Genomic DNA, 72,089 nt, shown 5'->3' on the forward strand with positions numbered 1-72,089 from the left:
AACAATGGTTCAGATTTAGTAGGCACTACCCCATGCAATGGTTGTAATTATTGTTGCCATATATCTGACCTATGTATCTTTGTTCACCCAGTTACAGGTGAAATATTTTACTTGAAAGCTCATGCCACTTGTAGGTCTAAACATTTGATTTATTTAGCTAGATGTGTCTCCTGCAGTTCCTTTTACATTGGGAAAACGGACAGAATGTTGAAGGAACGCATTAGGGAACATCTTTACCAAATCAGGATAAAATCACAAGTGAATGCTCTATCCAAACATATTCTTAACACAGACATTACACATAGTTTCTCTTTTTCAGTTTTGCAAGTTCTGCAACCCAGTATAAGAGGCAGTGATGTTAAAAACATCACTGAGTCTGTAGAAGCTCAATGGATAATAAAAACTAGAGCACACTGTCCTCCGGGACTCAATGACAGGGTCCCTTTGAAACCCATGCTAAAAAGCAGGAGACATAGACCCAAATGATTGGCACTTAGATATTCACAAGCAAGTTTAGTGCTTACATACTATTACCTTATATCATCTCTCCTTCATATTCATGTATTTTTTGAAACATTTATACATTTTATATCCATCCTATACATTATTGTTTTTTGAAGTTCATCGGAAAAACAAATTTTTGTTTTTCCATCTATATGTAGCATGTAGCATGTACATTTCATGCACTTCATCTGTAGCTATTTAACATTTTACATTGGCACTTAGATATTTACAAGCAAGTTTAGTGCTTACATACTATTACCTTATATCATCTCTCCTTCATATTCATGTATTTTTCGAAACATTTATACATTTTATATCCATCCTATACATTATTGTTTTTTGAAGTTCATCGGAGAAACAAATTTTTGTTTTTCCATCTATATGTAGCATGTAGCATGTACATTTCATGCACTTCATCTGTAGCTATTTAACATTTTACATTGGCACTTAGATATTTACAAGCAAGTTTAGTGCTTACATACTATTACCTTATATCATCTCTCCTTCATATTCATGTATTTTTCGAAACATTTATACATTTTATATCCATCCTATACATTATTGTTTTTTGAAGTTCATCGGAGAAACAATTTTTTGTTTTTCCATCTATATGCAGCATGTACATCTCATGCATTTCATTTGTAGCTATTTAATATCATACATAGTATCATGTTAAGTAATATATAATCAAGTTCCAGTTCTATTTTATTTCTTGGTATGTCAAAATGAATGTTTTATTTTATTTATATGGAGTAGGTATGGAATGAATTCATCATGTGATATTTATGCAAAATTTATGATGTTTTTTATATATATATTTACATATATATACATTTGTTCTTTATATGTATATATAGTTTAAATTCATCATGTTATTATATTTTAATTTTATTATTTTTTATTATAAGTCTCATAAGGCTCAATAAAAGAAATAGATTTTAATAATTGCACTTACAAATAGTTAGTATAAATATATGTTATAAATTCACATATCCCTTTAAATGGAGATGCCTTTTGCTCACCTAAATTTTAATGATTGAGTATAAAAGGGTGTGTTACTCAATGGTGCAATTGTTGGTTTGAAAAAGCACTTGTTGCGAAAGCGCTTACCATTGTCTGTCAGAGGATCCAATAAATTTATTTTATTCTTTTTAAAAATTTTGAGGTTCTTTGCCTTTTGTCGTGAATACGTATATATAATCACATTTAGTTGTGTTTGCTGCTATTTGCTGCTTGGTCTGAATAGACCTGGACTTTTTCATTGCAGCGCTTTGGTATGTTTATCACACAGAAGGCTTGGCCGCTCAACCTGGTCTGAATAGACCTTGGCTTGCTACAAAGCATACTTTTCCTGGTCTGTCTTTAACATCAGCTCTAATAGCTTTTCGAAGCACGGTTTTTTGCAACGGAACAACAGAGGTGTTCTACTGTTTTGCCGTCTGTTAAGACAGCGTGAGTTTACAACGGAAGGTAAACTCATTCCGAACAGAAAGTTTGTTTCAAAATTCAGTTTGGTTGTTGCACGTTTTTTGGTAACGGGATAACAGTGGAACTTCTTGGTTATTTTCTATCGTCTGAAAAGACTGTGAAAAGACTGTGTGAGCTCATAAAGAAAGGTAACTTTATTTCAAATTGAAAGTTTCTCTTAATGTGGAAAAATTTTTTACAAGCGTCCATTTAAATAGAACCAAAAGGTTCGCAAGAGCTGACACCAACTTTCATTATATTTTATTCTATACGTACTGGTTCTTACACAGTTGGTGTAATACTCGGCAAAGTGTTTTGGCTGGTTTGTTTTATTTTTATTTTGTGTTACCTTGAATATAAAAATATATGCCATAGTCAATTATGGAATATTTTAAAATAGTGTGTTATTCCACATCAAATTATTCTTATTTTTTTAAAGGAGAGACGAAGATGTTTGAGGGCTTTTTCAGCATTAGACTCTGCTTGGCACCTGAGTTAAACAGTTGGGCCCAATCAGACAATGAGGTACACGTGCTGCAGGTGCTTCCATCTGGGACTTGATTCCTTCAGTTCTCACCTGCCTAGTATGTGACCTTGATCAAGTCACTTAACCAGATATTGTTCCCAGGTAGTCGCTGGAAGGGACTGTATGTACAGGGTGGGTTATTAGAATCCAACAAGTTTTCAGTTTTTTCTTTTTAAACATTTCCTCTCCAGGTAGCTGGCAGTAAACTTATATTGGTTAGTACTCTACATTGTGAATATAACAACCATGTTTCTCATTCGAGTCACAGCAGTATGTATAGAATAAGTGGGGTCACTTTAAGGGGTTCTCTGGTAGTCTAGTAGTTAGGATTAATACAGCCTGTCCATAAGTCTCTGAGGTGCTCCAAACAAATGAAAGGAGGTATATGAGTTCTGTCAGTTCGTTGTTTTATAACCATAAACAGTGGTTATAAACAGAAATATTGTACTGCTCAATGAAAGTTCTTTTATGTGGAGGGTTTGCCCACTCATATACCCAGTGACCCTCTTCACTAATATAACTAACTCTGAAGTCAGAAAACCCTGGGTACTTTATAAAAACTTTCAAAAAGGAAAAGTTTGCTGAATCAGGTTCATCTGATTGAGTGCCATAGGCACAAGACTCAAATGGGCATCCAGTTGCCATACAAGCTATATATGCATCTGTTTTATCATTACTTCATCCTAGCATAGCTCTTCTTGTATTTTAAACGGTCATAGGCTTTAGTTGGGATTAAATCTGCATGTTGTCTGATGAGATATCCTGATATTTATTTTTCCTATTCTAATACAGAATTAAATACAAAACTACATTTTCACATGCCTTTCTGTGTACATTTATTATTTACATTTCATTTGTTTAATTTACTTTCATTATTTTAATGTTAACTCATTTTGATTCATACCTGAAATGATTGTTTACTTATTTTTAATCTTTTCTTCTTGATGCCTGACAACTGTTACCCTTACCACCCTACCATAATCGTATGGACCCATCTTTCTCTGGTGGGTCGATTGCCAGTCATGGTTGACCATCACCTAGGGACAGTCCTCATGAGGGTTACCAAATACATGGCTTGGCAGAGACCAAGCACACATCTCCTTCTGTTGCTGCCTGCTAAACACCTTTGACCTTATAGGTGTCTCCAGTGCCTGAGACATTAATCCTACTCAGGTCATATGGGGTCATAGCCTCATCTTTATCCAGTTGCACCATGGAGCTATTTTTTTTGTCTTTGGAATAGATTCACACATTTGTCTTACCAGCCATTATAAGGAATAAAACTGCAGTATCTGGCTTGATCCATGATCAGTGAAACTCCTACAGTCAATGTGTGTGACAGACTTAGAATACTCATTTAAGTTTACGAGAATTCCTTGACTGCTGCAAGCTATCCCAGTGTACTCTGTCTTTATCTCCATCTCTGTCATTCTTTTCCCTTTTTCTCTTATATTGCAGCAGCCAATTACAAGTCCAAGGCAACATCTAGCAGTCACAGATGTCTGACAGGTATTCATTTCACACAGTCCCAGGGGAAGAGAGTTTCCCTGTGTTTAAGAGGTCCCCTTATAGCAATTTACACGTCCTAGAGGTAGAAGGAAGGTAGAGACAGGAAAGGGAGACAGGCAGTTCGAAAGAGACAGAGAGAGATTGATGGAGGGAAAGGAGAGAGAGAGAGAGAGAGACAGGGTCACTCACACTGACATTTCTGTTCATGTTAATCCTTCAGTAAAAAGAGTTCATTCCCAAAGTGAGGTCACGATAACCACAGACAGTTATCTAGCCACTGTACAGTCATATACAGACTTTTATGAATATTGCTAGAACTTCCAGCATGAACACAACACCCAAATTATCATGTTTTCATTAGAGGTTTGACATGTTTAAATTAGGTGAGAATAATGTTTATTTTCTTTAAAATAAAAAAAATAACTTTTTTGTAGTACGTGAAGAATAGAATAGTCATAAAACAAGTCCTTTAATGAAAAAAGAGAATAAATTATCTGACATTAAAATGTTTCCATTAAGATGTGACTTAGAATGCAAAAACAACACTGAAGGGATGTATGTGTCAACGGCATAGATGTGACCACACCTACAGTAGGCCAGTAAAAGTAAAACATGCATCCGGTGGGACCAACAGGTCTCCCCAAACCAAACTCATTTCCCATGTTTTAAATAGTAGACAGGAAGTAACACTGAAAAGAAAACAGTTATGCCAGTCGTTTTATTATACTTATATATTTTTAGATTAGATTTAGCTTAGATTCCTTTATTTTCAATGTACAAAATACAACGAAATTTGTAGCAATCCTAAAGTACATCCACATAAAATGGGCAAAATTAAATAAAAAGGACAATACAGTACAATACAGTACATTATAATAGAACAATTAAATTATTGCACTTGAGTGTATTGCTTATATAAAAATAAAACAAAGCACAGAAGAAGAAGAAGGTAAACATATACTTTGTAATGCAAAAGTAACTATTGTTGTACTGATAAAAGTCAATCAATATAAATGTTTAGCATTTTTCAGTTCTCATATAACTCTGGGATAGAAGTTGTTCTTGAGTCTGTTAGTCCGTGAAGAAATAGACTGAGACTGCCTGCCAGAGGGCAACAACTCAAACAGATGGTATCCAGGGTGGGAAGGGTCTTTCAGGATATTGTCTGCCCTGCTAAGACAGCACAACCTGAATAGTTCCTCCAAAGAGGGCAGTGTGCAGCCAATAATTTTCTAAGCAGAGTTATAATCTCCTGAAGGGCTTTCCTGTTTGCCATGGAACTGCTGGCATGCCACATTGTAATATAGTATGATACTGGCATGCCACATAGTAATGCAGTATGACAGTGCTACTGGCATACCATGTAGTAATACAATATGACAGCACTGCTGGCATGCCACACAGTAATACAGTATGATACTGGCATGCCACATAGTAATACGGTATGACGGTGCTGCTGGCATACCATGTAGTAATACAGTATGGCAGTGCTGCTGACATACCATGTAGTAATACAATGTGACAGCACTGCTGGCATGCCACGTTGTAATACAGTATGATACTGGGATGCCACATAGTAATACAATATGACAGTGCAGCTGACATACCATGCAGTAATACAGTATGACAGTGCTGCTGGCATACCACATAGTAATACAGTATGACAGCACTGATGGTATGCCACAGAGTAATACAGTATGATACTGGCATGCCGCATAGTAATACAGTATGACAGTGCTACTGACATACCACGTAGTAATACAGTATGACAGCTCTGCTGGCATGTCATGTAGTAATACAGTATGCCAGCGCTGCTAGCATGCTATGTAGTAATACAGTATGACAGCATACTGTCAATGCAGCAGTGATAAAAAGACACCAGCAGCTTCACCTGCAGGTTATATTTCCCTTAGAATCCTCAGGAAATGGAGTCTCTGCTGTGCCTTCTTAAATACCACTGTGGTATTTGTGGACCAGGAGAGATCTTCTGCAATGTGTACACCCAGAAACTTGAAGGCCGAAACCCTTTCCACACAGTATCCATTAATCTATGTTGTGCCCCCTGAAGTCTATTATAAGTTCTTTTGTTTTGGCAGAATTCAGGGTGAGAATATTCTCGAAGCACGATGTTTTCAATCTTTGGACTTCATACATATAGGGTGTCTCCTCTCCTTCTGAGATGAGTCCCATCACTGTTGTGTTACCTTCAAACTTAATGATGGTATTGGTAGAATGGGAAGAGACATGGTCATGGATGTAAAGAGTATTGAAAAGAGGACTCAACATGCAGCCTTGTGGGATGCCCGTGTTGGGTATAAGGGTAGAGGAGAGGTAAAAGCCTAATCTAACCATCTGAGGATGGTTAGTCAAAAAATCTTTGATTGAATGGAGGCAGATTGTGAAAGTCCCAAACTAGTGAGTTTAGTAACCTGTCTATCTGGAATAACTGTATTAAAAGCTGAACTAATGTGTACAAAGAGCATTCTAACATAGCTCCCGTACTGTTCAAGATGAGAAAGTGCAGTGTGTAATGCAGTGGAGATGGCATCCTCTGTAGACCTATTTGCTCTATAAGCATCCTGGTGTATGTCAATGGTGACTGGGAGACTGTCTTTGATGTATTGCAAGGTCAGTTGCTTGAAGCATTTCATAATGACTGGAGTAAGTGCCACTGGATGATAGTCATTGAAACTACTCATGGCAGGTTTCTTTGGCAATGGAATGATCATGGTAGACATCAAGCAAGATGAAATGATGGACTTGGACAAGGACAGGTTGAATAGCTTTGTAAAGGCTACAGAGCTGATCGGCACATTCGTTCAACACCCATCCTGTCACTCCATGGGGCCAGCAGCCTTTCTTGGGCTGACCGCTCTAAGCACATGCCTAACATTATGCTCTTGCACTGTCAAAGTGTGATTGTAGGGGACTGATGTGGGTGACATGAGACTGCTGAGGCCTGGATATACTCGTAACTGTCTCTGATGTATCCACCTCAAAATGAGCAAAGAAATAATTAACTTCCTCTGGCATTGAAAAGACTGCATCAACAGCCGTACAGTTATTGGTTTTGTAGTTAGTGATGTGCTGAATGCCTTGCCATAATTGGTGTGGATCATTGTTGGTAAATTGATTCTCTATCTTCCTTTTGTATGCCACATTAGCCCCTCTGATGGCTTTCTTTAGGTTGGCTCCAGACTTGCTATAAAGGGCTCTGTTGCCAGACCTGAAGGCTACATTGCAGTACTTACGGAGAGATTTGACCACCTTTGTCACCCAGGGCTTCTGATTGGCGTACACATGAATATGTTTGCTGACCGTGACATTATCAACAGTTTTTTATGTAGCAAAGTGCAGTTGATGTGTACACTTTCAAATCCTGATCCACAAAACTATCTCAATCGGTTCTTTCAAAGTAATCCTGTAACTGCAAAAATGCTCCATCAGGCCATATTTTAACAATCTTTGTGATAGTTTGAACTTTTCTCCTAAATGGAGTGCATGCAAGGATCAAGAGTCTTGATAAATGATCTGACTGGCCTAAGTGAGGCAACTCTTTTATCCTGTAGCCATCCTTGCTATTGTTCAATGTATTTATTCCCCTAGTTACACATTTGATGTGCTGATGAAATCCAGGGAGAACTGTCTTTAAGTCCACGTGGTTGAAATCACCAGCTATGATATGAGTGGCTTTATGGTAGGTATTTTGCTGCAAGTCAATGATGCCAAACAAATAGCCTAGAGCTATGCTTGCATTAGTGCCTGGTAGACTGTCAACAGCTGTAACTATAACAGTGGTAAGCTCCAGAGGTAAATAAAAGGGCCTGCATTTAATTGTCAGACAGTCCAAATCAGGAGAACAGTAACTATCTATGATCTTTGCATTGGTACACCAGCTGTTATCTACATAAATGCAGAGCTCTCCCTGCTCTTCTCGGAGTCTTTATTTCTGTCCGAGCGAAACATTCCACAGCCTGCTAGCTCAAAGGCTACATCTGGTATACATGAATGTAGCTATGTCTCTGTGAATAATAAAATATAACAGTCTCCTATGAGTTTATTGTCAGAGATCTGTAGATGTAATTCATCCATTTTATTTGTAATGGATCTGATGTTGGTGAGAATTATACTAGGAAGAGGTGGTTTGTGCGAATGTTTCCTTAGCCTAACAAGTAGACCGGACTGACATCCACGTTTTTGCTTCTATATCTTCTCTGCTTCATTGCACAGAGAACCCAGTGTCCTTTCTGTCTCCTCCAGTATGTCATATGAGTGCAGAAATTCTGTCATAACCACCTGGTTGTGCTGAAATCCAATTTTCGAAAGATCTTGGTGACTGTACTGTTAATTCGCCTGGCTTAAACCTAACAGTAATAAACATACATATAAAAAATACACACATAGCAAGCACTGAAAAGGAAAGCATAAAGTCACTGCATCTGTACATGCCGCCATCATCTTGTCTGTACGTGCCACCATCATTATAGCTCCTACTGTAAGATCCTCTTCTCTGCCAGGAAGTATAGCATGATTGAGTTTTATAGAATGTGCATATAACAATACTGATATTTACCCAAATAGTATAACAATATAAGGTAAAGCAGCAAATCACAAAGTTTCGTGTGTGTGTGTGTGTGTGTGCGTGTGTGTGTGTGTGTGTGTGTGCGCGTGTGTGCGTGTGTGCGTGTGTGCGTGTGTGTGTATGTGTGTGTGTGTGTGTGTGTGTAGGAGTACCGTGACTATAGTATACAAAGCATCCATGAAACAAAGTAAAAAGAGAAACAGGAATGTTAATTCAGTATTTATACTTATTTGAGGAATTTGAGTTCCTTTCATTACAGAATTAAACAAATAAGGCATTTAAGTCAAGCAGTAACTGATTTTAATTTGATTTTTTCTGGAAAAAGAGAGAGTTTTTCTTACAGTAATAGGCTACTTGTGTTGTCATGCACAGATGCAGGTGTTTGTTGACATTACAGTTTGTTACTGATATTTTTTATAAATCTTTCAAGAAATTAACAACCAAATGAAGAAAATACAAACTATTAAATCCAAATGTTGCCAGAAGCAAGAGATTCACACCACAAAGAATGGTTTATTGCACAAACCCACAAACACAGATAAGCTGTTTCGTCACAAATACTTAGAGATTTTAGATAAATACAGAATGAAGCTACTATTTAAAAACTTGCAACAAATAATGTGACTGAGTCTGCCCTTTTTTAATTTTTTCAAGAAATTTCCAAAATAAAATTGTTCTCGTACAGATTTTTAAAACACTAGTTCACAATGAATAACAGTCAGCAACTATTTGTAAATCTTTACATAAGAGGCATATGACAGTTTCTATAAACAGTGTAATGTAGACACTGTACTGTACAGTTTGGCAATAGTAGAAAGAGATCCCAAAAGTGATCACATAATGCACTCTAGTCAAGTTTCACTATACTTCTCAAGCTCTAATTGTAAGAAACCTGGACAAAGCCAAAAATAATTTGGGGGTGGGATGGGGTAAAGGCCCAAAATCAGGGACAAGTTTTAAATATTGCTTTTATAAACCTAGAATGTTGATAGAATAGCAGGTCTGCAACAGCATGCAGTTTTTGAAGAATACAAAGTCTGAAAGTGACATATGTCATTATTTTGTGACTTCAGTTTTCAATGATTAGCCAGAAAAGCACAATTTTTATGAGGGACAGATCAAAAATATGAAGCAAAAATCTGGACATTTTATGAAAATCAACACAGTTGAGAGGTATGCATGGTACCCTATTGCTTCAGTTTGTTTGCCAGTGCTCACATAAATTGTTAAGAGCTAAAATTCATATAGCTGCCATTATTTATATGCCAAGGCTAAAAACTACCTTGTTTAGTAGGAAGTAGTTGGTCTGAACCAGACTACCCATTAAAATCTGTAACATTAAAAAGCACTCTCATTCTATTCTGAAAAAAAATGCAGCTACATTTATTGAAACATGCATATATGTCATATGATGTCTTGCCTCTCATAATAAGCTTTCTTGTGTTCATCTGCTATTCTCATATTCTGGGCTGTTTGCTAATCATTCCAGCAATAATACACCCCTAAACTTCTGCAGTATCCTAACACAAGACTGTTGGAAGTCAAAAATGCTTAGTTAAGTTTTAAGTCAAATCTAACCTTGACATAAAGATCACTGATCAACATTACAAGACTACTCTGTTTTCGTAAGTATCTTTATCTATTGCAAAATGGCACCTCATGCAGCATGGCACATGCAAATAAAACTTGCTCCATCTGTCTAGACAGTATTGCAGTCCCTGTCCTGATATGTCTCGACAATGGACACATCCCTGCAGTAAGTAAGTACATCCAAACATCCATCCATCCATCTATCTATCCATCCATCCATCCATCCATCCATCCATCCATCCAGTCACCCATCCATCCACAACCTCTCTTTCTCATTTTAACACAAGGGGCAGGGATGCCACCTCAGCAGTGACAATCATCTAGAGCCAATATTTACAATGCCAGATGACAAATTTCTGCATGTGCTGCATGTGTTTCCCATTTCCTGTCAGGTCTGATGTGGTGGATGGGGGCCATCAATAAGGGCTCTAGGGGAGATTTGGCATTGCTTGCAACACACAACAAACAGCAAGCATATTTTATGTCTTCTGTTCCATGCTTGCATGGTAGCTCTGTGTATAGACCTATCTGTCTATCCAGCATATGTATGTATGTATCTATCAGCCAGATGATCATTGTGAAATCCCCTTGCACAAATCTTTGGCATAAGTCAGACATGTGCTAAATATGTGACTCGTGTGGACTGCTTGGGTGTTGCATGGACACATTATCAAAAATACCCTGGGTATTACAGACCAATTGTCAATTTAGGGCGTGTAAGCCCTTGAGGTTGATATATTACAGTCCTTCTGGAGCAGATAGAGTCTTAATAACAACATGTACACAATTTATAGCTCCCAGGACTTCAGCATTAACAGGTTGTGTTATAAATGTCCTGCATGGTACTAGTTGTCTCCTCTGTAGTCTTGGGGAACCAGATATTCTTTTCCACATGATGTAGCATAATGTCAAGAAACTAGTTTAGTATTTATGATGCTGATGTCTGCACTATCTTTAATGTGCCCTAGCATATTTAATATCCTCAGAAATGGGCATGACATGCAGCTCCCCTGAATCTGATTATTGGCGTCAGAATTTGACTATGTCCCTTGCACAACATTTCCTGGTATGTGTGCTGCAAGGTGCTATCTGTACCTACACACAGGCAATGATTGCTGCATTGTGCAACACTGTAGGCACCTGCCTGAGTGGCAGCTGACAGCACATACTGCTGAACAAGTGCTGTTGCTGTTATCATGTATCTTGGTGTAAAAAGTTATCATGCACAGCAGCAGAGAGTGCATGATTTATGTTTCTAAACTGAACTGATATTTTTGATGCCATCGTTTACATACTGGGTGTGGTTCATTTGCATGGAAGCCCTCATTTTTTTCTCATTATGCACTGCATGCCATGTTATTTTGCTTCTTGTATATGACTATAGTATCTGTGTCTTAGAAGCAACCATGCAACTGCGCATTGCTTTTACCCATGCTAATTGATGCTGTACAATGCATTAGGCATCTATGAATTTAGGTTTTTAGGTTTTCTTCCAACTCAAATGAAATCCCTCATCATTTCTTTTTAACAGATCTCAAAAAATACTTAGAATATCTGAATAAAAGTTTGAAACGCATACAACCAAAGTGATGCCGTGATCTTTATAATGCTTTTATCTTCTGATCTAATTGCAGTACCAGTAGCTCCCACCTTATACAGTCATCTTTGATACTGCTTGTCAGCTCTGTATCCATTTCTGTCATTAAGGCCTTAATTGAAATGCTTATCCAGACTTGCACAGGCTTCATGTAAGAAGATCCCCATAAGCAGTCATAGTTGTTGGCAATTGTGTAGTTTACTGGAACAACCCTTGTCTTAATTGCATTAGTTTTATTATCAGAACATTTATTAAACATGCCAAGTTCTGTAAACAAAGCTGCAAATCAATATCTAGCCTGGTTAAATATGTCAAAACACCAGTAACAAAAAGGGACATCTATTTATACGCTATAAAAGTAATCTAGGCTGTTCTGATCTAAGCTGCTAAGATACACAACAAACAGATGAAGAGACAAAGTTAAACCCACATGAATCTTCACTCTAAACTCTGTACCTTAATAAATAACCATATTTAAGTCAATGAAATATGGAATAACCCCCCAAGGCCAACAGAAAAGCTATCTTGGGCACAAGCTGTTTGCGATAGTGATTGGTTTGATAGAACATATGCCGCTTGTTCTCTGCAAACAGTTTATGCAATCATTTAAACAGCTGGAATTATGATCATAAAAGGCTACATGACAGCTAATGTTTGGCTTGCTATAGGTATGTGTAATCAGCAGTGAGTAAGAGATGTTGATCTGCTCTTCCATCACAGCTTTTAGATTTGCAAGTCAAGGAGTGACTGTCAATTCCTACACAGTGCCAGTCCTGCCCTTGTCAGTGTCTGCATTAGCGTTAGGTATAGCAATGTAGCAAAGAGCTATTATGTAGCTACATAATAGCTCATTGTGAGATAAAGACCTGCTTTTTTTGTTTCTCTTCTCTGCAGGACTTTTTATTTTGTTTCTCAACATGGTTGAGGGTGGGGTGGGACACAGGACGAGAGCATCACTGAGGATGCCAGCTTACCTAGCTACAGTTCTGACTCCTCATCAAAGGTCTTTCCCATATCTAAGCTGAATACTGCCAGATCCTTTTGCACAGTCTGGGTCAAGTACATGAGAATTTCTGTCTTCAGAATATTATCAAATATCTGTCTTTCCATAACCTAACCATATTTAATCAAGACAAATGAAATCTGGAAACCAACATGACATCATCTCAAGTATTGCTATTAATTTATAGTCATGATTTAAGATATAAAATTCCTGGTAGTAAAATGACAGAGCTGAGACTTTACTACTCTCTTTAGGGATTACTTTATTTCTTGCTGTCAGGATGGCAAAATGTCTCTAATATGAATTAACTTATTATATAAATTTAAAAGATAAGAGTCAAACTTATCTTTATAAACTTTCCATGCTTTCACTGAGGTGCTGTCACTATCTGATATCTTTCCTTCTGCTGAGACCATATGATCAAACTTTTAAAAGTTCAAACGCTCTGAATGGGGATCTCCATAGAGTGTGGAACAGGAAGATTTCCCTTTACCGCAATGTAGTGCGGCCTCGGAGTTGGTATATTTAAATAATGACTGGTGTGGGGGGGTGCAGCCCCTCACATGGGGTGTGCAGGGGGCCTTGACCCCCTGCTAGCACTGTTTATTTTTTTACATATTTTTTTTATATTGTCGAACATTCAAATGTTCGATCATATGGTCTCGGCCATATGAAAGACGAACATTTGGATGTTCGAGTATGTGAAGTAGACCCATATATATATATATATATATATATATATATATATATATATATATATATATATATATATATATATATATATATACATATACATATATATATATATATATATATATATATATATATATATATATATATATATATATATATATATATATATATATATATATATATATATATATATATATATATATATACACACACACACACACACATACATATATATATATATATATATATATATATATATATATATATATATATATATATATATATATATATATATATATATATATATATATATATATATATATATATACACACACACACACACACACACACACACACACACACACACACACACACACACACACACACATATATGTATGTACATATATAAATACATATATGAGATATATGAGAAAACCAAAATCAATGCTGATACAACAAGGCTATCCATAAAACACTGCTTTAACTCGAATAAAAATGTTATTAAAATAGTAAGACTTAAAAAACTTCCAAGAAACTTATAAAACTGGCAGATAAGCTATTTCAGGTAAATATTACCCTTGAGATCTGTTAAACTAATCAGTGATGTCAAAATTTTAAAAACTTTCAGCCAATCAACATTAATGTTTCAGCTTCCACCCCCAAAGGGTGGGTTTCAATGGAAAGTATGAGTTTAAACCAGGATATCTATGTGCTTGGAACCTTCCTATCCATTTCATTTCTGCAAGTTCTAAGTAATTATTATGATCACCGCCTCTATGTTGTTCAGATACCACTTGTAATATTCTAAAGAAGGACTTGTGTCCATCTGATTCATGCACGTTTCACCAGGGGATTTTTAAGAGCTTTCAGATGGATCTCACTGATATGCTTAGATATCCTTTCTTTAAACTGTCTCACAGTCTTGCCTACATAGAAACATTTACAGCAGTTGCGTGTAGCCAAGTACACCAAACTTTTAGTATTACAGTCAGCATACAGCTTTGGTATAAACATAAAATTAATAAATGGGTTTTTGAAATCTTGTTCTTTGGATATATATTTCCAATTAGAACAACAATGACATGGATAGGTTTATTTCCTGCTGAACTGTATCTTTACAGGTGCTTTGTGTTTAAAACATAGCATTTGCTTAAGATTCCGACTGTTGTTAAATGCAATCTCTTTAATCGTCTCATTCGATGGAAGGATCTTCCAATTAGCTTCAATGATGTCACATACATACTTAATATCACTTGTATAAGTCAAGACAACATGACTGACTTGCTCCATCTGTGGCCTCTTTTTTTTCGTCTGTTCAGTACTCTGTTGAGGGTGGGTGTCATTCCGATACAAGTAGGGTCTCCCTTTATGCCCACGTATAGCTCTAACCTTGCTATGCCTTAACAATCTGTCTTATCATAGCCTCTATGTTGAAAAAATGTCCCCATTCTTAATACGTCTTCATGAAAATCATCTTCTCTAGTACTTAATCTGGAAACTCTGCACAGCTGTGCTTCACGTATACTAGAGTAAATATGCTGGGGATGCATACTAGATCTTACCAAATAATTATTCTTCCAAGTTTCCTTACAATACATTTGTGTATCAATCTTACCACACTTACTCTGAATGATCATCACATCCAAGAAAGGTAACATCTCATAAGAAGAATGCATGCTGAATCTTAAGAACTCAGTAATCCCTTCTAATAATGTATGAAAGCTTGTAAACACCAGAAAAGCCAAAAAATACCACAAACTGGATAAAAAAGCTAGGAAATCACTCCACTGGTCACCCACAAGTAAAAAATAAAGCCTGCCATTTTCCAGGATTGAATGAAGTGTATTCTATCCTGTGTATTCTTAAATTGAAAAATCATGAAAGGTGTAAGTGAGCCCATACCCTTTGGTTGTAAGGTGCTGTCATGTGGACAGAATGGGTCAGGATAAATTATTTTAATATTTTAATATTTTAATTTTCATCAGAATGAAGGCATTAAAAATAAAAATATACATGAAATAAATAGCTGATTATGAATTTTAGGCTAAATATTTTAGTAAGAGTATATTTAAGACATTACTTGTAAAATGTTGAAATAAATGTTATAGTTAATAATATGTGGATGTTATAGGGAAGTGTGTCTTTAAATGGAGGTGCGTGTTAAGTGTCACATGGTTGATGACTTTTTTATTTAAACTTTGCATTTGTGCATGTCTATTATCTGAAGAAGTCTCCCTATAAGGAGAGATGAAAAGCGCTTAATAAAATGGACTTCATTTTTTACTTGTGGGTGACCAGTGGAGTGAATTCCTAGCTTTTTTATCCAGAATGTATGAAAGCTGGCAAGTTCTTCTTCATTTCCTTCCCATAACACACACACACACACACACACACACACACACACACACACACACACACACACACACACACACACACACACACACACACACACACACACACACACACACACACACACACACACACACACACATACACACACACACACACACACACACACACACACACACACACACACACACACACACACACACACACACACACACACACACACACACACACACACACACACACACACACACACACACATGCACACACACACACACACACACATACACACACACACACACACACACACACACACACACACACACACACACACACACACACGCACACACACACACACACACATACACACACACGTATATATGTATATATATATATATATATATATATATATATATATATATATATATATATAAAATCGACAAAATGCTGATAAAACTTCACATGCTGTGAGTATGGATTGTTATTATATACAAAATCATGTTTCTAGTTTGCCATTACAAAATTACTGTTAGAGCATGGGGTGCCCATAGCTACATCCCATTGCTGCCAATACAAATTACCTTCAAAGATCATCACATTGTGTTCAAGCACTACCTTTAACAAAGCACATATTAAATTGATTTGATTGACACTAATATTAGCTTCTGTCCATAGGAATTCTCTAACAGCATTTAACCCAAAGTAATTCAGGATAGCCGTAAAGAGGCTAACAACATCCATAGTCACTAACAGAAGCATTGGAAGTTTTTTAAGTTATACTATTTTATTAAAGTTTTTATTCAAGTTAAAGCAGTGTTTTATGGACTGCCTTATTGTAACAGCACTGATTTTGGTTTTCTCATATTATTTTGTGGTGCAGTGCTTTTGTTTGGTGGCTGTTCCTGTTTGTTTGCTTATATATATATATATATATATATATATATATATATATATATATATATATATATATATATATTAAAATAAAAACTTAATTCACCCTGGTAGAACAAAATGAGTAAATCCGGTGTTGAGTGCTTTCATTCTTAATTGGTGTTAAGAACTTCTTCAGAATAAATAAAACAACTGTGTGTAACTAAATAAATAGAGTCAAATAGTAGTACAGTAGCATATACCACCCAATATAAACAAGGAAAAGGCTGAATTTAAAAATAAATGTAGTCACCAAGCTATTGTGAAATGGCAATAAACAAGCAATAAAACAGGTTAGCCTCTAGTGTTCTTGCACTGTAAAATACACTAAAAAGTAACTAAGCATAAGGCATACCTCTCAACCTGGCAACATCAAATGTCTGGACAAAGGTCCATGAAAAGTACTGTAGGTACAACTGGTCAAAAATCTGTGCGGATTAACATAACATTTACATAAAAAAATATGTAACCCCGCCCACTTGAATGGAATTGTGGGATACCAACATTCAAACTCAAATTGAAGAACAGACAAAATATTAAACACAAAATATAACCAGAGCAATAGTGTTTTATTTATATTAACATTTGAATTTGTATCAAACTTTGAAATTGTGTAAAACTAAAATACAAGTTTCTTTCATAAAAATAAAATTAACTACTACACATATAACATTGAAATAAATACAATTTGTGTAAACAGTCAAAGACGCTAGCTGGGCAGATGTAGACTGGACTCTGCTCTGGTGGACTGTACTGCAGAAAGTACTTGCTGCTTCTTTTTGGGCTTGGACCTTGGCTTAAGTTAAAAGAAGTCAAACTAACCACCCCTCCACCTTATGGTTGACATTAGCACCAATGTTACCACAGAAGGCCTTTCTATGCCCTCCTCCAGTACACTCGTGCCCACATACACACTCTGCAGAGGACTGCCATCACCAGCTTGAAAGCGACACCCCTGTTCAGTGGCTGTAATCATTCCTGCAAGTTTTCCCTTATATGTGGCAATTGGCTGAACAGAAACATCATTTCCTCTCCCCACAATAGGAAAAATGGTATCAGCTACTCACTTCTACCCTACCCTCACCCAGCTCTTTCAGCAACTGAACTGCTAATCAAATCTGGATCATCTGGGGTGTAGTCAGGGCTTATCCCTCTGTGCTCCATAGATGGGTCTATAACTATATAATGTTAACACATCTTGCCTAAAACAAAAACGCTGCAGAATGAAGGTTCCCAATTTATCAGGATACTTTGATAAATGAGCTTCAATTCAGTCCAACAACAGTGAATTAGGAAACTCAATGTTATACCGTTTAATCGTTTTTGCAATTGGCTGTTCCCCTCAGTATGGAGGGGTTGTGTCCCTCAGGCATCTGTTATTTCTGTATAGCAGCTCCAAGAATGCTTTTCCCTATACTTAGGGGAATATTCCAAGGTGCTGCAATCTCAGACTTAATTTACAGTTACAGTTCTGCTGTTTTGAGGACAGTTGTGATGATTGTTAGAATTTTTAAAAAGGTACTACATAATGTTGTTATCCAAACAGCATAATGTCTACCTAAGCTGCATTATGTTGTACTTTATACAGATTAAAACCATCATTGTTAACCTATTAACCAATAATGTTTGTAGGGATATGCAAAGGAGATCAGCAAGACCAAGGAGTGACTTGGCATCAAAGTATTAACAAGCATAAAAGAAAATAATCTTACTAAACATTAACATACTGTTGTAGTGTACTTGTGTTTAAACAGTATTCCTGAATCACATTATGCAATGCTACTCAGTTAAACTCACTAACGCCCATTTGCTTCCATCTTTCTAGTTATTGCTAGTGTTTTTTTTTTTTTTAACTGGGTAACCTCACTGTATGTCATTATTTAGTGACTTCAGCCCTCAGTGATCAGAAACAGATTTGGAGCAAAAATCTGAACAATTGAGAGCTATGTGGTAGCCAGAAATGGGCTTAACATAAACTATTTACTAAGCTGGTTCTTATTCTACACCCCTAGTGACCCAACACTTTCTGTTAATTTCACATTACAGAACAGTCATGGTCCAGAGAAACACAAACACCTCTCAAGTACACCTCATTACAAGGAATGTTCCTCACAGATTGAAAGCCCATGTTCTTTGCAGTTCCGCACAGAAAGAGTCCTTTTTTATTAACAAAAAATCCTTGATAAATAATGCTGAGATTTATGCCAATGTAATCAAAAACTTCCCAGAGTGCAAGCTTTAACAACTGGCCTCTGCTATGGAAAACAAAGCTCGTGGTGGAGACAAAGATGGCCGCCATTCTATAAGCACTGCAGTACTTCAGCTCTTCAAAGACCAGAAACAAAAATCATCTCTGCGGATGTACATTTGGAGTTAATCAACTAATTGACAGCAATTAATAAACTACTAGAAGTCAGCGATCTTATCGAGGAAAAAAAATTGAAAATAAATACTTGGTGACAACAGGATTGGAACTGATTGCTTGGTTGATTCTGAACAGAGCACCAAACAAAGGACTGAACTACCTCATTACTAAAACCTTTACTTGGTAATCATCTCTATCTGCAGCATTTCAAAATGTCAAAAGAAGATAAAAATATGGACACTACAACTACCAAAACTAAACTGTCAGCATTACAGTCTCCAGAGAAGGAATCCATATTTAAGAGACAGAAAACATTTAGACAGCAAAAACTGCAAAACAGGGGCATCAGCGAAATCTGATCAACAGGTTACGATGGAAGAAATTAAGTCTGCATTATTGCCTATACAAGATGCATTACAAGACCTAACATCCCAAACACAAACATTTAGTGAGACATGTAATCGGATTCTAACAAGAATGGAGAAAGCAGAAACCAGAATAGCAGCAAATGAAGACAATATAGCATTGCTCACTAAAAGATCTGAATCACATGAGGCTGATATTCAAATGATGCAAAACAAAATTCTGGACCTGGAAGCAAGATCAAGACGTAACAACATAATCATCAGAGGGATCCCAGAATCAATCCAATATAATGAGCTGAACACTTCTATCATACAAATATTTGAAACATTACTTAAGGACTCTGTGGATGTTCAGCAAATTGTCATCGAAAGAGCACATAGAGCTTACAGGAATTCCCAAGCTTCAAATACACCAAGACCTGTGTATGTCAAAATATTAAACTTGCAGGATGTGAATAAAATACTTCTAACCATAAAAAAATCTGGGGGATCTATAATGTGGCAAAGTTATAAAGTTTCTATAACACAGGATTTACCAGCACAAATAAGACAGTCTAGACAAATGCTGGCTCCATACTGTAAGTTTCTAATTGACAAAAAGATTAGATTTCAAATGAAATATCCTAACAGTTTAATCTTTACTCTTGATGGCATTAAATACACTGTAAATACAAAAAAATAAGCCAGACCCACCTTTTTGAAGCTGTTTAAGGCTGTGCCACCGTCTGAAAATTGAACAGTCCATCCTGGCTTCTTCCTGCATTAGAGTGAATGGGAGACTTCATTTACGAGGATCCGAGGCTTCAAAATCAATTGTGTGTTCTTCTTTCTTCAGCAGGCCTGGTAATTCTCTGTTTTATCTTTTAATCTCGTCTTCCTAGCTGAAACACGAAGATTCCACAAAGTTTTATGGCTTCTACGAGCGCTCCTGACCCACGAGGAAGCAGGAAACAAGGTAAAGGAAGCAGGGGGACCGTTTTGAGTGTGGTGCAGCTGAGAGGTCCGTTCGCGAATTGGTTCCCCCGTCATGGCGAAAATTCAAACATGAACTGCCTGGACTGCTGCAACTGCTGGGAAGCAAGAAGAGCTGCTGTAAATCGAAACGAAGCTTTTTGGGACTCTTTTGATGCTAAAATGACTGAGAAACGATCAATGAGGTAAAGTGTGTCTTGTATGGACAAAAATGTATGGTTTGGCTGTTGCTGTATAAGAGTATATGGCTTAGTGGTAAATCCAGGTAATGCAGTCTATTTTTTGTGTTATTTTTTTTTTCTCTTTTTTTTTTTTTTTTTTTTTCCTTTGCAGGCTTATTTTGTAGCTTACTGTGTTTTATTTAGTGAGTAAATAAGTGAATAAATAAGTATCTTTTAACTGTGATCAGTTTGGGGAAAAGGGGAAAAAAAAAAATATATATAGCATAATTAGCAAACAGTAGTAATAGTTGCGTAATATAGGTGATGTCTAACTGTAATGATCTATAAAAACTAAATGCAATATTGTAGGAATGTTTTGAAGATAAATAGCTGACCTAAATAATGGCTTGTTTTAAACAAATGTATAATAACTGTGTGCTTATTAGGTGAACTGTTAGTTAAAAGGTTTTGGAACAAGTAATTATAATGCTAACATATTATTGCTGAATTTAAAGTTTGTTAAAAGTGAATTATTTGACATGTCAGGTACAATTAGTTTACATGAATATTAGGGAAATGTTCAGAGCTGTAGTTACTTGAGTGCGGTGTTTAGTAGGGAATGTCTGGGTTAGACTTTGTAGACGTAGATATAGTTGGTGTAGGTTTTTTGCATGCTATTTTATTGTTAGTTAATAGAGTTAGTAGATTAGCTACTTGGGGAATGTTATCCAATGTGAAAAACCTATGTTCATCCTGGTCCGGAGGAATAGTGGATAGGCACTGGGTAGGGATGGGATGGCTGTTTTGCTTCCAAAAATTCACGTAATACCAACACTTGTCAATTTAAGGTGGAAAACAAAAATAGATACCATTATTCATCAATTCATAGTTTAGAATGTGGATAATAGATTCCTGGAATGTTAAAGGACTCCAGAACATGAAAAAGAAAGCTGTTTCTGCATCTGTTTTTAAATCAAAAGCAGGTTTTATTCTATTACAAGAAACACATTTGACTAATGACCAGTGGGAAACAATGAAGGACAAGAAATGGATTAGGAAGGTTGTAAAGGCAGAAGGGACTACGAATAGTGCTGGGGTGGCAATTATAATCAAGAATCAGTTTCAAGGAGAAATTTTGGAGGACAAAATAGATAAAGAAGGCAGATGGTGTTTGGTGGTTCTCAAAACTGAAAGTTTGGATAAGCCGATAGTACTTTTATGTGTTTATGCCCCAAATGTGAACCAACATCATTATATAGCTTCAATTTACTCTATTCTACAGTCATATAACAACTGTTACATAGTGATGGGGGGGGATTGGAATGCTTACCAAGATTCTAAAACTGATAAGTTGGGAGCTTCGACTGCTTTTAATAAGCAGGTAATGGTAGCGTTGAAAGAACTGAGAACGGATTTCAAACTGTATGACCCATTTAAACACAAACACATACAAGCAAGGGCAGAAAACTTTACTTTCTATTCTAGCTGCCATAAAATGTGGTCAAGAATTGATTTTTTTTTAATTCCAGAAGTATCCATTTCACTTGACCCTAGGGTTTCTAATCAAGCTAGACAGCTCTCAGACCATTCTAAAATAACTTTAACTTTAAAGACCGATATTTTGAATACTAAAAATCATGGTGGATATAATTGGTCCTTAAACCCATACCTATTAACCAAAGAAGATATAGTACAGGAAGTTAAGGAGATACTTAAACAATTAATATACAATATACCTCGTAATGAACATCCATTAGATATAGAATGGGCTACAACCAAAACTTTGTTAAGAGGATTATTTATTCAGAAAGCCACTTATTATAAAAAACTCCAAAATAAAGAACAACTGGATCTGGAAACCAAAGTACAATTATTGGACCAGGAGCTGATGAGTAACTACACTGAGCAAACAGAAACTGAGTTGTTAAGATGTCAGAAAGAGCTGTTTCTTATGCATAACAGAAAATTGACACTGTATGAACAAAGAAGTTTAGTTAAATATGCAACTCACATTCAAACTCCCTCGAAAGCATTAGCCCGGATTATTAATCAGACGAAATCGACACGATTAATTACCAAAATAAATCATAACAATACATTATATACTGATAAGTCAGATGTCATGAAGATTTTTGAATCAATTTTTAATCAGATATATGGTGAGCAACAAACTCATGGGCATGATGAAGAGAGAAAAGAGTTCTTACAGAAAATTAATTTTCCCAAGATTGACAAGGATTCTCATGGAGAATTGACTGCATTGATTACAGTTGATGAAGTTCTAGAGGCAATTAAGAAATTAAAGCCACATGGGAGATCCAAGATGGTGGGCGTCTAAGAGGTACCCTTTCCTGCAGCTCCGGCAATTACCTTTGATTTTGGCTTTTTAAACCATACAGGATCGAGCTGAGAACATACTCTGCGCTAAATCCATAAATAACCAGCTATAAAAAGGTGATCAGAGACTTCATTAACATTGGGGCTGACTAAGAGAGCCATAAACATATTTTTGCTTTGCGCATCTGATCCGGCACGTGGCTATTAGAGGCCCTAACTTCAGCACCATTCTAACTGACAGCTCCGGTAACCTTCGCAAAATGAGTAAAACACCAAGAGAATCGGAAAGTATGGACACACAAACAACCAAATCTAAATTCTCAGCCATCAATACTTCCCCAGAAAAAGAGACTAAAAGACTGAGATCATCAAAACCGATATCGGAGCACTCCAAAGAACCGGCTAGGCAGAACCCAGAAAGCGCATCGGTGATGGATGAATTAAAAAATGCGCTTACTCCTCTGCAAGTGGCAATTGAAGATCTGACATCCAAAGTTAACACATTTAATACCTCACTACACAAAATTATAGACAGGCTCGAGTTGGTTGAAGACAGATCCAAAACAAATGAGTTAGAAATACAATCTCTAGCAGAATCCCTCCAAGAGAAGGATAAAGTTATTAAGTCCATACAATCCAAACTAGTGGACCTAGAGGCACGTAGCAGACGAAATAACTTGATAATCGGGGGCTTAAATGAGAAATATGAGCATAGTCAGCTTATGGAGGTAGCAACACAAATATTTAAGGACTTATGTAAAGACACTGACCCTGTACATAATTTTAGTATTGAGAGGGCCCACAGAGCGCTTCGGAGCCAGCAAGCAGCCTCCGCACCAAGACCAGTCTACATTAAAATGCTTCACTTTCAAGATGTACAACTTATTTTGTCAACCTTTAAAAAAAACAAGAGATTTACATGGAATAACCAACAGCTAATATTTACGCAGGATCTTCCATTTGAAATCCGAGAGATGCGACGCAAACTTGCTCCATCATGCTGATCTTATACAAAAGAAAATTAAATTCCAAATGAAGTTTCCCTCAACATTGTCCTTCACACACCAAGAGCTTAAGCTATCGGTCTCATCCCCGAACGAAGCTAGAGCAGTGTTCCTTAAATATTTTGGATCAGACCCTTCCAACTAGCTATACATTGCCAAACAAGCAATATATACTTGCAAATCAAGCCCTTGATACTCTACAGTAAATAATACGCACCTTGCAAGGTGAAAAATGTAGGCTGAAAATAAATCTTTCTTTATATTGTCTGGATGTGCTGATTTAATCCTCAGGAACCATGTTTACATGACTAGCAGTTGAAAATAGGCTTCTCTGAAGGTGACACACAGGTAGCACTAATTGGTGCACGTACAGGAAGAGCCCCGCGTTTCCGTTGGACTTACATGCTTGCACTGGATTTGATCTGCGAACCTAGACCGGGCTATAGCAGGGCTTTCATCTTCCCCTTTACGGAAATCATCGGTCATGGAGTCGCTATACATATACACTCATTTCATGCCTGCTTCTTATATGTGTTGACCTATTAAGAACTTAATAGGCTATAAACACTGTTCATTGTTTTATCATTCTTATGGATACTTATTATTGTCTGAGATCCCCGATGAAGAGATCCGGGTATGGTATACCAAATTCCAAACACAATATTGCTCGTTCCTGAACAGAGTATATTATACTTGCTGTTTTGACTAATTGCATATAATTAAGATACAATTATTGCAACTTTATGCTAAGTAGTAATACTTTTGCATCATTTTACTGGAAAGTATTTTTTCTACTTTTTTATTCTTTTACTCTGCAAATATAAGCCTTTTAACTATAGTTTTGTCATAAGACTTGTCGGATGCTGATAGGACGTTATGTCGGGTCTGGATGTCTGTGCTTGGACCTGGTACGACCTTGTATAAGTTGTGTAAATATTATTTCAATTCTGTTATATATAGTATAGTTAATATAGTTAAAAAGGTTTTTTACTACTCATGTCTAACTACATGTTTTCACTTATACATCTTCTCAATAGTTATAGGAGTGTGGGTAGGCATGGTTAGAATATTGAGAGATGTTAGTGCCATTGTTCTACAGTTCTCTGACCAAACCTTATGGGATATAAGTGTAGGTGCCACTTTTTCATTATTCCTCACCTTTGCAATGCTACATAAATATTTATATAAGTATATGTACAGAATTGTCTCTTCTCATTTCTGCTTAGAATACCTAACTCTATTATACTTAATATGATGAATAACGTGACAGTATCCTCCTGGAATGTTAGAGGTCTCAATAACGTGGGGAAAAAAAAGTTAATTATGCACTTGATCCTAAAAGCTAAATGTGAGGTATGCTTTTTACAAGAGACTCACCTACTAAGCACTGATTGGGCTCCTGAAAGTAAAAAGCCATGGATTAGGGAGATTATTTTCTCGGGCTCGACCAATAACTCTAGAGTCACATTATTAAGAAGTCTTTTCAAGCACAGATCATCTCGAAGGGTAATGACCAAGATGGCAGATGGTGTTATTTTACTGCGTGTTTTCAGGCAATAGATAACCCGATATTATTTCTTAACGTTTATGGTCCATGTTCTGAACACTCAGATTTTATTATGATGATTTATAATTTACTACTTAAATTCCCAAAACACCTACTAATAATTGGAGGAGATTGGAATATGGCTATTAACCCTCAAGTAGATCGATTGGGTAGACTTGGCCCAAGAAATTCAATACCTTGCAAAGCCCTACTTGACCTGATTGATGATTTGGAATTAACTGACCCGATTGCCTATAATACTAAAATGTATGACTATAAATATAATTACTTTACCTACTTCTCTAGCTGTCACAAATCATGGTCCCGAATTGATTATTTCCTAATTTCAGACTACTTCAACACTAGAATAATCAAGTTCTCAACAGAACCCCGTTTCTTATCGGACCACTCAAGGATAACGCTAGAAATAAATTTAACACAGAATCCAATTAATATAATTCCCACTTGGTCCTTGAACCCAAACCTCCTACAAGACAAATCCCTAATCAGTGAGATCAACCTAGTTTTAAAAGACCTCTTTAGTACTCAACAAGATGAAAGTATTATCTTCGATATCAGATGGGCCGCAGCTAAAGCTGTACTCAGAGGAATTTTTATTAAGAAAGCGAGCTTTCTTAAGAAAAAACGTGCTAAAAGGTTAACTGAGCTACATCAGGATATTACTAATTTAGATAAGAAGTTAATTGATAACTACTCTGAAAACACAGAAAAGGAACTAATTGCAAAACAAAAAGAGCTGTCTGAATTTCACCAATCCAATCTATCTATATGGGAATATAGATGTATAGCTAAATACTCAGAATATATACAAACCCCCTCTAAATCATTAGCTAGCTTAATCTTTAATGCCCCTAGATCTCCCAGAATTTCTTGCCTTCAGTACAACAACCAATTATACAGATCGGATGAAAATATTATTCAACTTTTCCATCAGATATATTCTCAAACTTACAATAACAATAATTTTATGACTACCAAAGAAGAGATGAAAACATTTTTAAAAGAGATTACCTTCCCATCAGCTACCGAACCACAAAGAAACCTACTAGCATCCCAGATTACGACAAAGGAAATCCTAGAAGCTATTGATAATTTGAAAGTAGGGAAGGCCCCGGGACCAGATGGTTTTTCCCCCGAATTCTATAAGGCATTTAAAGTAACTCTAACCCCTATTCTTTTAGAACTATTTAAATCCTTGATCAACCATGGTATCAAAGACCCATACATTAATGATTCTAGAACTATCCTGATCCCCAAAAATACATTAGACACTACAAACCCCAATAATTACAGACCGATATCACTTATGAATGTGGACATTAAGATCCTTTCCTCCATTCTAGCTAATAGACTGAAAAAAGTAATGGAGGGTTTAATCTCCCCTGAACAGGCTGGTTTTGTGAGAAATAGACATACATGGGATAACACCATAACACTAGAATCTATAATAAAAATAACTAAACAAGATCCTAACCCCAGATACGCTTTGATTCTGGATGCTTGCAAAGCTTTTGACAGAGTGAACTGGAACTTCTTGTTTCTAGCTCTCGAGAAATTTGGTCTTCCACCTGAATTTATAAATCTTATTAAGACTTTATATAATAGTTCAAAGACCCAGCTATACATAAACAAGAAACTCTCAAATCCGATTAAAATCACCAATGGAACCAGACAGGGCTGCCCCTTATCCCCACTATTGTTCAATCTATACTTAGAAGTTTTGCTCTTGTTCATATCACAGAAATCTTACCATACTATTCCTAGAATCTGTAACTCTAATATTAGATTTACTGCCTTTGCAGATGACCTGAATCTGTACTTTATGTATCCCTTAACTGACGCCATGAAATTAATTAACTCTCTAGATGCCTTTGAAGCAATCTCAGACTTTAAGATCAATGTCAATAAATCTAGTATTTTTCAAATTAATCCCTTAGCACACAAGCCCCATCTTTTCCCGGTTTTACCTATCCATACCAGTCATTCCCTAAACTATTTAGGTGTCTCTTATGACCATTCATATTCATCTGTTCTGCAAGCTAACCTAAATAGAATATGGACCACTATCTCACAGGATATGAAAAGATGGCAAACATTTAAACTCTCTACACTTTCAAAAATCTCTATTGTCAAAATGAATATTTTGCCAAAAATTCTATATCAATACAACTCATCCCTATCCCCGGTTGCAACTACCTTTATTAAGAAAATACAGAATGAAATTGCAAAATTTGTATGGTACCCAAAGTCAGTGAGAATGTCTTATTACAAACTTACATTTCCTAAATTAAGAGGGGGCATGGCGATGCCCAATCTCATTCTATATTACAGAATTACTCATGCTAATAGGCTTTTAGCAATTGCTAATTATACTCCTGGTTCCACCCCGTGGACTCCCTTATGGATTAAAATTTGGTATAACCACACTCTTAACAACATTAATCCCAGAGCTTTACCTTTTTGAAAACTTCAACTAGAGGGACTAAACTACATAGCATTAAAAGTTTAATTGACAATTTTCAGGAACTATTCAACTCTTTAGGATTAGGTAGCGCTTTCTTACTACTTCAGCCCCTCCACCTCAACCCTAATATTAAATTAGGAGGACAGGTGGTTAACTTGAATAAACTTCCCTTAATTAAAGATCTTACGGTGTGGGATTTTTGTAAGCTTAAACATCTTTCATTGACAGAACTTAGAGAAACACTTTCTCTGTCTAAAGCTTATACCACCACTTTGAGACAATTAAAGGAACTCACCTCAACTTTCTTAATAAATCAACATAACGTAGATATGGAAGTTAACATAATTAAACAGCTTCTACTAAGTCTAGATTCCAAGAAACATATGATTTCTATTGCATACAAAGCATTTTCTGTATATTTATATAGAAAAGAACTTATTTTTGCTGACTTTTGGAATAAACAAGATATTACAATATCCCCGCAACAAAAATTGGATTCGATAAAACTCACACTTAAACACTCCCCTTTTAAGAAGTTCACGCTTACTCAATTCATGATTATTAATAATTTATATTATACCCCAACTCATTTAAATAAATTTAACTCATCTGTATCCACTGTCTGCCCCTGTTGCTCACACCCACGTGCCGACATTATCCATATTTTATGGTTTTGTAAATACGCCCAAAACCTATGGTGTTCTCTTAAGGTCAGACTAAGTAAAATGGGTTACCATAAGTCAACATTATCTTGGGAAATGGCCTTACTACATATTACTAATATAAATTTGTCACCTCTACGACTTAGGTTACTGATTAATGTCTGTCATTTAATTAAGTTCTATATTACCAAACACTGGATGGATCGCTCAAAGTTATCTTGGATCAGTTTTAGGAATATGGCAATTACTTATATTACCTCCCAGAAATTGATTACTATGAGCCCGCGCAAAAGATCTGAAAATCAGAGTCTATGGAATTCTCTTTTTTTACTCCTCGCTGAAATTTGATTGATGGGAACCCAAATATATGATCTATACATAAAGAGAGATCTCCTTATTGTATAAACTCTACTGAAGGTCAGAGATAGTAAGATTTACCAATTTAAAGCAATGGCACTTTGTATATTTTGTATATATTGTGTATATAGTTTGTGTATGACAGTAGGCTTAAATGATACCTTATCCTTTGTATCTAGTTTTAATATTTTAATGCTTATGTATCGCTGATATGATGTAACCATTGACTTCTGTTGTTGCATATAAAACGGTAATAAAGAATTTAAAAAAATAAAGAAATTAAAGCCACATAAAGCCCCAGGACCAGATGGTATGACCTCTGAATTTTATAAATCTTTTAGTGGGATTCTGAGCACTGTACTTTCACAGACCTTTAATTATATAATTTTGAATGGCAGCAATGATCTTCATTTTAATGCCTCAAGAACAATTCTAATATTGAAAGAGAATAGTGATCCCAAAAATCCAGACAATTATAGGCCCATATCATTGTTGAATATTGATATGAAAATCATGACATCTATTCTAGCTAGTAGATTAAAAAAAATAATAAACTTGATAATATCAGAAGAACAGGCAGGGTTTATAGATGGGAGACAGACTACAGACAATACATTAACTCTTCATACTTTAATATCTTATGCAAAGTATAAAAATATGAACATATATGCTTTAATAATTGATGCTCAAAAGCATTCGATAGAGTTAATTTGGCTTATTTATTTGAAACATTATCATATTTCAATATACCTCAGCTTTTTATTTCTATGTTAAGAAATTTATACAAGAATGCATACACTAGTTTATATATAAATCAAGAATGTTCCAAAAGGATTCAAATTAAAAATGGAACTCGACAGGGGTGCCCATTGTCTCCCATACTGTTTAATCTGTATTTGGATCCTTTATTTATTCATATGAAACAAAATGTTTTTTATAATTCTCCTGTACTTCTTGGGATAAAGGTTAGGATGGCTGCTTTTGCAGATGATCTAAATATATACAGTACTACACCGGTGTCAGATACGGAAAAAATACTAACAGCAATACAAACCTTTGAGAAAATTGCTAATTACAAACTAAATTTAAAAAAAAACAAAATATTCCCTCTAAAGACACCTACACCTTTTTCAATGCTACCATTGATAGGACGAGTAAGGACAGAAGAAAGAATAAAATATTTGGGGATTGACTTCTCAACTGAAAATAGAGAATTTTTTATCAACAATATTAAGACAACTGGAGACCGAATAACAATGGATCTGAAAAGATGGAGTAAGTTGAAGCTACCGATGATGGCAAGAGCAGCGATAATAAAAATGAACGTTCTCCCTAGAATGCTATATATTTTTAGAGCAGCACAACTTAAAATCACGAAATCCTTTTTTAAGCAATTTCAGATAGGATTGGGGAAATTTCTGTGGGAACCCAGAAAAACGAGAATATCCTATGAGAAACTGATGGCTCCTAAAACGAGGGGGGGGGGGTTGGATTTACCGGATTTTGAGATGTATTATACAGTGATTCAGGCCAATAGGATTTTAAGGGTGTCTTACTTGGATAGTGAAAATAGAAAATGGATACCCAAATGGGTACTGCTAAATTATAAACATATAAAAGGGAAGGGAATTAATGTTAAAGCTGTACCATTTTTGAATATAAAAACATTGAGTAAATATGAGTTAATGGAGCACATCAAGGTATGGGCAATGGCGACTCAAACTCTGTTTGCCTCCTTGAACCTTTTAAAATATATGATGATGTTTCAACCGTTTGATGGAAATCCTAATATAACTATTGGTAATCAACTGATAGACTTAAAGAAATATCCATTTATTAAGGAATTAACTGTAAGGGATTTATACCCCTTCCTAGGAGTAGCGGTACATGATATCTTAAAAGAGATGAATCTTCCCATTTCTTATTTAATTATAATGAGGCAGTTAAAAGATTTGGCCATAAATTATTTTACCAGTTCTGAAATTAAAAAAGAGGAACTAGTTATTTCAGGTCATCTGTGGGAAGCATTGCAACAAGATAGAAAATATATATCCTCAGCGTATAAAATGGCAAAAGAGAGAAAATATAATAATCATATTCTGTTATCGAAATACTGGAGAGAGAAATTGCCATCCCTAGACGATAGTAAAATAGAAGAGGCGTTTAACTTAACATTAAAATCCGTATCACTTCAAAAACTGGTCTTTACTCAATTGATGATATTTAACAATGCATATTATACCCATCTAACACTTCATAAATTTGATTCAAAAAAGTCACCTAAATGTCCACAGTGTGTAGATCAGACAGCAGACCTGTTACACATGTTCTGGAGTTGCAAGTGCATTTATAAATTATGGAATTCTTTAAAGTTACAACTACAAAATGGGTTACCAAAACTCAACACTCTCCTGGGAATTTCTGATTCTACATATTCCACCGGAGAATTTGGACAAAACAAAAAAGATTGTAATTATGAATATTAGTTTACTAATGAAATTATATATAGCCACAAATTGGTTGAACCCAGCACAGGTGTCGTGGCAAAATTTCAGGCTGTTAGCGATTAAGCATATATTAGCACACAAATTGTTAATTAGAAATAATAAGAAAAGTATAAACAGCATAAAAATTTGGGAACAAATCTTTAATATTATTTTGGCGGTTCCTATCCACTTTCCGTCAGGACATTCTGTATGTGTACCAACACATTCTTGGATTAGATAGAAAATGTAGAAATAATACACATTATTGGCTTGAGTTGGTTTATAATTGTCTATTGTAGATGCTTTTATGTTTAATTTTTTGTGATTTTATTTTCCTGTACTTGGTTAAAATGATATTTATTCTTAATGTATTATAGGGAAATTCAAAATGGAACTAAAACATTGGAAGCAATATTGTACATAATGTAAATAGTGTGTGAAATGTATAATGGTTTTGCAAAACAATAAAAATGATTATTGAAAAAAAAGGAAAACAAAGCTCGTGAAACAATACATACATCTTGACATTTTAAATATGCTCGATCTACAAAATGTAAAAAATCCAGTAATCAAACATTTTCAGCATGGCATTACTGCCTCCAGCCCCATGTAAACAAAATGAACTACCAACTTCAAAATAAGTGCAATTACTTCACCAAACCAAATCCTAATTCTACATGGGTATTATAATCAGTCACTCACCACAAATGGAGTAAATGTAAAACACAGAACTAACAACTCTTTTTATCATTTCAACTTTACAAATTCCTGATGCATAGTCTGCATACATTAGGAAAGGGTTGTGAACTAAATGTATCGTTACTTGTTTATGTTTCTACAGTACTGATTTTACTTCAAGGCTGTTGTTTCTGTCATTTCACTAGTAGAAATGAGTAAGGAAAAACTGAACCCTAATACAGAAAGCAAAACCAAAACTTCCATAAAATATGTGAAAAGTACGAAAGACAAGCAATGTGGTAACCAAATGCAATATTCATCTCAACACTATATATGCACACTTACGATAGCTGAATATAAAAGTATGATTTCACACAACACAGCAGCAGAATGTGAGATTAACAATACTAAACAGTGCACATCAGCATATTTTATCTATTAACAATATCAACATAACTGTCAGAAACCTAGTAATAACACCCCTCGCAATACAGCAGAAAACAGACCATCTTGTCAACGTTATGTCATTCCCATACCCAGTAGGGAGTAAGTCAGACTCATCTCGGTCCTGGTCAGTCCTGTACAGCTCCACCCATCCATGGCTTACTGATTTGCATGACTGCTGCTGCGTTGCCTGCTGTGCTGCTCTCCTTCTAGACCATCCATGCTATTCTATGTCCACAACTGCACAATATGATGTGTATATGAACATACATAGGTAGTAAATGAAGACACAGTCCAAGAGCTCTCAGATGAGTTTCCAACAGGCTGGTTAGTCTGCCTCATGAAATTGACATCATCACACAAGCTCCTGCATGTGATGATGTCAGCAAAAACAAACAAAAAATGGGAATTGAAGAGGGAATTCTTGGCACCCCATTATTTTGCCCTCAAAACTGGTAAATACAGAGAAATTCAGTATGGTTGAGAGGTATGGTATAAGGAGAAAACCCAGGGGTCACCTGAGTCAGTGGAATGCACATTTATTATTAAAAGAATTGTTTAAACCTGGGAAGGAGCCTGCATTAAGATGAAGCTGCCACTTCAGTTCTTGTACCGCAAGTAATGTGTCAGCATCACCCAAAAAAAGCATCAAAATGTTCAATCACAAAAAAATTTAATTTCTGGAAATTGTGGCAAAGTAAACTATGTTTTCCTAAAGCATTTTTTTAACTTTTTATTTCTAATCGCTGCCCAGTGTTCCTTAATGTGGTTAGAAAGTCTTTTACCAGTTTTATCTACATAGAAACTGGTACAAGTGTTGCAAATTCTAGCATATACCATGTTTAAACCATGGAAGTCAAAAAAATCTGATAAAGGTAATTTTGATATTGCAGTGATCAAAGGATAAAATGACCTTGTGTAAATAAAATCACATGCAAAATACACACCGCAGGTAAACATGCCTGCTAGTCTAGTAATCTTTATCTTCCCCATTCCTATCAGCTTGGATCTAATACACATTTAGAACATTATTTGTACTAATTGGGATATTGTTAGGAGCACCAAGGAAGTCACAGCTATTTTAGGAGATTCTCCCTCATCACACAAGAGAAAAAAGTCTTTACATGCATCTTTTGAACATGCAAACTTTCTTTTTTGCCTGAAAGACACTGATGACAATAGATTGGTTGTGCTGCATCCTGATCTGAATCTGAACTGCTCATCTCCCATTTCTCTTTCCACTATTTTGTGTAGCCATTTATCAGTCATCCTCTTGTTCTTGAACACTGGCACTACTATGCTTATATCTGTATCTCTTTCTCTCTCTCTCTATATATATATATATATATATATGGGTTCCTATGAGTTCATCGAAATGTCAAATCACCGACACTCACCTCTTCGACACCAAACCATCGACTTTCATATCATCGACAATTCCGGTAAGCGATCTTCCCCCTTACAGGACCCATGGTAGCACTTGTTTCTCTGGTACGACATAAATAACAACACTTTCAACACTTTCAAGGTAAATTATACGGAATTACGTAAACCCTACTCGTTGTAACACAGGAACAAGCGCTACCATGGGTCTTGTAAGGGGGAAGATCGCTTACCGGAATATATATATATATATATATATATGGGTCTACTTCATTTGCCTGAACTTCCAATTGCCCGACACCCATTTGCCAGACTTCATTTGACCGAAATGTCATTTGACCGACACTTCATTTGACCAACACTTCATTTGACCGGCAAGTATGATTGGCAAGAAAAAGGGATATGCACTTAATTTCATATTATATTTAGGTTTGCTTTAATATTGCCCCCCACACCCTCCATTGTGCCCTCCACACTCCCCCTAACTATATATTCTAACTCCAGGGTTGCACTACAGTGGGGAAGGGGGCATATCCCATTTTCTTGCCAATCATACTTGTCGGTGAAATGAAGTGTCGGTGAAATGAAGTGTCGGTCAAATGAAATTTCGGTCATTTGGTCTTGGGCAATTGGAAGTTCGAGAAAATGAAGTAGACCCATATATATATATATATATATATGTATGTATGTACACACCTGCCTTAGTTAATGCAAAATTCTTAGCCAGTCTCTTGAAACTAAATGAGAAAATATCTCTATGACTTGTCTCTTTTTACGTTCTCCCCAACAGCAATGCCTCTATAATTGAAGACATTACTCCTTGCTTACAACTAACATCCCTCATGAAACCCTCATACTATGTGATTTCAATAATGATTGGAATGCTACTAACAACAACTTAACTGAAACCACTGGCATGTGAGCAGTGCAGGGCAGTCCTTACATATTTTACCCAAAAACATATTCGCAAACAGAGCAGCAGCTCTGACACAAAGTTAACACCTCTATCTGTCAATATTTTTTTATAAAAATTTGCCCTGATGAAAATGTCTACCAAAGCTTTTGCCACTTTCTCTGATTCAGTGGAATACAATGACACCACCTCTAGATATCTAGTGGTATAACCTCCATTTTCTCATATTTCTTATTTGTGGTGCTTGTGCTACTAAAAAGTCCCACAATGTCCATACCTGCCTCCTCTAATTTTTCCTCAGTAAAAGGCAAAGTCATCAAGGCAGTCTTGGCTTTGCCTCCAGCCTTGCAAGCATTTCCCACTACTCACAGGTCTCTCAGTACCCAATAACATCCTTAGCAATACCTGGCCAGTAAAAATTCTGTATATGCTGACTTTTAGTATGATTTATGCCCATATGATCTTCAAAAGGAATAGTGTGAACTATGGCCAGTGGTGTTTGTCAGTAGGCCTTAGGTGCTACCAACTGCCACATTACTTCTCCCTCTAAGTCACGTCCCTTGCACAAAAAATAGTCTACAGTCTCCTTGTATGTGAGCTGCTAGCAAGGCAAGTGCTATCTCTACCTCCACACAGGTAACAATTGGGGTTGTTTGGTTGTAGAACAATATTTTGTCACAGTATGTGGACAACTGCAACCCCTGAGTATCATGTGCCACCTTGACTACTTCCCTCCTGTCCTGTAAAGTAGGATCTGGCAGCTGACCCTGCCTCAATACTTTCTTGGTAACCCTCCTCAGCTTCTTTTCCAAAGGAAAGGAAGACTGTGTTCTTCTGTCAGTGTTATCTCAGCTCAGGCTGACTACTACCACCTACTTCTCCCCTTGAAGTAACCCCTTTCTAGGAAAGCCTAGTACTGTCCAGTAGCTCTGGCACAATTTCTTGCCCACTGCAACAGACTAGTACCCCCTGTGATGTAGATGTATCTCCTACCCTAGTTGAAAGTGTGGGCCTCCACTGGATCTCTTATCTGCTATTACTCCCATGTGTTTGCCTCCATGCCAGGCTGTGTAACTGCATGCACACAATTCAATGATTCAGTTAACTGATGTAATTTACATACTCAGGGCCTAAATAGGCCACTTTAGAATCTGCCTAATCTTTATCCCTGTTGCATAATGAATATTACTGAACCAATCATCTATTAATCTCTTGAAATTACTAAGATTTTCCACTAATCTAAGAGATCTAAGTAATGAATTCCAAATTCTTCCAGCCCTTAAATGAAAAAAAAAACACACTTTGACTTCATATTTGAAGTTGGTAAAGTAACCAATAAATTATTATTTCTAGTATTGGAAGAATGACAAACAAAACTGACACCCAACATAAAGGCCAAATAAGTAAATCTTAGGATTTATAAATCACAATTAGGCCGCCTCTCAAAAACCTAGATGTAACTGAATAAAGGTTCAGTTGTTCAAGTCTCATACTGTATGACAGATTCCTACAACCTTCAATTTGCTTGTTATAGTTTTCTGGACACATTATAATGTCTTCTGTTGGGTAATACCCAACACACACAGTGGCCACCCATACTAATAGGGTGGACACTAGTCATTTATATTCAAACTAACATCTGAATATTTCTAATAGGAATGGATCAAAGAATGAAAAATAATATTTCCTAATTGTATTATTTACATTTCCCCTAAAATTCAAACCTGAATTAACCATAATACCCAAGCCTTTTACCACATGTGATGTTATACATACTTGATTATTATGACATATGGATAGGAGTTATTATATTAACCAAAATGCATAACTGTGCATTTGCTGGTGTTAAATCTCATTCCTCGAGATGATACTCACCCATTTAAACTATCCAAGCATTCCTGCAATTGATAATAATCTTTATTGTTTTAGTAAAAATGCATCCCAAGTTGGACATCTTCATTAAATGTACTCAGCCACACAGATTTCAAATTAGGACATTCTGACATAACTAATCTAAACAAGGTTCTATGTTGTAAAAGTCATTTTCTATTACAACATCTGCAGGAATAGCCTCAAACATAGTCACCTCCTTGCCCATTGCCTCACTCCCCAGTCCAGATAAACTCTGGACAAGGCTATATGAAAATGTATCTCTTCTAAGGCCATAACTGGTGTAGACTGCCCAGACAAGTATTTTTCCTTTTTAACCACTGCAGATTTAATAATGGCTATATCTGAGGCTGAGTCCCTCTTGATAAAGGCCTCTTTTTTTCTCCAAAAGGATTGAATACCGACTTTGGTAGTAATTTGGTGTATTTTTTTGTCTACAGACAACCCACTACTGCTGTAGTGCTTACCCTGCTTGATGCTTCCTGAGACCGTTGTTCCCTGCCCTACCTCAGTAGATAGTGAGACTGTATATGCCCCCTTTGGTTACTCTTATAACATTTAACACCAGGACCTGAGCATATAACAGAACCAATAGTTTCCCCCTTTAGCTGTTGAATTTGCTGTGGTGGCTTAGGCTATCCCATTGGTTTCCTTATACCTATGTGACATCCTGAGTACCCCATTCCTACACAGTGGCACTCTGTTAAGTGGGTAGAGGCCCTACCACCCTCCTTCCTCATCTCCTCTGTTGTTTCACACTACCAGTCTACTGTCTACTAACCTATTCCTCATGTCCTCAGGCACAGTACTGGAGAGTAGTCATTTGTTGTTTTAATGTGCTTTCTAAACATTTTCAGTACATTTCAGGATTCAGTTTAAAACAAACCAATAAACATTATTTAACTTTAGTGTAATTTAAACAATATCACTGAGTTTGTAAACTAGATGCATTGCTTTACCTGTGAGCAAAGGACTTATATACCTTTCCCACTACCCTTGGTCAATTTAGTTTTGATTACGTACCCTTTCTAATGATGATATAAAACTATCAAAATTATTCTCTTCTTTATGCTGGGCGAAAAGGTTTGTACTGGCCTGGTCACTTAGTATTCAGCCTTCTCCCATCTCATTACTCATGTGTCTCTGACAAAGAATGACCATCTTTTAATCATGCTGATGATGCTTCCCTGTCTCTCTTCTGTCTCCAGCTGATGCATCCTCTGAGCTATTGAGAGTTGCTGATGCTTCTGCTCTAGTGCCGGTCTTTGTAATTCCATATGGGTAGTGCAGTCCTCTGGGGGTTAAATAGATTGTTCTTTGCCTACCTCCTGCAAATGCACATCAGCTGCTAGCTTAACTTTGGGGTTAGTAGACTCCATTCCAGCTGCATATAAAGTTACCCCATGTGGTGGGATTCCTTTTGCTTTATACTACTTAGTCATCTTGGAAACTGACATCTTAGCATACTTTTCAGAAAACCTCACTTATGAATGTTTCTGCACCAGTTTGATTAAAAATTAAAATAACTGGTATGCTGAACTAGTCCTCTGTACACTTTGTCTTGTGACAATGAATATACAAACACATTGTTGGTAGCAAAGCTGTTAAACAGGCAGATAAGTTTGAATCCAAAATCCTCACAGTTGTCATCCACTGTGGGCACTGGTCTGGCACTTATGGGATTTGAATCCTACCACTGCCAACCAGTTGTAGCGACCAAGCTGTTACTAGAGTTGTCTGAGTTCTACCACTTCCAACAAAATGTGGTACCCATTCTGTGGTTTGAATACTACCACTGGAATAATTTATGACAAGCAGTCTGGCACTGACATGGGACTGAATCCCACCACTGACAGCCAAAGGTTGCATCAGAATGTGAGCAATAGGTGCTATGGTCCTTGAATCCTTTCTACTGTTCCAAAAAAGGTCTGATGGCAAAGAAAGGGATAGTCTCTTGAGGCACAACACTAATACCCTACAAGTTAAAGTAAAAATAAATACACATAAATCTGATTCATTAACTAAATCACCAAACGTAACATTAGCTGAAGGGCATAAAAGGGTGTAAAAGGAATATGCACTGCTGTTCCAGGTATGGGCTTCTAGCATCCATATCCAAGCTAGGACTAGACACTGATTATTTACAGAGTTGAATATTTGGCTTGACTAAGCACACCAGACCTCTTTCTCATTACTGTCACTATGAACCACACTGCATTCCAATACTCTTTACTCAAGGTAGCTACATGCACTACACACACATACATGCACACAAGCACACACACACACACACACACACACACACACACACACACACACACACACACACACACACACAAAATTCCCAGTGAAAGCTGGTACAATTCTCTTTTCCTTCAAACCTTTCTTCCTGGTATGATAGTACGACCACCCCTGGAGATTATTGGACTGCAGACCCATGAGCCACCATGCCATCCTTTATCTTTGCCCAAATAAAACAACAAATGCAAAATAATAATGTGCTTTTTAGTGGACTTGTTTGGAGATGGATACCACAGCCTGACAACCTCTAGTGCCAATACCTTTTTCTCAGATAATAAATAATACACTTTTATATTATCATAGGTTCATAGGTTCATAGGTAGGTACTAGGCTATCGGCCCAAGGGCCTACGCAAGCCTAGCCAACAAAGTTCCCTGGCTTACGCCACACAAGAAAGTTATTTTCCTGTGCCACTGTCGAGCAGAGACACAGAAGTGATCCCCAGGGTGTATTTCCTATTTCCCATCCACTCATCAAGATTTTTCTTGAAGAGTGCTAATGAAGAACTTTGCTTGACATAGATGGGTAGCCTGTTCCAGAGTATGGGAAGTCTCTGGGATAGGAATCTATTTCTCCAGCATGTCCTGTTTATTGTGGTGACAAGGTTTAGATCCCTAGAGCGTGTAGCTCGGAGGGATTGGGATTTCTTTAGGTGTAGCATGTCCAACAGCTCTGGGTTTGACATAGCTTTATATGTTAGGCAGAGATCATCTCTGAGTAGGTGATATGCTACGGAGTAAAACTGGAGTTTTTTGAGGCGGTCAGTGTAGGGCATTTGTTTGAGTCCAGTAATCCTCTTTGTGAGGTAAAGGTGTGATTTTTGCATGAATGGATGCAAGAAACATGCATATAGTTATTTATACTGTGATGGGAGGTGAGTGCCTCTATGGATGAGCTTGTCTAGGCTAAGTAAACCCAGTGCATTAATGATCTGATCGTCTGGACAGATCAACTTCTTGGAGTCACTGGAGGCATTGCCTATTGTACCATTATGAATGTGGACGCTCTGTCTAGGATACTATTGTAGTTTTAGTGTGCCACAATCCACTGATTAGACACTATACCTATGGGCTAGAACCTACTGATCATACATTTGAGACTAGAACAAGCATTTACAATATCACCCTTTGTAAGTGGGTGCCATGTTTGCAGGCTTTGTGCCAAAATCACCCTTCTGCATTTTCAGACTTGTGTAGTGCTGTGGTGTGCCTTGATAGCCTAATGACCCTCCTGCACAGTTTGTGGATAGACAACTGTTGCCCTGTCCAGACCTCTGACAGATAAAACTGGATGTTCTACAACTGTAGTCACTCTGCCTCTGGCTGCACATCTTTTGCCTCATTCAGTTTTGTCTATAGGGATTGCATACATTTGAAACTCATTTAAGTAGAAGAGAAAAAAGAAAGAAATGCAGCCCATGTCATTTGTTTACATTTGTTACTAATGAAGGAGAATTGCAAATGTAAATATTATGTACGTTTTTCAGTAATTTATTTGTATTCTGTTGTTCCAACAAAATTTTCTGATATTGTATTATTCTTGGCTAATGTATGCATGTGGTGTAACTCTATTTGCTACTGGTGTAGTCACTATATTTGACCTATGCTTATGATTGGATATGTACTCCTGATATTGGCCAGTGATATGGCAGCAAGTTTCACAAGCTTATACATTCATCAGTGCATTGTACGACACAATGGTATCATGTTCAATTATACGTTGTTGATGTATTTGCTTATGATGTGCTCACTAGTAGCCACATCATACCAGGAAAAACTTCAGTGCATGTCACTTATGTGTCCTTTGGAACATCCGCTTGATATACATGAGCTGCTACATCACAGCTGAGATTGCTGTTTTGCAATATCACGCAGTTTGTTTTAAAGTTAATGGCAGATGAATGGTTATCTCCATCACAAATTCTCCACTATGTCTGAAAATTCACATGTGTGGTTGGTCATATTTACACATGCCATTTAGAGCTACCTTATATTATCCTGGAGGTATGTCCTCTGTCATGTCTACGTGTTGTATGTGTTACCTATTTTATGACTACTATAGTTGCAGTTAAATACATTTCAAAGAGGATGTTGAAATTACAATATGTGAGGTAGCATAGAAGTATGTTATTATGAGATACAGCTTGATAGTATGACATTTTCAGTACAGCCTATGGCATATAGACTTTTTTTACTGACAACATTATTGTATAGCATACAGGTCAGCCAATATTATTGTGTTTATAGATAAATCTTTGCATAGAATGTAATGCAGTCAACACTAATGTGTTAACATATCTATCTATCTATCTATCTATCTATCTATCTATCTATCTATCTATCTATCTATCTATCTATCCATCTATTTATAAATCTCTATCTCTTGTTACTTTGTCTTCTAAAATGTCCTGTAATTCTGAATTTTAAAAATGTAATTAAAATGATAAAGGTGAGACTATAGGATGACCACTGTGGCCTCAGTTCTCAAAATGCATCAGGTCTTAACAACAGTCTCGACTGGCTATTTTGAAACCCAGCTCCAAAATGGCAGAGCATCAAAATAATTATGGAAACCTCATTTAAAGACAAAATCACTAGAGGGAATACAAATAGAAGTAATTACTTGAAGAATTACCTCTTATCAAGTTGAGGACCTTACAAAATATGTAAGTTATCAGCAACAAAATCAATGTGGTTTATCAGAGAGTTAATAAGTATAAATAAATTCATAGTGGCCTACAGGCATCATAAAACATTGTAAACACAACAAAGAAGTGAACAGCTGGAAGTTCAGTTTGGGAGAACATCATAAATATATTTAGCTTTGCAGGAGGAGCTGTGTCCATTATTTTTGTGCAAAAATGTTTGACAAAATATGCAAGAACTTCTCAATAAACTTCTTCATACATAGCAGGAAGGCCTCATAAGTCTTTGAGACCATCTTCACCTCTTCACTTTCATCTTGATCATTTATAATTATAATTTTCAAAGTTCATATTTCCCAGCCAGACTGTTTCATTCTGTTTCCTGAGGCTTTCCAAAGACTCATTCAGCCTGCATTCACACAGGATGAAAGAAGTGGAATACAATCAACTTTTCAGCAAACTCTAATTGATCCTTTTATATCATAAGAAGCAGTATACATCTAGTTTGCATGTACTTTGCAGAAATGGCAGTTTTTAGATGTGCAATTCAGTATATAAGACACTTGCAATGTGGCTTCCTCACCATTAAGGTGACTATATTTTTTGTTTTATGCTGTCACATATTAGCAATAATAAGTTATATTGTATTTATGTATTGAAATGCGTTTGGTTGCTCAGATTGTCTACATTGATGTCTTTCACCTTTAACCACTTTTGATTAATCCTAGCATTATGTCCTCAAGAAATAGTAATATACCTCTTAATAGCATTACATTAAAGTATTATATGATATTTTCTTTCATCTAGCCACCTCTGTGGCCTCTACTCCCACTATCATACTATCGCTCCTTTCCTTTGTAGGTACAAGTAACTTCCATTTGCATGGAATACTGGGAAATTGGAATGGAACACCTTCTGTTGGGGGGGGTATTGTGCTTTTTGTAGTGATATTTATTTGTATGCGGGGTTAATTTTTCTCTGTTATTCAAATAGTAAGCACTGGGTGTAGCTCATGATCCACCATCCCTCCACTCCTCTTATTTTCTTCTTACATTGTTGTAAGGGTGAGCTGTCACTCCACCCCTCCCCCTTTCTAAGTACAGGAAATGTAATTGACTAACAAATGGAATATGAACTGGCATCAAAAACTTACGACACCTATGTTGCCTTCATTTTCTTTCATCCTTAATAAAGCATGCAGATTATATACTTTCTGCCCAACATCACTGTCTCTTCCCTTTGCTTTATTCCTCCTAAATATTATCCACTGCTACTAGGAAGCTGCAGTAGGTGAACTTGTTATCTGCTTTAGAAAGGATATATAAGGGTCCAAAATAACAAAACACCTGAGGTTAAAACAGAATCAAAGTAGACCCAAAAGCTCATGAGACAGGCATTGCGAACTAGCTGAAACTCACAAACCAAAGAAAGTCCACATGAACTTCCACAACATACAGTTTATTAAAACAGCAAATAAAATTAAGCACTTTTCATTTAGTAAAATGCCTAAACGTCTTCAGATGAATAAGCCTTGACCCACAGCTTTTAAATAGTCCTAGTTTAACATGTGACTTGATTAATAATTTGTTTTAACCCTTAGTGTGGCAGTTTGTTCATACAATAAAATCAAAACACTTTTCAATGGTCAATAAACCTCACACAAACAAAATATATGATACTTAAAACAACTAGATATCTAGTATGATTGTATACAAACAATGTTGTTACTAAAATTTCATCTCTCCAAACTTTTTAATTTCAGGATACAAGCTATAGAACAGATTTCACCTCTATTATTGGAAAAGTTAGAGTTAATGTGGCAATTAAGGACGAACTCCAGTTACCCCCCCCCCGGGGTTAAGTTAAATGAAAAGCGCTTAATTTTATTTGTTGTTTTAATAAACTGTATCATGTGGACGTTCCTGTGGACTTTCTTTGGTTTGTGAGCTTCCAGTCATTTATCCAGTTACTCAGTTTTGTGGATTGCGAACTAGCGACTATAAAACATCCTAGCAATTGGTGACTTCATTATTTGTAAAGGAGATACATACCTCTTTGACCTCAATGAACATTTCAAGACATTCCTGACAATGCCATGGCTGCCTAGGAACAAAATCATGTATGTATCAACTAGGTTAAAAATGATTAAAGATAGTTTTCACATGGTAATTGCTCCTGGTAGAGTAAGCAATCTAAGACATTCTTTCCTCTTGGATATGCAACAGGATGTTGATCCATTGAACATCCTAACAAACATTCAAGATACATCAACTTTGTGAAATCTTCTCTTCACATCACATGGCACCTGAATATCAAACCAAACTGTCCATATTCATTTAGTAGTTAAAGTGCCTGGAATTTGGAAAGAAATGGGCAATTAGACATAGGGCTTTGCATCTGATAGGCTTTATATTTCTTTTTTGCAGAGTACAAGTACAAGTAATGCCAAATCCTAAAAGGAAGCAAGCAGATTGCTAAACAAGATAAGCTGAGGTGAAGGTAGCTTTCATAAATGCCAGACATCTCAGAGAAAGAAAACAAAATATGGGAGTTTTGGTCAATTTACTTTATTTGGCAGATGTTGACATCTGTAGCATAACTAGAGCATGGTTTGTCCATCCAAAAGTGCATATTATGAATTTAGGGTATACCTTCTTTCACTGTTGCTGATACAGTAAGATAGATGGTGGTATATCAGTATTCGTAGATGCACATGTAAAACCTAAAAGTCAAGAAAATAACTTAGGACTAGAAACCAGCATACAATAATTAATATCAAGACTATTGTACTAAGGGAAATATTGGAGGAACCTTTCATACATGTCTATTTCTTCTACAGAGCATGAGTTTTTTTGACTAAACTCCTGAATGTAACATGCATAAAAATTAAAAAATCTATGAGGATTTTTTGATTCAAAGATGGCGGCCATTCTGTGAACACTGCTGAACTACATCTCTGTATATACCCTGAGGAAATCTAAACTTTAAATTGATACTAGGAACTTTTTAACACTAAATCTTCAATAAAACAACTACAACTGCATCTAATTACCTTGTAGGAAGAAGAAAATCTGAAAAATAATACATTATTCAACAGGATTATAATTGATTAGCTGTTCTGACAAGGAAATCAAACAAAGGCACCATGCGCTCTATACACTTTATACTTCTGTACTGGACAAAGATGTCGAAAGAGGGAAAAAATATGGACACAACCACAACCAAAACAAAACTTTCAGAACTGCGGTCACTGGAAAAAGATGTGATCTCTAAAAGGCAAAAAGTTACTAAACTACAAGAACAACAAAAGCCAGAGATTATAACTAAATCAGATCAAGCACTAAAAATGGAAGACATCAAAACTGCCTTATTACCCATTCAAGAAGCTCTGAAAGAATTAACTAACCAAATACAAACGTTTGGAAACTCTTGTAACCAACTACTTGAAAGAATGGAAAAATCTGAAGCTCGGATTTCTGAAAATGAAGACAAACTAAATCTACTAGCAAAAAAAACAAGTATACATGATTCGGATATTCAGGCTATTCAAAGCAAAATCACTGACTTAGAAGCAAGATCCAGGAGAAATAACATCATTATTAGAGGAATTCCAGAATCTGCGCAATATAATGACTTAATCCCATTTATAACACAAATATTTACAATGCTCCTAAATGACTCTGACATGGTAAAGCAAATCATTATTGAAAGGGCACACAGAGCTTTGAGAGAACAACAAGCTTCTAATACTCCAAGACCTGTATATATTAAAATACTCAGTTATCAGGATGTCAGCAGAATACTTCTAACTGCTAAAAAAAGTGATGGAATTATCATGTGAAAAAATAACAAAATCTCTCTGGCTCAAGATTTACCTTTGCAAATCAGACAAGCAAGACAGTCCTTATCTCCTTACTGCAGATTTCTCATTGATAAACAGGTTAAATTTCAAATGAAATATCCTAATTCATTAACATTCACAGTAGATGGGATTAAATATTTTGTTTCTGCGAAAAATGAAGCAAAAAATTACTTTTCTGAAGGTTTTTAAAAGTGTACCTGCTTCTGAGACTTGAACTGTATTTCTGTTGGAACTATCAGGCTGCCTGAGGTCGGATTTGTTGATTACTGTGGATCGAGGTCTGGGTAATCCTTTGTCTTCTTTTGAAATGCTTTAGGTCTCTTCTGGTTTAGTAGGATTGCTTTTTTTCCTGTTTTCAGCTACCTGCGATCATTTTACGAAGTTTTATGGCTTCCACGAGCTGTCTGAGCCGACGAGAAGACAGGAAATGCCTTTAGGACTGTCGAGGGTGCAGATTTTGATGTGGTGCTTCCGGACGTCCGTCTGTAATAGCGGTCCCCCATCACAAGTATTCTGCATGGTTTCTAGGCTTAGAAACCTGACATGACTGGTTTTTAACCTTGTAAGGACATTTTAACATCAAGTAATGTACCGTCTCGATAATTTAAGCACATAGGAACATTTTTAAACACTGGTTAGTTAGTTACTAATATAAACCCTGTCATATATGGTAGACTAAAAGGCTGTATGCAGTACTGTTAAATATAGAGAGTTTAGTACATTTTGCAACTTTATAATATATAATATAACCTATATACTTTTACTTAGGGGTGATAGCTATATATTACATTATTTACACATTAGTTTATTTGAGTAGAAAATAGCAATATTTTATAATGTATAAATAAGGAAAATGTTTATTTAAAAGTATGTGTGTTCTTATACAGGGTTATAACCTAACTTTTTTCTATAATAGAAGGAAAACTTGTCCAACTGTTAAACTTGTATTTTTTCAAATGTTATTTTATGAGTATATAGGTGAGGTATAGTATGTATATATAGCGTGCTAATTATAATTACTAAAGCTTTGTTACAGTAATTTTTATCTTTAATATGATTTCTTATTTCAATAACAATTAATCCAAGATGTATATAATAGTAGTGTTTGTTAGGGAATGTTTAGAATAGACTTTGTAATAGTTAGGTTAGTTAATATAGGTCTTTACTATAGGATGTGTTTAAGGTTTTATGATCTAAGATTTTTTTTTGACCCTTTCAGTCTTCTATGTTATGCAAGACCTATGTATGTCCTGGTCCGGGGTTAGAGTGGATAGGCACTGGTATAGGACAGGATGTCAAGAATGCTTACAAATTATGTATGTTTTTCAAGTTATTTTACCTTTCCTTTTTATTTTCCCTTTTAAACTTTTACTTTATAACAACTGTTTGAATGTGGGAAGTAGATTCATGGAACGTTAAAGGACTCCAGAGCTTAAAGAAGAGGAAGTTAATTTTACACTTATTGTTGCAGGCCAAGGCGATGTTTATATTACTTCAAGAAACGCATTTAACTAATGATCAATGGGTTAATATCCAAAAAAGAAAATGGATTAGAGAAGTAATAGCCTCAGAAGGGAAAACTAACAGTGCTGGGGTAGCTATAATTATTAAAATAAATATAAGGGAAATATTTTAGACTCTAAGGCAGATAAAGATGGAAGATGGTGTTATGCTGTTTTCCTAGCTTCCCAGTTTGATAAACCTATTTTATTGTTAAATGTTTATGCACCCTGTAATGACCAGCATCTATTCATAACATCGTTATATCCAATTTTGATACAATATGATAAATATTATATAATTATTGGAGGAGACTGGATCTCTTATCAAAATCCAAAGTTGGATAGATCTTGTCTACAAAGAACATTTAATAAACAAGTGGTATCAGTATTACGTGATATTAAGGAAGACTTTCAACTATATGATCCTATTCAGTATTTAAATACTGGTAATAGTATAAATAATTATACCTTTTATTCCACGTGTCATAAAATGTGGTCCAGAATAGATTTCTTTTTGATTTCAAGAATAATGGTTAACCTGGGACCCTTAGTGGTGAAAAATGCACGTTACTTGTCAGATCATTCAAAAATTTCATTAAGTTTTGCTAAAGATCCAATGGAGGCCCAGCGGCAAAAAGGTTTTAACTGGTCTCTTAACCCAAATTTGTTAAATAAGGAGGAAATATTGAAGGAAATTATAGGTCATCTTAAAGAGTTATTAGATAGATTAAAGAAACAACAAGGTATACCTGACATTGATTGGGCAACAGCTAAAGCACAAATAAGAGGGATCTTTTTGCAAAAAGCTTCATACTATAAAAAAATACAAAATAGAGATATTCAAAATTTGGAAGCTAAAATTAAGACACTTGATCAAGAATTAATTCAAAACTTTAACACTCAAACAGAGGTGGAATTACTTAAATGTCAAAAAGATCTCTTCTTAATACAAAATAGTAACTTGACATTTCAGGAACATAGGATGTTAGTGAGGTATGCCAATCATGTGCAAACACCATCAAGGGCATTGGCTAGGATAATTAATCAATTGAGAACAGCAGTACAAATTTCGGAAATACATTTTAGAAATACAACTTATTTCAAAACTGAAGATATCATGAATGTCTTTGAGCAGATATATACTAGTATATATGGTGAGCACAGTGATTTATCCCCCCATAGAACTAGCAAGGAATTTTTACAAAATATTAAATTTCCAAAAATAGAGGACAGTATTCAAAGAGATTTGATTAAACTGATATCTGAAGAAGAAGTGATATATACAATTCAATATATGAAATCACGTAAGTCACCAGGTCCTGATGGTATGATGGTGGAATTCTATAAGAAATTTGACAATATCTTTGGCAAAATACTTTCACGTGTATTTAATTATATAATAAAGAACAAAATTAACGATCCCCATCTCAATGCTTCAAGAACTATTTTTATACCTAAACCTAATTCTGATTCTCAAAACCCTGACAATTATAGACCAATTTCATTAATAAATGTAGATATGAAAATTTTAACCTCTATTATAGCTAATAGATTAAAAAAAAGTTGTGCATCTTATCGTGTCTAGGGAACAGGCTGGCTTTATGGCAAATAGACAAACTAGTGATAATACACTTACATTACATACTTTAATAGCTTTTGCTAAACAGAAGAACCTTAACATGTATGCGCTTGTGGTTGATGCACAGAAAGCTTTTGACAGGGTTGATATAAACTTTTTGTTTGAAATTTTTCCATATTTTAATATATCTCATGAGTTTGTTGAAGTCTTAAAAATGCTATATAGCAATCTGTACACCACATTGTATATAAATAGAATTTTTTCTAAAAGAATACCAATCAAAAATGGAACACGTCAGGGTTGTCCTCTGTCTCCTTTATTATTTAATATATACATCAAACCATTATTCCTATACATTAAGCAGAATATATACCACAATGCCCCACTAGTTTACGGAACAAAAATATAAATGGCAGCGTTTGCGGAGGACCTGAATATTTATTGTACAACTCCGGTCTCAGACACTAAAAAGATACTAAAAGTGATAGAGAACTTTTCAGAAGTTTCCAACTATAAAATGAATCAAAAAAAAACTAGTATTATCCCATTGAGAACTCCCAAACCCTTTTCACTGTTACCTCTGGTGGGACAAATAATTTGTAGAGATAATATTAAATACTTGGGTATTGGCTTTGCTACGGATGATAAGGATTTTTATTTTACCAATATTAAAACAGTTTGGGATCCAATAGTATCTGATTTGGTGAGATGGAAGACTCTACGACTACCAGTATTATCAAAAGTATCAGTTATCAAAATTAACATATTACCACGATTATTATATATTTTCAGATCTGCTCAGGTAGTAATTTCAAAAACATTTTTTAAACGAATTCATAAAGAATTAGCTAAATTTATTTGGGAGCTGAAAAAAACAAGGATTTCGTATGAAAAATTAATGACTCCAAAACATAGAGGTGGATTGGAGTTACCAAATTTTGAAGCTTACTATCTTATAGTAAACTCAAACAGGCTTCTAAGAATCACTAATTATAATATAACTAGCACTAAATGGATTCCTACCTGGGTAGTTCTGAACTATAAATATATTTCACATTTGAATATTAATCCTAAAGCCATACCCTTTTTAGGTAAAGAAACGTTGAAACTATATGGGATAATGGATCACATTAAACTATATGTAACGTCCCTACAAACCTTATTTCAGTCATTAGATCTCACTCAATATATGATGGCTTATCAACCATTTCATAGAAACCCTAACCTGAGACTAAATAATAAATTAATTGATCTTAAAGAATTCCCATTAATAATCAATTTAACTTTAATAGATATTTATACACTTCTTAAACTCTCGGCTAATCAGATAAGACAAGAATTAAATTTACCTAACAATTATCTCGTTATTGTAAGACAAATTAGGGAACTATCTATGAGTTACTTTAAGAATTTTAAACCCAGAGAAGAGAATATAATTGAATGCTCGAATTTGTGGCAAGCTCTCCAACAAGATATTAAATTTATAACAGCAGCAAATAATTTAATAAAGGAGTTTAAATTCCAAGATAAAGTTCTTGTATCAAAATATTGGAAAGAGAAAATGCCAGAGCTAGAAGACAGTCATATTATAAAAGCAATTAACTCGACTATAAAATCTATTTCTCTTCAAAAACTGATGTATACCCAGTTGATGATATGGAATAATGCGTATTATACACGCCTTAGCCTGCATAAATTTAATTCTAAAAATTCACCAGTTTGTCCATACTGCAAGGATCAATCTGCTGATCTTCTTCATATGTTCTGGAGTTGCAAATTCATATACAAACTTTGGAACTCACTAAAGATACAACTTCAGAAGATGGGTTACCAAAGTTCAACATTGTCATGGGAATTCATGATTTTACATATTCCCCCAAAAGAACTTTCTAAATCTCAACGTATTATATTAATCAATATCTTCTTATTAATGAAGCTATACATAGCTACTAATTGGTTAGACCCATCCAAAACATCATGGAATAATTTTAGAGTACTAGCAATAAGGCATATAGTAGCTCACAAATTATTTTTAAACCAACATAATAAAAATATTAACAATCCAAAAATATGGGAACAAGTATTTAATATTGTATTAGCGTAGCATCTCATATTTGAATTTAGCAAAAATTTTTACACTATTAAGAGACTGTAACAACAACTGTTCATTACTCGAATTGATCTTAACCACTTTTATACTCTTTGTGTATAACTCAATGTGTTACTTGGAAGCATCTATATAAATATTGTATATATGTTATGGAGTTAGTGTTAGTTAAATTAGTTGATAGTTTTTTCTTAATTTTCTGTATTGTTTTATTTTTGCATGGAATATAAGAAAACAATACAAATTATTATTGAAAAAAAAATCTATGAGGATTTTAACTACCTAGATATTGACTTTGTAAACTACTTAACATCAGATAAGCATGTCAAAATATTAATTCAAAACAAAAATCCAAATGGGGATGACGATATCTTAACATCATGCTGACAATCCTAGGAAGTTATTTGCTTTAGAAGCTATATATAAGAGTATCTTTGTTCACAGCTGTATCCTCTATAAGTAACATAGCTCACAGTGCCATTATCTTTAACCTAAGAGTAAATCAAAATCAAACAAAATAAGTCATCCTCCCTAGACTTTTTCTAATAGAACCTATGATACAGTAAACAACATACTTAGGAATCAGATTGGGATACTATCTTTAGTGACACAAAATAATATGTCCAATGCACTATCAATGTGTTTTGCAATATAATTAACCTCTGCCTTTATAAATATATTCCAGTAGGGCAAAATATGAAGGCAATTAAAAGAAAACCCCTAGGAATGATAATCCAATTAAGTAGTGCAACCAAAAAGATGTACTACTTAGCTTTTAAACATTACTTTAGTCACAAACCCAAATCTAAACTAAATAAAGTACAGAATCTCTCTTTTGTTTTTTTTTTCTATCATATCTTCCAGCTTTAACTATTAACTCAGCTCAGTCTCAAAGATGGAAAATAATAATAAGAAATATCTACTGACTACATCACTAATCATAAAGGGACATTATGACAGTAACATGTTATCAAAAATAAGGTATTGTTTAAGTATATCAGGAAATGGGAAGGGAAGACCATGACTTCATCATATTATTAATTAACAGTAACATGATCTGCTAACACTAGAACATAGCAAATGCACTTTCAGAAAAAAATTCTCTGCAAACTTTGCAACAAACACAGTTGCATTTCATAGTGCTACAGAGTCAAGGGGAGACATTCATTCTATAATTACAGATATAACTACTGCCATAAATAAAATTTAAAATGTATGTTCCTTGAGAATAGGCAATATAACCAGCAGTTTTCTAAACAGAATCAGTGAAACCCAAAAGAAAAACTGTCAGTTGTGTTACACAAAACGTTAGTATGTATGTAGACCATTCCTGACCTATAGCAACAGGCTGTACTGATACCACATAACAAAGGGTGGGCTCACTTCAAACAAAAGCAATTTTAAATCCTCCAGCCTTACCAGTAGTCAATGTGAAATTATGGAGAGGAAAGAGATGGAGGGAGAGAGAATCAAAACGTAGATTGCTTAAAATGAAATAGGGGGCCATCTCCTGTTAGATATGAAATGGTGTGGGTTTCTTAATGGAAGATGTTGCTTTTTTAATGGTATGGCATTCTTTGAAGAGGTAACATTACTTAATCAAGCTGCTTACCTTAACCTTGCTAATGCAACCTACACTATTCCACAAAAGGGAAACAAGAGATAAATTAATAGCATTTCATGTAAATCTATATGCAAGTCAATGAGTTAAACAGTGGTTAAGCAACAAGGTGAACCAAGTCAGGGTGGTGAGAGATACCTGCCTTTGTTTGGTCTATATTATAACCTCGAGGCATCAGCTATTCAAACACCTAAAGGTCGACAAGTAAACAGCGAAAGCTGAACACCATGAATGGCCACTTCTGCAAATTTTTTCACAGTGAAAAAAATTTGATTGGCCAGCGAACAGACAAACTTTCAAACCCTAATCAAGTGGGGGGCTTTGCCCCCCACTCCCCTGATGTGGGGGGCTGCACCCCCTGACACCCCCCTCCTAACAAAATATGCCACTCCGAAATCACTCTACATTGGAGAAAAAGGCAAATTCACAATAACGGCCAAATTATTTTTTTCCCTGTGAAAAAATTTGTGGAAGTAGCCATTTGCAGTTTTCAGCTTTCGCAGTTTACAGGTCAACCATTAGGTGTTCGAATAGTTTACACTTTGAGGTTATAATATAGACCTCCTTTGTCAACAGTCATAACTAGTGGGGTCTTATAGATCTCTGTACTGGAGACACTTCTTTTTTATCTGTTTTACTCACATATAAATATATGAAACTGATAGCCAGTTATGCTTATGACTGTAAACTGAGTAACATATATTCATCAATAAAATTTTCCAGGAAGGCTGAATACTTAGATTATCAAGATATGCAATGGAAAGGGTAAATCATGCAAAAGAATCTCCAGGAATCTTAATGCTAAACTAAAATAGCATAACCAAGTAATCTAGAAATTCAGCCTTAAATGAACAATAGCCACATCAAAAATGCAAAATATATAATACGTATGCAATTATCTCCTTTACAAGATACAAGCACAAGTTCTACTAATCTGACCCCATGATTTTACTCAGATAGATGCAAATATGTAGTCTAAAGCAGAAACACTATAGTCCCAAAATAACTATTGTTTGTTCATAATATCTATCTAGCAATGTGATTACAGAAGCATTTTAAAAGTAATTGAATAACGTATTTATATCCGATAATGTTTCCTACTTCTTATTGCGATTTTTACATTGCCAGTTATATCACAAGCCCTTAGATGATTACAAACAATGCATATGTTTCTAATAAAATGGAAGTTTAACAACTTTTTTTGTCTAGAACACTCGGATGATTGTACTGTGATATAGGGACTAAAAGGTAACAAATGGCATATTTTGCAGGGCAACATTGAATTTATCAGTGTGGTGGGGTATAACTGAAACTCGTTTTTTAAGCTTTGAATCTCAAGTACATTCTTGAAAGGCAGGAATTCCGCATGTGTGCAGACTGTTTCCCAGAAAACAAATGGAGCATACTTTGTAGGGCATGCAGCTGCTGCAGGTTTACTGATGTTGCATCTACATCAAATCTGACTGATTTATATAGACAACAGGATTAAATGAGTAGTATGACCATAATAGTTGTAATGAGGTCCATGTCACAAGATACAGCTTCTGTGACAACTAGTACATGAGAAAGACCACACACAAAACTGTCACAGCAGAGATATAGTGAATATGAGTTAAAAATATGAACAGTATGCTATGTAGACACAGTACGACCTGGTCTGTTTTTAAAAAAATACTTGATCTTTGTCATTGTTAGCGTATGTCTTGACAACAGAGGATGAGGTTAACGATATCTTAGACTTTAAGAAATTAAAGTGGCAATTACAATTAGATGTCACCTTTACTCCTGGTTTCAATGATCATGTGTATGTTGACTACCTTAAAAATGACATCTGTAAGGCAAAAAGATAGATATTTGGGTACTGTTTTTATATAGACATACAAACTTACCTTTATTGCTGTCAGTTTTACATTGCAGTTTCACTTAGTTTCCAACTAATTAATGTTTATAGTTGCTGGGCTTTGTCCTTAATTAATTTTAAGTGTGGATTGGTGTTTTGTGGTTTTGTCGATTAATTTCTCCAAGTCTTTTTAGTTTCAAATAGTATGACAGGAATGGACCCCATTCCTAAGTCATAGTATGATTACAGTTTGTGAAATTAGTATTGTTTCAGTCTTTGATGTTAGCCAAAAGTGCTCTTCTCAAAACTAGCAATGTGCCCAGAATTGACTCCTTTTGCAATTCATGTAGAGTTACATGTATCATAGCATATCTAAATATGACTGTAAATTCCTTCTTATGAGACCCATTGCTCCTACTGCTATTGGAACTATCTGGGTATCATTCTTCCATATTGCCTTCGTTTCTGCCTGCAAATCTTGGCATTTTATGACTCAGTGTCTCTCTGTATGTAAGACACTGTAATCACTAGGTTTTGCGATTTCAAAGATCAAAGTAACTTTTATCTTCTTTTCATGGACTACTATATCTGGTTTTCTCACATTGATTTTTTGAACTGCTGGTAATGGTTGATCGCATGTGATATAAACTTCATCATTCTCTATAATGCTTTGTGGTTCATGTTTCTAATGCTTCACAGCTACTTCAATATTGTAATGCTTGCACAATCCCCAATGCAACAGTCTTGCCACATGAGTATGCCTTTTGGTATACAGGCCTTCTGCCATTAGCACATCACATCCAGTCACAAGATGTGTGACTTTTTCCAGCTCTGTTTTACAGAACCTGCATTTGTCTGTTTCTCCCACATGTTCAATAGACTTTGTAAGCCAATGTATATGTAGTCCACTCTCCTGTGCCACCAATATTAACCTTTCATTTATTGGTTTAAACTTACATCTCCTTAACCATTCTTGTGTCATATCCTGATAGACATGAGTTTGTTCCAGAAGTTTTTTTTATATTTGTTTTAACTAATCTAAGGAAAACGGACTTATCTAAGCTAGAAGCATGTTATAATAAAACTGCTAAGTTTGCATGACTACCCATATAGAACACATCATTGTACAGCTTTAAGGATACTAGACTGGCTTGAACTTCCCATCATTATTCTTTACAACCAACTTTCTCTAACTCCCAAAATTGTAACACAACCAACTAGAATCCCTGCACTACAAAATCTCATCTTTCCTTACAGTTCCAACAGACCACTTTGCTCTAACAACAATAACTTACTCATCAACTCCAAGGTCAACAACACTGCAGGCGAATCTTTATTTTCCAACTATATATCTCATATATGGAACTCCCTTCCTAACTCGATTCTCTCAATCTCATCCACTAACCACTTTAAGCCATCACTTAAAGCTTATCTAAAAAATAAGTGGCTATGTTCCTGTACTAACCCCTCATGAGTGTTCTGATACATCACAGTATACCCAAAACATATCCAACTTCTCCCCCGGTGTTTAATCCTTAGTTCCTACTGACCTGTCTTAACCTGATATCTTGACATAAGTCATACCTACAAATAGTACTAGCTATGTTCAAAGCCTAGATTCTGTTGTCAATATGTAACAAATTTGTATGTTTTTATGTATACTACATTTTGTTTACTTTATTGATTATTGTAATGTGTGCATGAAAATTTACTGTTACTCATGGAGCTTTTCTCCCCGGGCCTCTGCTGAAAAAGGACCCGTGTTCAGTTGGACTTTCCTGGTAAACAAATATTAAACAAATAAATAAATAAATAAAAATTTGTAACTATATGTATGCCTTTTCCACATTTCTTGCCTTCTCATCTGATCCTTCTCCTTATATTCTTTCTTTTTTTTTGAACATTCAGTTGCTGCCTGATTTTTGTCTACTTCTGGTTTGATTTCCATTCCCACTTGACACCAATATGCTTCCTCTAAAATAAGCAGGGAAGTCAACTTAGACTTTTCTCCTTATGTTTTAAAATTTTCACTATGGCTGAATCTGGTGAGGTCAGCAGATATGTATGCAGTCCAACGATTGCAGATCTATACATGTAATCAATTTCAAGGAGGCTCACACCTCCTTCAGAATGAGGAATATATAATCTTGGTATATACTGATTTTTATATATCATCTGATAAGAGTAAAGATTTCTTGATTTTCCTGTCCAGCTGATCCAGTACCACTTGGGGCCAATCATTCACCTCAAAACTGTAAGCTAGAACAATAAGAGCAAATTGCTTTATAGCCTGGACTTTGTTCCTAGATGTCAGGCCTCTTTTCAGTATTGATTTTATTTTATTTGGTCTTTGTTTACTGGGAATGTCCAGCTAAGTCAAAAGAACACATTTTCAGTGAGGCCCAGGGAGAAAAGCTCCATAAAACTATATGTATCAATGAACAAGCATAGATGTATAACAAACATTCACAGCTGTAGACATGGGTATCCCATATAACAGCAGCAATGATATAACAACATTTGCTAAGCAGCAGACATAGATATTCGGCATGACAGTAACAATAATGTAAAAATATTCGCGGTGACAGTAACAATAATGAAGAAATCATAGGATATTACTTCAATGCATGCTTGATCTAAATGATCTAAATGATGGCTTTATTTGTATGGGCAGACATGAGGAAGAAAGTAGCTGTGGTGGTTGATGGTGGTAGCAGGAACAGTTGGAACAGGGGAGTAGATAGACAACATGAGAAGGAATCATGGAAGGAGGTGAAGTGCTATGAAGAAAACAGAAAAGGGTATCATTCTGGGATGTGCAGGAGCAGATCCAGGATTTTGAGAGATGTTCCTTGAGTGTGAGTTTAAAGGCTGAGTGTGAGGGGTTGGATCTTATACATAAGGGGAGGGAGTTCCACATCCTAGCTATGGAGAAGGAGTATAGGTAGTTTCCGTCTGATGTTTTGGAACAATGTTCTTGTAGGAATTGTTTATTTTCTGACTTGAGAGATCTATTAGGTAAGAAGCTGTGGGACACTGAATTTAGAGCTGGGCAAGCCATGGGTCTGTGAATGATGTTATGTGTCATATTATGCTGAATAAAAGTAAGGTAGTGCAGAAGTTCCAGCCAGTTGAAGTTTTGGAGGGTTATGTAGTGATGAGTGGAGTATTTTGCATTGGTAGCAAGTTTAGCAATTTTATTGTAGCTGGACTCAAGCTTAGATTTTAGTCCTGTTTGAAGGTTAGTTAGAACTGAGGATCCATAAATGAGAGTAGGCAGGAGGAATTTTAGTCTTCTAAAACATTTTTTACTGAGTTTTGTTTGCATTTGTTCATGTTTTATTGTTCATCCTTTATCAATTCCCAAATATTTATACACTCCATCCTGCTCAAGTTCCTTTATATCATATTCTTGTTCCAGATTGATATTTTCTTTGTGCTGCATCTTTTGCAGCTTTAAAATGTTACTTTTGCACATTTATCAAGACCAAATGACATTTCTGAGAAATTGTGACCACTTCCAGCTGTGTTTTCAGCTCTTCATTTGATAAACTATACAATTTTAACTCATCCACAAAAAGAAAATGAGAAGTCTTCTCACTTTGTTGTTTTCTGGAAGCCAAACTGCAGCCATGACCTAATCTGTTAAGCAGACAGCTTAATGGGTTAAGGGCAAGACAAAAGAGCAACAGTGACAAAGTGTCACCCTGGAATATCCACCTTGAAATTTTTAACCCTGGGATAATAATTTATCCTTTATCATAGTTTAGCTGTAAAGTGGTTTACAACTGTGTCATGGTCACTGTAATGTAAACTTGATCAGTGCAGGGTGTATTTTATACATCTGTAAACACTCTTAGTATTCTTAGTAAGAAGTACTTTGTAATGGAGTAGATGTGCTTTCTATAGTCTGCAGCAGAATTTATTACAAAGTAACTGGAATGCAGGACAATCAGTTACTCAGCCAGACAATAAACCAAAAAATAAATGCATCTATATTCAAGTAAAAGGTAACAAAAGTAAGATGGAGCAGGATAAGATTCTTAACAAGGTTTACAGTGCATGGCATACACTGTAAAAAAAACAGATGTAAAACTAATAAAGTGCTGTCTACCACTGGATTTATGGATCACTTTTAGGGAAAAAAACTATGTATGTGTGAATCAGCTAAATGACAGGGAGTTTGTATGTTATACTGCAAGGAATTATTGCTGGAAAGCAAACATTTGGAATAATTTGCACATCTGTGAAGATGAAGATGCAGTAGACTGATCAAGTCATAGTAGACAGCTGTTTACTACAGTGTGACATACAGCTGTTTACTGCAGGGTGACATACAGCTGTTTACTACAGTGTGACATACAATTGTTTACTACAGTGTTATTACACTGTATGCCAAGTACAATAAGCTTTATTAGGAATTTATTTGTAGTGCGTGGAGTGCCATGATTATGCTCCAAAATTAGGAAAAAGATAAACTTGTTATGTGCTTCCCTAGGGCAAGGCCCAAACTTAACAGCACTTAGGGGTGCTTAACAAAAGCTTCTTAATGGCACCTAAGCACTGTTAAGATCAGATCTCACACTATAGACTACCAGTGGACAGTGACAGCCAACAAAGAACAGAGACAGAAGCTTAGTCAACTTTTAAAATATGTTAGAATTTCATTTTGCTACATTTACAAACAGAAAGTGCTTTATACTGAAGTGTCTAACAGCTTTTAAAGTTGCCTGCTTTCTGTAAGGCTCAGCTGTCCCTGATTTTGCCTTATATGTTTGGCCTTTGCCTCATAAGAGTTTTGAATTTCTTGCTGATCACTGAGATTTATAATCAGCTAATAATACCAGACAGAGTTTCATATTTCTTACTGTCCAGAAGAAAATGCATGTTGATGGAAAACGTATTGTTCTGTTAACTCTTTAAGTTAATTACAGCAGTGTTTAAAAACTGTCCCTAATTCAATCCTTTGTCCCACTATTATTTTCAATTTGTCCAGAATTCTTAATCAACGAGGTCAAGAGGTGTGCTGCTGCCTATTTAACAGTGATAAGTGCTTTATCAAACTTTCAAAGCTGATAAAACACTTCTCTGCTCTATAGTTTCTCTTTCTTTTCATTTCTTTTTCTTTCTTTCTTTCTTTCTTTCTTTCTTTCTTTCTTTCTTTCTTTCTTTTTTCCCACTGTAACTGGTATAGCATGGACCAGACAAAGCTCCAGGCACTACAAAGAGTTTTGATCTGGCCACCAATCATAATCTTTTATTATGTGTTTTTGACATGGATGCCAGGATTGACCTCTCTGGCTTCACTTTTGAAGTGCAGATAATAAGCTGGTTATGACTTGAGACCTAATCTTAATCCTCTAGCATTAATTATATTTAAGTTATCACAGCAGGTATTGCAATGATCAAAACTGACCAATTTCAGGCACAGCCTGGGAGAAAATATTTTCACACTTGATACAGAAAATGTAGAATGTTATTAGGATAAGTATAGAGATTAAGACAATACAAGAAGTTTGAAGTTAATATTACAGAAATGAATTACTGTAGCAGACATTTATCTGTCAGTCAGAAATGACCAGTATTTACATGACATGCAATATGACTCACAAGTCAGTGGGAAGCAAAAAGGAGAAGTAAAGCAAAGTCAGACAGCGGAAGAAGGAATGTTCTAGGTGTTCGGTGAGATGGCCTGTAGGAGCACATACACTGGGCTTGTTTAACAGGCAGATTTTATGTTCCCTTCTGAATTTGGAGTAGTGGGTTTTTCTTTAGGGGTATTGAGAGAAACTACCAAAGTCAGGCAGCACTGGAAGAGAGACATGTTTAGCATAGTGGAGGTTAACTCTAGGAGTTATGACAGTGATGGTGGGAAAAGTTTGTGAAGAGTGCCTTTGGTTACTGGAAGAGCTTTTTTCATGTAGTTTGGCTGACAGAGGGAAAAAGCTTTGAGATTTAGTAGTTTAAAGTGCAGATATTCTTATTTTATTGATTTGTTGTCTGAGTGACTAATTATGCTACATTCTATGTCACTTTGTATTGAAATCTGTGTCAGAGTACAGATAACATGCCTGCCCACTATTACACCTTCAGAAGGCAGGGCTGGATGGCACATGTTCAGGAAGTAATTGGACAGCTGCTCAGCATACAGAAAATGTAAATTATTTTATTAAGCTTAATAAATATAGTTTTACTAAAGCAAATAAAATAAAAATGGTATATTTTAGCATCAGAAAGCCAACTTTACATAATGCGATCATACATATAGCAAATAGAAATGGCAGAGGAAATCATTTGCACATAATCTTTAAAATTACTTGGCCGGACATTTAATATTGCACAGATCATAGTTTTGCTTTATATTCTTAATGTGTTTTTTCCATCAAGAGGGTAAGTAAAATCAAAAATGTTTACAAAACCCTGGTCAGTTAGCCATATTTAAATTTGTTTGCCATTCATCTTCTAATTTTTGGAGACAAGAGGTCAGTATTTCCTTCTGCTGAGGTATAACCTTTGAAGTCATCCAAAGTATATATACAGTACCATAAATTTTAATGTGCTTATACGACTAATATATATGTATATATATATATATATATATATATATATATATATATATATATATATATATATATATATATATATATAGGACTGTTGCACAAAATCACGTTTCTACGAAACGTAAACAACCAAACACACTTTAGTGAAAGTGCTTTTCACTGAAAAAGCACTTTCACTAAAGATTGCAACATAAATTAAAGAACAAAATTAAAAAAAAAAACACAGTACTCACGTTTACACAGGGGGGCAAACCGCCCTTCACGCCCTACTTTTATATTCTAACTCCGAGATTGCGCTACAGTAAAAAAAAGGAAATATTCCCTTATCCCCACTGTGCTACATTCTCAGCAACAGCCATTTCCCCACGTTTTTATCTTTTTTTTTAGCACACTGTCCCGAAAGTGCTTTTTCGGCGAAACGGTCATTCGATAAATAGTACGGATCCCATATATTTTATATATATATATATATATATATATATATATATATATATATATACACACACACATATACACACACACACACACACACACACACACACACACACACACACACACACACACTTCCATAACTTTAATGTATGTGTAAGTCTTATAAAGTATATAAAATACCATACCTCTTCATGTGCTTATAAATGCATATATAACATATGCCTAATTTTTTTTCTTAAACACTTTAAACTGTGCTGGTGTTTTAACAAGCTTAACAGGATAGCATTTAGTGTTTAAGTCTGCACCATTTTATTATATTTTTGAAGGGCATATAGCCTCAGGTGGCCTGTTTAATTAGCTCAGGATATTTCCTCCAATTTGCAATTGAATTTTAGTGCATTAAAGGAATTTGACATTAGAGATGCAGTGTGGTGCTACTGCTGTTTTTCTTTTGGTGAGTCAGAAAAGCATCTGTGGCGGGGCTGCTTCACATTAAGCAAGTAAAATCAAAATACAGTGGACCATTATTTGCTGACAGTAACTTATTGTTCTAGTCTCTCCACTGAACAAGTGTGCAGGCTGATAAGTTGCCTGTGTTATGTTATTATTCCCCATGTCTATAATACTCAGTGCCTCTCCATTCACTTGTATCATTATTACTGAGAATTCGGGAATGTCAGATGGTTAAGGACTTGCTCTGAGTCACATGGCAAACATGCAGAGACTGTAGGGATAAAACCAAATAGATCGACAGGATGTGAAGAAGCAAATATAGCCTGGTACGTGTTATCTTGATGGCACAGCTGCCTAACTGGCCGGTAAGATTAGGCTTGGGTCATTACTTGCAAACTTTTCCAGTTTGTACCACATATTATGTGAGCTACTGTGTTTGCTAGCAGCACTTTTGAAAATGTATTTATGAAAATTCAGGCAAAAGAAATTACTCAGCTTTATTCTGAATTAATTTATAGAGTCAACAATGCCTGCAGATATACACAAGTGTGTACTAACTGATGAAACAGACAAACTGGGCAACTGAGTCTTTTTAAATCTATGGTCATCTTACCTTTTTAGAGCTGCTAATATACCACAGTTCTGCTTAGATTTATCTGCATCCCTTACATATGTCTGCCTGACAGCATATCTAACACCTTAGCAATTTTGTATGAGACTGTCTAGTATATTAGTCCATATATAGTAGCACATATGTTGTAGTAAAAAACTAAATAGTCTGTAGTCAATTTTCATTTATAAGCAGGTTTACTAGCATAGACAAATAAAAATATGCCTCTTTACTAAATGTAAAGAGCAACAGAAAATAAAAACTAACATTTCAGCAGTCATTCCACAAACCTTTTTAGGTCTGTGCTCAAACCCACAAAATTCAGAATACAGCATCACTTAATGATCACAAAACAAGTAGGTAGTTTTGAATTCCACAAGTATGTCCTTCTGCAAGCATATATATTCCAACCTTTTTATTTCAGGGACACTTGTGAGTGCCCGTTCTGTTCCCTGAAGACTCCTCTCTCAACCCAGGAGTTAGGAATCTACTTCCGTGGCCAGCAGCTGCCTGGAATACCTCTTTAAGTATTGCTGTGTAATTACCATTGGATTAATTTGCCTGCCTGCTTCAGCTTCCCTAATACACCTTATTCTATAGTCATCAGGATTTCTTGGTGGCTCAACAATATTGTGTTTCCCTGACTCTGTCTCTGGCTCAGCCATCACTGCTACACAGCCCTTTCCCCCAGTACTGAACCATCAGTTCCTGCCATTCAGCCATCACTGCTACACGGCCCTTTCCCACAGTACTGAACCATCAGTTCCTGCCTTTCAGCCATCACTGCTTCATGGCCCTTTCCCCCAGTACTGAGCAATTGGTTCCTGCCTTTCTGCAATGGATATAAACCCAAAACAGCCCATCCACATTTAAGTGACTTGTGGCCAAAACGGTGGTGGATCTTGAAATTAAAGAACTGGAGGGACAAAGGCCATAGTGATAGTTTTTGTTGAAATCTTTTTGTCTGTAAAGTCACTGCAAAGGTGGGCTGTCAGTTATTAATGCACATTCTGCCTAATAAATAATATTTTGGGGTGGTAAGGGTCCAGTTTATGGCACAATAATACCAGGTTTATACTGCTTCAGCTTTTGCCATCTTGATTTCATTATCTCTCAGCCTATTATATAACCCAAATGGCAGGCTTCTGCCATGCCTAACTTGAGCTTAGCTGGTTTAGCAGTGAATTCTACTTAGTGAAGGGTGTTTAAAATGACTTGGAAGGAAAGTCTTTTCCAGTCCTCTGAAAACATTACCACATCAGGCAAGTGGGTTACTGCAAAGCTTTTGTAGTGTCTAAGAGTTTTGTTCATCAGCTTCCAGAATGGGTTCATAGGTTCATGGGCTATTGATCTGTGAAAGTCTTAAAAAGCCAAGCCTTCCATTCCCATTGTAGGTTTTAGCCTTTATATTTTGCATAGAAATAACCAAGAGGTGGGTAGTCAAAGGATATGCTGTGACATTTACTTGTTGCCCTTGTCCGTGAGGGATAAGTGTGTTAAACTGGAGAGAATTTGTGGTTTCCCATCTATTTGTCCAGACACTACTTCTGTGTTGTGTTGAATTAAACTGATTTGACTAGGCAACTCGGAAAACATGTCTTTATACCACAGAACAAATCCCTTTAATTTTTGTTTTGGAGACACTGACAATGTTTCTTTTATTTTGACTTCAGGACATGTTGTGTGATCCTTAACTTCTTCTAAAAACATACTTACTTGAGGAATTTCAGTTACTCTCTAAGGCTTCAGAACATTTATGCTGTAGAACTGTTTAGTTTCCCTTTCCATGGTCGTTTCGCCTTATGTTTAGTTCACATACTTGTCCAAGAGGTCCTTGTCATTTAACAAGGAACTTGTTTTCAGCAGTGGGCACTGACACAAGCACTTTAGCTCCTAATTTGAATTCTCTGAGATGAGCCCAGATGTTTGAGGGCGGTACATAGATGTTAGCTTTTCACTTTAAAAATTGGAAAAATTCATGCATTACTCTGGACATGAGTGGATCACCTGAATCAATAAACATTTCTCAGAGTATTCTTATTCTAGAAAAAAAGTAGTGTTAGTTTTTTTGCTATGGACGTTGCACTGACTCTTTGTGGGAGGAGTGCTTCGGGAAATGTTGCATAATCAGCATTTGTTTTTATATACTCATGGCCCTTGCTTGATGCATAATCAGCATTTGTTTTTATATACTTATGGCCCTTGTTTGATGCATAATCAGCATTTGTTTTTATATACTCATAGCCCTTACTTGATGCATAATCAGCATTTGTTTTTATATACTCATGGCCCTTGCTTGATGTATAATCAGCATTTGTTTTTATATACTCATGGCCCTTGCTTGATGCATAATCAGCATTTGTTCTTATATACTCATGGCCCTTACTTGATGCATAATCAGCATTTGTTTTTATATACTCATGGCCCTTGCTTGATGTATAATCAGCATTTGTTTTTATATACTCATGGCCCTTGCTTGATGCATAATCAGCATTTGTTCTTATATACTCATGGCCCTTGCTTGATGCATAATCAGCATTTGTTTTTATATACTTATGGCCCTTGCTTGATGCATAATCAGCATTTGTTTTTATATACTCATAGCCCTTACTTGATGCATAATCAGCATTTGTTTTTATATACTCATGGCCCTTGCTTGATGCATAATCAGCATTTGCTTTTATATACTCATGGCCCTTGCTTGATGCATAATCAGCATTTGTTTTTATATACTCATGGTCCTTGCTTGATGCATAATCAGCATTTGTTTTTATATACTCATGGCCCTTGCTTGATGCATAATCAGCATTTGTTTTTATATACTCATGGCCCTTGCTTAATGTATAATCAGCATTTGTTTTTATATACTCATGGCCCTTGCTTGATGCATAATCAACATTTGCTTTTATATACTCATGGCCCTTGCTTGAAGCATAATCAGCATTTGCTTTTATATACTCATGGCCCTTGCTTGAAGCATAATCAGCATTTGTTTTTATATACTCATAGCCCTTACTTGATTTTACAACTAGAGCTACAGTATTCATTGCTGTTTGTTCAATGGGACATCCGTGATGAATAAGAGTATGAAAAGGTTCTTAAACTCATGGTTAACTGCCGTCCTTTAATATTGTGGGGAAGCTGCCCAAAAATTATTTATGACCTTCATAATACTAGGCCAGTAAAATCAGACTAAAATCCTAGCTTTTGCCTTCTTCATTCCTAAATGAACACTCAGAATATAGCTATGTACTAACTTCATTGTTAAGTGTTCTACAGGGCATGGAATGAATAACTGGCTCGGTATTTGTTCTTCGTATTTTGTTATCCTGCAGATCAGGTAATTTCTTCATTCAAAGAGTGGGTATAACATTAGTTGTATTCTGTTCCTTTAGTTCTCAATCTACTCTTGCTACATTTCTCTAACTCTGGTTAGTGAATTATCTTGCCATTGAGCCTCCTTTAAATTTAGATGACTTAACCTCGGCGTTAAGCACTCAGCATTATTTTAATCAATATTCTTATGTGACGTTGGTGTTATGACTTCTACAAACACAGGCAGATGTTTTTCTCCTTCAACAACTTCATCTTCTAAAAAAACAACCCACAAATGTAATTTTCATCCACCAGTGTACTACTGGTATCCATTTATCTTTTTCTGTATTTTTTCCTAACTTTTTTTTTTTTTACTCTTATAGTCCTTATCCTACTTTGACTGTCTCTGCTTTAGTAAAGTAGGAAGAATCTTAGGGCTGTGTCCAGCTTTCCTTTTTTTCTTTTTCTTCAGCATGAGATTCATCTCATGCTGAAGAAAATCATTTATATGTATCAGAATTTACTAAAGCTTCAAATAGTGTTTCAGTTTAAAACAGAACTCAGCAGCTACAGTTTGAAACATTGGCTTCAGCAAACAGAACACGGATATACTTTCTTTAGGACCACCCATTTCTCATTGCCATGAGAATAATTTTTCAGAGCAATTCCTCTTATGGGTGCAATGAGTTTTAACATTTTTTCAGAACAATCCTTTTTACTGCCAGAAGGATCCATTTGCCCAGAATAAATCAATGTATGAACACAAGGGTTTAACAATTCTCCAGTTTTGTCAGGAATTTCTCATGCAATATAGCACATATTCCTACTACTTTAAGTTGCAATATTCACTCTGGAGTCTTACATCTATGATGTAGTCAAACAGTAATTGATATTCAAGTAGAATTTACGTTGTTTGTTATGGAATGTGAAATACTCAGGCAGTGCAAATGGGATAGACCCACCTATAAAAGCAAACTGTTCTTCAGATCACTGCAGCTCACAAATGTGCTATGCTGCAATATCAAAAGAAATAATCTGTAGTCAGTTTTCAGTTGTAAGCAGATTTACTTACATAGAAAAAATGGTTTCTTGGCAAGTATGGGGAATAACAGAAAATAAAAATTAATAGTACAGACAAGTCTCACCATGGCCTTTCTTGAATCACAGAGAAATAAAAATTAACATTCCAGCAAAGCCTATACTTACAAACCTCAGAAAAACAGAGTTAGAGTTAAAAAATAGGGGTCCTGCTACAACAAAATAGCAAGATTTGCCTCAAACCTCCCTTGCAGATCACACCACTGCAATGCATTGCAGCATCTAAAATGGCTAGAACTTCCTCATCTTCTGACCTATAACCAACAAACCTCCATACACTATATACTCAACCACCCAAATAGCTGTCCCTCTCTCAAATACCTTGTTCAACCCTACTGTAGCTCTAGAACACTAGGATCCACCAATAAATGCCTATTAACAATTACCAAATCTAACCATGGCTTTGGGATTCCCTCTTCTCTAACCAAATATCTAAACTTTGGAATACACTGCCTCAAACAAAACTAATTGCACCAATACAACTAAATTTAAAAATCTCCTTAAGGAACACCTCATTAATAACTTGATGTGCTCCTGCCCAAACCCAAACTGAATATACTATCTCTTCCATACAGATCTGCCAGATCATGCTATCTTTTTTATCTCTCTTCCAGCTTTCTGTCCCCTCCCTCTAATTACTAGCATGAATTGACACCAAAAGTCCTGCCTCCCCCCTCTTCTCACGTTCTTGTATATCTTGCTTTTTACCACTGTTGAGTCTAAGCACTGATCTTTTTACTCCTTACATTTGATAATATTTTACAAGGAAAATGTTTATTCCCTATGTGAAATTACTGCATGCATTAGATAAGTTACTACTGGTCTATAGTCTAAATAATGCCACTGTCTTATATAGGCTAGAAACTTATATGGTGTAACTTTTTCTTTGCCTATTATAAAATATTGCAGTTACTTGGAATGTTACGGTTTTAAATATGGTTATGTTACTGTTATATATGGTTATCTGTAAATTTCTTTTTGGAGCTTTTCTCCCCAGGCCTCTACTGAAAATGGGTCCTTGGCACAGACGTACTTCCAGGTAAACAAATGTAAAATAAAATAAAATAAATAAAATAAAGCCTTTCCACAGACCTTCTTTGGTCTGACTGTGATTCTTTAAAACAATAATCAATAATACATTACTTAGAAATATTTCAGTCGCAAAACAAATAAGCAGTTTCAATAACTTCCACAAATCTCTCCTTCAGGGAGCAGGGTGACATCCCTTTATTCCGTTTTGGTGTCAGGATACATTCCAAATTTCTTCTTCCAGTGATGCCTTGTAAGTACTCATGCTGGAGACACCTCTCTCAACCTTGGAATCAGAAATTTACTTCCTTTTGGGGGCGTGGCAGAGGCCCTGCTTTATCTCTACAGGGAGGAAACATGGAGAGAACAACAATCATTCCCAATTAGTTAATACAAGGAAATGTACACAGTGAGATACTATGTTATATATATGTTTCTAAGGGCATTCAGGTAATTGTATGGTTCAGAGGTATATACTAGGCTAATGACCACTAGGGCCCTTATAAGCCTAGCCATGCAACCCAGTTGTAACCCACAAATCTGATTTATATAAGGGGGTGGTTTACTAACTACCTCTGTCGATTAGACACATAGGTGCCAGATCATGGGTGAATTTCTGATTACCCATACATTGTTCCAAGTTGCACTTAAATAGGTTTAGGAGGGAACTCTGCTTCACATGAATGGAAAACCTGTTCCAGAGAATGATAATTCTCTGATAAGCATATTTGTCTCACCAACATGTTCTATTTATATCGTAAGTAAAGTTTTGTTCTTTTGCTCAAGTAATTCTGATGGAAGTGGAAATGGCTCATAAAAACAGGGTCCTAGGATACCTTGTACATCAGGCAAAAATCACCTCTCAGAGGGCAGTATGATACTGTGTTAAGAGACAGGGCTTTGAGGTAATCTGTGTAGGACATTGAGTTTACTCCCTGTAGTCTTTTGTAAGGAACTTTTTTGGACATTCCCATTTTTGTATATGTCTGGTCAGGTGCATACCGAAGGGAGCATTATACTCTATGATGGCCTGATGAGGGGTAAGTACAGTGGTATGATGACCTCTCTGGACCTAGATGCCATACTTTTACTTATAAGTTGAGCAACATAGAATGATTTTCTTACTGCTTTAGACATAATTTGATTGAAGGCCGGGTTACTATCAACATGAGTCCCCAGATCCCTGACTAGTGAATCAACATTTAGGAGTACTTTATTGATGATGTAGTTACCTGGAAGGGGGAGGGGATTCCAAAAAGGTATTATAATGCTTTTCTTGACACTAAGTTTTAAGACAAAGCTTTGGAACAGATAATTTGTCTGTGTTAGATCTTCCTGAAAGGTGTTTTCATCTTGGGGGGGGGGGTCAATAACTGCTCCTAGTTTGCAATCATCTGAGTATTTGGTCAGCCAGAGGCATTTGTCATTGGGTTTGACCTCTGATAAGTAGAAGGCAAAGAGGAGCAGGCACAGCACATAGCCTTGAGGTTCTCCACTGGTGACCGCCTTTGTGGAGGTAGCCTAACTGATCCTAGCCTCTTGGGTCCTATCCATGAATCAGCTAGCTATCCAGTATGTTATAAAGGGGTATATGCCTGCTTCCATACGTTTATTAACAATGTCCAAATGATTTAGCCAGATCTAGGTAGGCAGTATGCACCGTTTTCCTCTCATCCATTGCCTTAATGATCTTTACAAAGAAGTCCACCAAGTTCAGTAAGCATAACGTTCTTTTGACAAAGCCAAACTGGGATGGATCCAGAGTCTGGAGGTCTCCTATGTCCCTGCTGGTAATTTCAATGATAATTTTATCCATGGCTTTGCAAATAAGACTAGTCAGACTAATGGAGCTGAAGTTTCCAGGATCTTTTGAAGGTCCTCTCTTACGAAGGGGGAATGACCATTGCAGTTTTCCATTCTTGTGTCACAAAGCCTGTTTTAAAATTATAGTTAAACAGTGACTCCAGGGGTCCTAATAAGTTATATTTTAGCCTCTTCATGAGGCATTCCAGGATGTAACTGGGGCCCATTGAGGTTGTGTTCGTGGCTTTAGTGAGGACAACCAGAATATGCTCCCTAGTCATAGTTGGAGGGTTTATGTTTGTGGGTATTTATTTCTTTATTTCACTTTGTTTACCTGGAAGTTCCAACTGGGTTTCTCCCATTTTCAGTAGAGGCCCAGGGAGAAAAGCTCCACAGAAGAAGTATACAATACATTTCAGACAATATAAAAAAACGATTAGATAGTACAGTGATTTATAGGGTGACATGCTTCATATGTACACTTTTGTACATTCATGATAACAGCATAGTAGTTTTGTAAACCTTTGAGTTTTTGCAACAGCTTTGTACAGCAGCTTCGTACATCAGTGTATCATAGAGCAGTACAATCATGGTTATTTGAGAATTCCAACAGTATAGTATTTGAATGAGAACAAACGTGTATGTTCGTAGTAAAAATTCATGTGTGTAAGAGTTAATACATTTATGTTCATATAATTTAGAGGAATAGTTTAGAGCTTCCTTAGAAGAGCAGAGAATAGGTCATTAATAAACATTCAAGTTATTGAAAACATTGGAGGCTGGTTACAGTAGAGTAGTAAAGGCCAGAGAGTATATAATTATTACAGGTGAATGTTTTGCTGAAAGAGGGAAAATAAAGGTGAGTGCTTTATCAGGAGCATGACGTTGTTGGGGGGAGATAGTGTGAGTAAATGATTGATGGAGTCAGTAAAAGAAATAGAGATCAGTGTGGTATGCTGCAGTCATATTGTAATAGAAAAGGAAACTCATGTGTAGGTTATAAAAAGGAAGGATTGTGCTGTTATAGTGTGATGAGGGAGGAAAAGTGACTAAGTGAGGGAGTTTAGCCTGGTATAGTGCTGGAGCACAGTCAGTTTTTTAGTAGGTGTGTTTTGAGTGATGACTTAAAGCCAGCTGCTTTGTGTGTCTGTCTTATTTCAAGGAGGATTTGGTTCCAGGTTTTTGCTTCTTGGTTGGAGTATAGTGAGTCCTATGTGCTGTTATTAGAGTTGGAGATGGCTATGAGGGCTTTGTTGTTGGTCCTTAGTGCTCAATTAGAGGTGTAAGGCCAGAGCATTTAAGGATGGATGTTTTTCTGGGGTATTTATTAGTTTGCAGCCTATAGTCAATTGAGAGTAGTGAAGGTAGTTTGTAAGTTCTAGCCACTTGAGATTTTTTAGAGCTATGCAATAGTGGGTTTTGTTGGTGGGATGTTAGTTGCAAATTTTGCAGTCTTGTAGGTGGTCTCTAGCCTGTTTTTGGTGGCTATGTTAAGGTTTGTAAAGATGGGTAAGGCATAGATAAGGGACGGGAGTAAGTATGATTGTGCTGTGGTCTTCCTGGTGTGATCACTGAGAATTTTTTTAGCTCTACAAAGGGAACCTAGTTTCCAGTTTGTCTTTCTTGATGGTTCATTGAAGGTGCTGGTCATACTTGAGATCATCATCAAGTAATATTCTGAGGTGTTTTGTTTGTTGCACACATTCTATTTTGGTTCCATTTGAGGACAGGACATAGAATGGCTGTTTTTGATTGGAGTAATTTTTGGGAGTAAAAAAGCATTAATTGCTTTTTTTGGAATTGAAGAGCAAGTCATAGCTAACTATCATGATTCAATGGCTAGGAAGGCTTGTTGGGTGGTATCCAGAAGGGAGGTTAGTGTTTGGCTGGAGCAGATGGGTGTAGCATCATCCGCCTACCGTACCAAGGCAGCTTGTCTAGTGGTGGACTGGAGGTTGTTTACAAAGATGTTAAAGAGAAGGGGGCCTAGAACTGATTCCTGAGGGGGGGTGCTGACTGGTACTGCGAGGAAATCAGAGTATTGCTGTTGCCATTTCATGACCTGCTTCCTATTAGATTAGTAGGAACCAGGTTAATAATGGGCTATTGAAGCCAAAGGAGGCTAGGTCCAGTAGGAGCTTTTGATAAGGTACAGTGTCAAATGCTTTAGATAGGTCTAGGAAGATTGTTGATACTAGCTTTCCAGTATTTTTGAGTTGGTTAACTGTATTCATAAATTTTAGGAGGGCAGTGGTTGTGCTGTAGTTAGGCTGAAAGCGATGTTGAGTGGGGGTAGTAGGCTGTGGTTGGTAGTAATTCATAGTAAAGCAGAATTATCAGAAAAAATGTTTATATAACCAAAAATAGTATACATTCCCCTGGATTCAGCAATCCTCCGTGTAAGACTAAATAAGTCTTACACAGAAGCTGCAGTTGAACGGTATGATGTCAGCATGCCATGCATATGAATGAGGGCATGCTGACTCATACGCTAGTCTAACACGGTCCGTGTAGGAAAGTAGGGAGCATGTCCGATTG

The sequence above is a fragment of the Protopterus annectens genome, chromosome 6.part1 (genome assembly GCF_019279795.1).
Source record: "Protopterus annectens isolate FY-2018-M chromosome 6.part1, PAN1.0, whole genome shotgun sequence".
Classification (NCBI taxonomy): domain Eukaryota; kingdom Metazoa; phylum Chordata; order Ceratodontiformes; family Protopteridae; genus Protopterus; species Protopterus annectens.